This window comes from Microcaecilia unicolor, chromosome 8, assembly GCF_901765095.1.
Source record: "Microcaecilia unicolor chromosome 8, aMicUni1.1, whole genome shotgun sequence".
NCBI classification, from domain to species: Eukaryota; Metazoa; Chordata; class Amphibia; order Gymnophiona; family Siphonopidae; genus Microcaecilia; species Microcaecilia unicolor.
The window spans coordinates 44,833,051-44,905,139 of NC_044038.1; positions in this window are offsets into that span (position 1 = coordinate 44,833,051).

Below are 72,089 nucleotides of genomic sequence, written 5' to 3' on the forward strand. Positions count from 1 at the left end.
ATGTGGGAGGAACCCAGCATGGGAATAATCATGAGTCCATCTCACACTGGATGATGTCCTGATTCATGAAGTCTCAGTGTGGGGTTTTTCTGATGAATTACTATTTAAAGAAGGACAGTGCTGTGATACTTGTCCTTGGTACCCTGTAAGAAGTCCATGACCCCCACCAAGTGACCCGTTGGAGCTAAAGAGGGGTACATGCTAAGAAACCTTGAAAGAGGAGCAAGATTAAAGCTTTTACTGATAATCTCCTGAGCTCTGAGGAGAAGGTGACCTGCGGGCTGGAGATTGGGGAGTCTCGCCGCAGTGACAACTGTAAGCAATGGTAAGGATAGGACGCTGTCTGCCTGCGGCTAGTGATTCCTTTCAGGGAAAAACCCTGAAAGGCGTGGACAGTGAATGCTGGATCTAATTCTCCATTGGCAATGGTGATACAACACAGAAGCTGATTATGATGTGCCAACTGATTGCAGGTCCCCCGATATGGGAAGACTAATTGCTCTTGCGACTTTATAAAATCAAAGATGATTACCATCATAGCCATGTGTTAAGGATTCCTATGACCACTGTTGCAGAGTTTCTCTTGTTCAATAAAGTTCTGTTATGTTCTTTGACTCTCCTCGCTACTGTGTGGTTCCTGCATGTGACCTGGAGGGACCCTGATGTGAATAGTGCACATCCAGACTCCTGAACCCCAAGATTCGCTCACGGAGTTCACCTCCTGAACGTGAACCCACTTCTGGGTGAGAGGAGTGGGTTTGTACATAAGTATTGCCATACTGGGACAGACCAAAGGTCCCTCAAGCCCAGCATCCTGTTTCCAACAGTGGCCAATACAGGTCACAAATACCTGGCAAGATTCCAAACAAATTCGAAACATTTTATGCTGCTTATCCCAGAAATAAGCAGTGGAGTTTCCCCAAGTCCATTTTAATAATGGTCTATGGACTTTTCCTTTAGGAAGCCATCCAAACCTTTTTTAAACCGTGCTAAGCTAACCGCCTTTACCACATTCTCTGGCAACGAATTCGAGAGTTTAATTACATGTTGAGTGAAGAAATTTTTTCTCCAATTCATTTTAAATTTACTACTTTGTAGCTTCATCGAATGCCCCCTAGTCCTAGTATTTTTGGAAAAAAACAGACACTTCACGTCTACTCTTTCCACTCCACTCATTATTTTATGGACCTCTATCATATCTCCCCTCAGCCGTCTTTTCTCCAAGCTGAAGAGCCCTAGCCGCTTTAGCCTTTCCTCATAGGGAAGTCATCCCATCCCCTTTATCATTTTTGTAGCCCTTCTCTGACCTTTTCTAATTCTACTATATCTTTTTTGATGCTGTGCTGGTCTAGAGGATTTATTGGTCAACAACAACAACTTGACACAGTAAATGTTTTTGATGTGAGGAATCAGAAAGAAATAAAGAGGCTGTACTTGTGCTGGACATAAGCCTGTGAAGTAACAGGGGGCTTATGTGTCAAAGTATTTTCCTTTTTGCTTTCAACCCTGTGTGTATGACTAAGTTGTGCCTGATCCAAGCCACACCCACTATCGCGTTACCACAGCACCGGAAAAACTACTAAAATATTCTTAACTGCCAAACGCTAACAATTATGTTGATTTTAATATAGGAGTCGATGTTCAAAGTGATTTGATTGGCCAGAGAATGGCTACTGGCTGGTTAGATCACCGGTTTGGGGCTAACTGCTAATTTTCAGTAGTACTTAACCAGCTAATGCCACTTAAAATAAATGCTAGTGCTGAAGTGAAAACTGGCTATTTGGGGGGCATTCTGGGGAGCAGAATCAGAACTTGTTCGGCACTTAACCAGCCAGGTTAACCTCATAAAAAGGACACCATAAAAGTCAGTACTATTGTTATGCAATAACCCATAACTGGTTAAGTGCTAAATATTGCACTTAACTGGCAATGCATTGGCTGGCTGCAGAAATCCGGAAATTCTATCCAGTGCCCGGACAAGGCCAAGCATTGAATTTCCGGGTTTAATGCCAGAGGCAGTCAGCAAAACATTAATCACTGCCGGCTGAGTATCTGCCCATACTAAAAAGGGCAATAGCAGTGAACTTTTTTTTTTGTATATTCTTTAAGGAAAGCAAAGCCACTCACACAAAAACACAGCCTAAATGTGTGAGATTGACCCATGTGCTTAATGCTATGGATTGTTATGTGGAGGTCCTTTGATTCTGTTTTGAGACTTCGGGTTGACTGAAGATGCTGCAAAGACAGCATTCACAGCCCATGAGGAGCAAAGTTATCATGGCCATTTTTAAGGGTGACGCCTGGTGGCTGAGTTTAGGATCTCATGATTCAGCGTTCCAGAATGAGCCCTAATATATGGGTCCTAGCCCAAGCCATGGTTGTAATGATTAGACTAGGAACAATGTGACAGTAATGGGCTCATTTTCGCAAGAGAAGGATATCCATCTTTTGACATAAAACGGAAGATGGGCATCCTTCTCACAGAGATGTCCAAATCAATATAATTGCAACCCGATTTTGGATGTCTACAACTGCAGTCCATCGCAAAGACGTCCAAATTTCAAGGGGGCATGTCGTAGGTGTAGCGAAAATACAGGTTTCCTTGCCCCTGGATTTTGACGCTTTGCAAAGACGTTCAAATCGCAACTTGGATGTTTCTTTCGAAAATGCCCCTCTAAGTCTATTAAAATAAGGGAAGAAATCACCAAAACTACAGTACTAGTTGCAACTGAACTGGAGAAAAAAGGAGAAAGAAGAAACTACCAGGCCTGAAAAGAAAAAATAAACAAATCAGTCCAATAAAAAATATTTTTCTTTTCTCAGAAATATCAGATATGCTTTCTTCCTTTGAGAAAACTCCTTCATATGCTTAGATTGCTTTTACAACACTTTACATGTTCTTTCTCTTAATGATCTCTAGAGATTTTCAATAACTCATTATTAGATAGTAAATGCCTGTTATCGATATCTCCTTTAATGAGAAATATTGTTGAAAAGATTGATATTACTAAATCTCTGTAACCTATACTCCTTTGAATTGCTTTTTCTGGTAACTGAGAAATATCCTATATAATAATTTGTACCTCCAATGTTACATGTCTGGCTGCCTGGGTTCGTAACATCTCCTGACGTCAGCCAGCCTCCAGCGTTCCATTCTCCCTCACTGTCCCGCCCTTGCGTCAAGACATAATGACATAAGAGGACGCAACGGTGAGAGGGAATGGAATGCTGGAGGCTGGCTGACGTCAGGAGATGTTACGAATGGAATGGAAGCCAGCGCCAGCCAGCCAGAGAACGTTCAGGTACAAATCGAGGGGAGGAGAGAATCGCGGGACATTGAGGGGAGGGAGGGAGAAAGGGAAGGGAAGGGGAGGGGCGGTGAGGGCAGGGAAAAGGAGAATCGATGGACAAGGAGGGAAAGGGAAGGAAGAATCACTGGACATGAAGGGGAGGGCAGGGGAGAGAGAAAAAAAAAGCTTTTATGACAGCCTTCCTAGGGCCCGTTTCACTGTTGAGGAAACGGACATGGTTCCGCTAGTTTTCAATAAATGTATAATTAAATAAAAGTCTTCTAAATAAGACTTCCTCAGTGAGGTGTGCTATTAACTTCCCATGAAAACATTAGCAATATCATTAACGTTATTTGCACCGTGTATATGAACGTCAATAGATTGGAAAATCTGATTTCTCTTTTTAACTGAAACCTTGCACTGTGTTTGCCTTTCAGCAAATGAAATTTAAGCATAATTTAACTTCAGACCTAGTGCTATTTATCCAATAAAAAGCATGTAATTTTGGAATTTGATGGGAGGATTGAGCTAGACAATCTCAATAAGATTTGGCCAGGAAAATTCTTCTCTTGAATGTATAGGATGTAATTTTCAGTGGCCACAACCACAAGATAGATGCAATGTTTTATTTTATTTGTATAATCAGCAGTGATGATGATGATTTAAATGACCCCACTGAATATATGTGTAAGAGACAGCCATTTTGCCACTTCTATGCATGTTAGGCATGATGTTTTGCTGGCCTAACCCATGCATAGAACTTAAGTGGTATATTCAAGAAAATGCACCAAGAATTAGGCACAAAAAATATGGGCACTAACCCTCTAATTCTATAAAATGTGCTATAGACACTAATTGGATTTAATTAACATTTGCACATGTAAATTTAGGTGCAGGATCCACGCTGTGCTCCAGACCCAACAAAAGGAACCTTTGTTTTGCTACGAGCTGCATCAGGGGTAACGGTAAACAAAGATGGTTTCCACATGAAATCCTTTTATAATTCCAGCCTTACTGCCCTGTTTACAGGCTGCCACATGGCAATGCCAACACAGCTCATTCAAAGTAAACGGGCTGTGTCAGCATTAGCGCACGGCAGCTGCTAGCACACCTTAGTAAATGGGAGTTAGAGTCCAAGGGTCCGTTTGTTGGGTTTCGAGCATAGCATGAGATCAAGTTTGACTGATCAGCAAGCATCTATAGATAAAATTTGCAATATAAGAAGATGTATTTGTATGGGTTTTGATTGCTTTTTGATTGTTTGGTGCTGGCCATATTTTTGTCTGTTGGACTTGTTTTTCATTAGAGTCACCACACACCATATATTGATTGGAGGTTTTGTTTTTTTCTGCCTTGTGCTCCACTGTTTTTTTTTTTTGTTTGTTTGTTTGCTTTGGTGCTTAGGTTGCCAGTGATTCTAATTGCTGTAGCCGCTGTGTTTGGACATTAGTCATTGTTTGCAGTGTTTAGAATTGCCAGGGAAAATAGAGGAAAATATTATAAAGAATAAAATTACAGAACACGTACGCAAACATGGTTTAATGGGAAAGAGACCTCATGGATTCAGCCAAAGGAGCTCTTTCCTTGGCAATTTGCTTAATTTCTTTGAAGGCTTGAATAACCATGTCGATAAAGGTGAGCCGGTCAATGTAGTGTATCTACATTTTCAGAAAACGTTTGACAAAGTACTATATGAGAGACTCCTGAGAAAATTAAGGAGTCATGGGATAGAAGGAAAAGTCCTTCTGTGGATTAGGATTGGTTATTGGACAGAAAACAGAGGGTAGGGTTAAATTACCATTTTTCTCAATGGTGGTGGGTGAATAGTGGGATCTGTACTGGGTCCAGTGTTATTTATCATATTTATAAATGATCTGGAAATCGGAAAGATGAGTGAGATGATTAAATTTGTAGATGAGACAAAACTATTCCAAGTTGTCAAAACGCATGCAGATTGTGATAAATTGCAAGAAGACCTTAGAAAACTGGAAGACTGGGCATCCAAATGGCAGATGAAATTTAATGTAAAGAATTGCAAAGTGATGCTCATTGGGACAAATAATCTGAATCATAGTTATCTGATGCTAGGGTCCACTTTAGGAGTCAGCACTCAAGAAAAAGACCTAGGTGCCATTGTAGACAATACACTGAAATCCTCTGCCCAGTGTGCAGCGGCAGTGGCCAAAAAAGCAAACAGGATGCTAGGAATTGTTAGGAGAGGGGTGCAAAATAAGACCAAAAATATTATAATGCCTCCGTATCACTCCATGGTGCGACCTCACCTTAGATATTGTGTTCAATTCTGGTCACCTTATCTCAAAAAAGATATAGCAAAATTAGAAAAAGTTCAAAGAAGAGCAACCAAAATGATAAAGGTTAGAGCACATCAGCTTGGAAAAGAGACAAGGGGAATATGATTGAGGTCTACAAAATGCTGGGCTATCCTTGGGTGCATATGAACGGGGTAAGTGCGTATCTAAACAATCAGGTACCATGGACTTTGCCTTTGTTCTGGTGGACTCTGGTGCTGGATTTCAGTCAGCGAGTTGTACCTTGGTGTCAGAACCTTCTCCTGCATTTTCACTTACCCACCCGAGATTGTGGGATCTTAGGAGTTAACTTTCAGGTTCATTGGGTGATTGAGGGTATGTTTTAATGACAGCTACTGGGATTTGGGCCTCTTGCCCCCCCCCCCCCTTGCAGTGAATGGCTAATATAAGTAAACCCCTTGACAGTTGTGTTAGATAAATGGAGGTCCTGGTGGGGAAGGCGAAGTGAAAGGCTGTAGTGTGCAGTTATCTCATTGTGTCTGGATCAGTTCTGACTGGTCATGTGGCAAAATTTGGCAGCAGACCCTAACCTTGGTGACAGTAGCCCTAAGCATAGTGTTTCTACGGGCCCTTTTACTAAAGGCATGCTGCTCGGCAACTCAGAACTACCGCTGTCCCAACACGGCCGCTGGCAGTAGTTCCGCCTTAAGTGCGAACCATTTCTGGCGCTACAGAAATTTTTCCATAATTATTAGCACGGCAGTAATCGGGCAATGCCACATGTTGCTGAGTTACCAGTAGGTTACTGTGGGAGCCCTTACAGCTACTTCAATGGGTGGCGGTAAGAGCTCCCCCACCACATGGCCACATGGTAAATGCAACTTTACCACATGGCCATGTCAATTTTCAGTTTTTTTTACCTACTGCGGCAAAAAGGACCTTGACTTGTGGCAAAAATGGTCGCCGCCACTACCACAGGGCCCTTTTTACCGCAGCTTTGTTAAAGAACCTCCTAGTTAGTAGCTATTCTTTTCTGAAGGGAAATTTTTGGACTGAGGAAGGAAGGAGAAGAATCGGAACAATTGGTGATTAACTATTTATGGGCAAATATGACACATGTCTTGTTGTCTGATTATTTTGTATTTCTGAAGTATAATACATTTGTAGCCTTATCTCTGCCACTGTAACATCTACATTTTTTGTTATTTGTAAGAGGGCAATATAAGGGGTACAAGTGCTTATGATATTTCATCTCAGATGAACTATTGTCAGTTAGTGGTCTAGATTAAAGGGCCTGAAGCAAAGTGCCAGGATACAAGTTATTATGAAATGTCCTGTGCTGGGGAATTTTAGCAGAAATAGCTGCCTTAGTCTGCTTTGTGCACCATGAATGAAAGACAATTTTGTTGTGCTTGTGTCACTCCTAGTTAATCTATTAATTTCTAAGGGGCCCTTTTACAAAGCTGCTTACTGCAGCTTAAGATGGCATACCACAGGCACACTGAGATGCCCTGTGGTAATTTATGAATGCACGCATGCAAACCACGTGCTAAAATATTTTAAACAAATTTTTCTCAAAGGGGGCATGCCTGGGGGCAGAGAGTTGGCACATCTATGCAAATCAGCATATTGGCATTGTCGCTCACTAACTGATTAGTGCAAGTTTAACACGTGAGTCCCTATCACCTACAAAATAGATGGCATTAGGGGCTAATGTGCATTATGGCCATGTGCTAAAAGGAAAATTAGTGCATGACCATTAAAGGGAGAATAGGAAATTTGGTCATTTTAGCCCTGCAGAAAAAATGGTCTTAGTGCGTAGGAAAGACCCGCATAAAGGCACGCTAAGGCCACTTTTTACCATAGTTTAGGTAAAGGGACCTTAAATATGCCAGCTTTTGATTTGCAAAAGTTTTCTTTGTAAAGATATATCAGAGCTATATATTCCAAGTATCTGCTGTCCACGAGTTACAATATTTCACACTGCCAACTAAACAAGACCGATGCACCTGCAAAAATGGACACTTATTGAACTTTCCATTCCTGACAGCAGCTAGCAATTTCAAACTAGCTATAAATTGACCCATTTAGTTTTAAGGCACAGGATGTTAACACCCAAAAAAGGGCATATTCTGCAGTATTTAGCAATAATTGTCTGAAAAGTTGATTTTAGCTTTTGACAGACCAGGAGAAATCTTTCTTACCCTAAATAGCACAGAATGATGAGGGCAACAGTTAAAAACTGCAGAATTTTTTTTTCTACATACAGATGCTCAGTGCCAAATATTGTATACATATGTACATTCTTTTTTCAAAGTTAAATTTTTCCAGAACAGCTAAAGAAATAAGTGAAAAAGAATTTGACTGCTGACTATGAGAAAAATGCAGCATCAAAAATGCAGTAGGTAAATAACAGCAAAGAAGAGGTAGAGTTACATTTAAACACTTTCTCTGCCCATGCATGTCTTCAGCTGGTAACAAATCTAATAAAGATGAGAGCTGAGCTTTTAACATCTCCTAATATTAATACAAGGAAATAAAAGAAGATGTATCAAAACCCAGGAGCTCACAGTAATTTGCAGATGAATAAATATGAAAAATAATGAGAAAATAGTGTGTAACTATATTGCTATGCAATTTGAAAGTGTCAGTGGCATTCACCAAGAAGCAAATGCATTAAGCCTATCATGCAATGGAAGTGGGGAGGGTATTTCTATAAATGTATTTATTTTATTTTGTAGGATTTATTTACTGCCTTTTTGAAGGAATTCATTCAAGGCAATGTACAGTAAGAATAGAGCAAACATGAGCAAGAGACTAATATCAAACATGTAAGAATAGATCAAACATGAGAAATTGCACTAAGCCTATCATTGCATTAGTAAAAATTTTCAAAAACAATACAAAGTATGACATGGAGGGGCATAATCAAACGTGAATGCCCATCTCCATTGGTGTCTATCTCCGAGAACGGGTACGTGAAGGGGCGGGGCAAACCGTATTTTGGAAAAAAATGGGAGTCCATCTTTTTTCCGATAATACGGTTTGTTCCGGGCAAATGCATCGGATTTGTGCGGATTTGAGCTGGGCGGTATCGTTTTTCAGCGATAATGGAAACCGAAGGCGCCCAGCTCAAAAACAAACAAATCCAAGGCATTGGGTCGTGGGAGGGGCCAGGATTCATAGTGCACTGGTCCCCCTGACATGCCAGGACACCAACCGTGCACCCTAGGGGGCACTTGTAACAATTCAGAAAAACAATTAACCACCTCCCAAGTCCATAGCTCCCTTCCCTTGGGTGCTGAGCCCCCCCAAATCCCCCCCAAAACCCACTCCCAACAACTCTACACCATTACCATAGCACTTATGGCTGAAGAGGGGCACCTAGATGTGAGTACAGTGGGTTTCTGGTGGGTTTTGAGGGCTCCCATTTACCACCACAAGTGTAACAGGTGGGGGAGGATGGGCCTGGGTCCACCTGCCTGAAGTCCACTGCACCCACTAACAACTGCTCCAGGGACCTGCATACTGCTGTGATGGAGCTGGGTATGACACTTGAGGCTGGCATACAGGCTGGAAAAAAATGTTTTTAAAGTTGTTTTTTTGGGGTGAGACCACTGGAGGAGTCAGGAGTGGTCATCCCCGATTCCCTCCGGTGGTCATCTGGTCATTTAGGGCACTTTTTTGGGACTTGTTCGTGAAAAAACAGGGTCCAAAAAAAGTGACCCAAATTCGCGCTAAAAATGCCTTTCTTTTTTCGATTATCGGCCGAGGATGCCCATCTCTCCTTGGCCGATAAACACACCCCAGTCCCGCCTTCACCAAGCCTCCGACACGCCCCCATCAACTTTGGCCGTTTCCGCGACGGAGTGCAGTTGAAGACGCCCAAAATCGGCTTTTGAATATACCGATTTGGGCGCCCACGAGAGAAAGACGCCCATCTCCCGATTTGGGTTGAAATATGGGCGTCTTTCTCTTTCAAAAATAAGGCGGATGGTATACTACTTACAATGTCAACACAATACATAATAGAACATAATAATTGATAGTGAAGGGTAAAGCAAAGATGCAACATATAAATAGGTAAGGAAGTAGGAAAAGTTAGAAAGTAAGGTGACTGATTTAAAGAAAGTTGCACATGAGGTCAGAGAAATGGTTAAATATTATCTCAGCTAGGATAGGAGTAGATAAACATGTCCTGCTGCAGTATATGTAGCCCGAGTCACTCCTTGTGTGTGAGTGAGCCTAACAAGTTAGATACTTCTTCCATTAAAAGCCTGGTTGAAGAGCCAAGCTTTCACCTGCTTCCTGAAGTAGAGATAGCCTTGTGTTAAGCGCAGCCTTTCAGGCAGTGCATTCCAGAGTGTGGGGGCTACTCTGGAGAAGGCTCGCTTGCAGGTATCACATCATGTAATGTCTTTTGGAGAGGGTGTGGTTAGTGAAAGTCTTTGGGAGGACCTTAGTGTCCTTGGCGGTGTGTGGAGGATCACCCTATTTTTCAGGTACTCAGGGCCATTTCCTTTCAGGACCTTGAAGATCAGACATAAGAGTTTTAAATTTAGCCCTGTATTATAAAGGGGCCACCTGCTGGCCAGTGCATAACTCCCTTTCAAAATCAGCCAAATTATTTCTCTAGTACTACTAAGCTACATTAGCTGTTAATGCATGGTTCGGCATGTTGTAACAGCTAACGTAAAGTTGCATTAACTTGCCTTTGCAGTAAAACTCTATCAACGTCTGATAAGTCATGCGTTAATGGAGTTTTTGGTTATGAAGTGTTAATGGTTGGAGAATGGGTGTGGAGTGCTCCCTGCATTAGGGGCCCTTTACCAAGCTGCGTTAAAAAGTGGCCAGTGCTGCTATCAGCATGTGGGTTTTCCACGCGCTACAACCACTTTTAGTGCAGTGGTAAAATGGTTGCCTTTTGCCATATTTTTTTTTGTAATGGCCACAAACTAATTTCTGTAAATACTGTATAGTATCTTAATTAAGGAAAAGACCTCATTCGGACCTTAAACCATACTCTTGGAACGTATTGTTTCCTATGTATGTGATTGGTCAAACAAGTCATCATTGGTCTAAAAAACCTCCTATTCACTGTTGTTGAATAGACAATTTTTTAAATGTATATACACTTTAATTCACAATAACTTTCATTCAACAACTGCATGTAATAAAATGTTACTTAGCTTTCGGAAACCCTGCTCATAAATAGCTTCAAATGATCATCAAATACTTTTTTGTAAAACACTGTCAACTCCTGGGTACAGGCCCCAACAGACACCTGTTTTGCTATGGCTTCTTCTGGAGACCTCACCTCTTTTATGACGATCTCTTATGCCTCTGTTCTTTATATATAAAATCACATAAATGATGACTTGTTTGACCAATCACATACACAGGAAGCTATAAGTTCCAAGAGTGTGGTTTAAGATCCAAATGAGGTCTTTTCCTCCTAAGTTTTAATTTTTAATCATCAAAACATTGAGAAGAGTAAGAGACTTGATTCTAAATCTTTTAATTAACATACCATACAGTATTTACAGAGGTACTCTACTGCTTGGATGTATGGTAATAAGATCCATAAAAGATTTGGTTGCACAAACTAATTTCGTTGGGCATAACTGTGATCATTACTACCACCTATTCAGTAATGTGCCCACGCTACCCGATTAGCACAGACATGCCTATTCTCCGCCCATGTGCATGCCTCCCATGCTGGAAAATAAAAAATATTTTCCAGTGCGGGATTAGGGCATGCTAAGCAGAAAACTACCATGGGGCACCTCAGTACATCTTGTGGTAGTGCTCTTTTAGCATGCAGTAGGCCTGCATTAGGCTCCATAATGCACTAGAGTTATTGTACGCTAATGTGGAGCCACTGATCTCCTAAATAGGACACGTGAAGGGGCATAATCGAATGGGGCGCCCAAGCTTTCCTAAGGGCGTCCTCCCAGGACATCCCCACGAAGGGGCGGGGAAACCTGTATTATCGAAACAAGATGGGCGTCCATCTTTCGTTTCGATTATACGGTCGGGGATGCCCAAATCTCAACATTTAGGTCGACCTTAGAGATGGTCAACATAAATGTTGAGATGGTCGACCTTAGAGATGCTAGTCCCTGGTTTTCGGCAATAATGGAAACCGAGGACGCCCATCTCAAAAACGACCAGATCCAACTCATTTTGTTGTAGGAGGAGCCAGCATTCGTAGTGCACTGGTCCCCCTGACATGCCAGGACACCAACTGGGCACCCTAGGGGCACTGCAGTGGACTAACTGATGCACTAACTGAACGGAAAAAGTTCTTCCCTTACCGATCCCTTAGCGATTCAGAAAGGAACGGGCATGCATGAAGGAAATTGCATGCAAATGAGCTACTCACTCTTAGCTCATTTGCACACGATTTCCTTCCTAAGGAGGGGAAGCCAGTGCAGAGCAGCCAAGCATTATGCATGGCTGCTCTGCGCATGCCAAAGCTGCATGTATAATAGCCGATTACACCTTAAATAAATTGCCATCTACAACCTTAAAGTCCAGGTGAAAACGTCCAAGTGCTCGTCAGGGACGTCTTTTTTATTTTATTTTTTTAGAGGATGGGTGAAGGTTGTCCTTTGTTATGCCTTGTGTGATGGCAGTTGAGGATGTCCAAAATGTGGATGGTTCTGTGAGAAGGATGTCCATGTCTGTATGTTTTTCTGTGAGAAGGATGTCCATACCTACTATGCCTCTGCCACCCCCTTTATTTATTTGGATTTTGGATCACAAGTAGCAGCAGTGGGATTTGAACTGGCCACCTCTGAATTGCAAGATCAGTGCTCTAACCACTAGGCCACTCCTCCACTCCACTTCACTCCCTTGAAATTTGGCCATCCCTGTGGGGGGGGGGGGGGGCAGTTCAGGACGTCCAAAATGTTTGAAAGAAGGTCGTCCACACCTTCGCTATGGCTCCGCTGACACACACATACCTCCCCTCCCAGGGACCTGCATACTGCTGCGATGGACATGAGTATGACATTTCAGGCTGGCAAAAAAAGTGTGGCAAGGGGTTAGTCACCACTGGGGGAGTCAGGGGAGGTCATCCCGGATTCCCTCCGGTGGTCATCTGATCAGTTCGCGCACCTTTTTGAGGCTAGGTTGTAAGAAAAAATGGACCAAGTAAAGTCGCCCAAGTGCTCATCAGGGACGCCCTTTTTTTTCCATTATCGCTCGAGGACGCCCATCTGTTAGGCACGCCCCAGTCCCGCCTTCGCTACGCCTCTGACATGCCCCTGGGAACTTTGGTCATCCCCACAATGGGAAGCAGTTGGGGATGCCCAAAATCGGCTTTTGATTATGCCGATTTGGGTGACCCTGGGAGAAGGGCGCCCATCTCCCGATTTGTGTCGAAAGATGGGCGCCCTTCTCTTTCGAAAATAAGCCTGACTAAGGGTCAGATTCAGTAAATGGCACCCAAAAATAGGTGACATTAAAATCCACACTAAGGGCCAGATTCTATATATGGTGCCTGAAAACTCCACGCAGAATACATTTCTGCCTAAACATATTCTGTAAGCGTCACCTATATTTAGGCACGGTATATAGAATATGCTTAGTTGATATCACAACACTTAAAACTATGCACATCCATCTACACCTTGGGAAATGTGGCGTATATGCTGACACATAGATTGATTGATTGATTTATACATTCTTGTATTCCACTGTTATCCAAAAACAGGTTTCAGTTCAAAGTGGCTTACAAGTTGCAGTTTGGTGAAATTACATTAATGTTAAAACATAGCTTTAATGAAAAGTGCTAATCTACTGCCAAATATCAATCACATCGACTGTGGCCAGAGTTTTGCTAAAAATGTGGTCTGTGTGCAAGACATTTTGGGGTACTCTGTTGGGCGACCTGCTGCACAGGATGCTGTGCCGGCATATGCCGTGTGCTGAAGACTCAACTTTAGAGGACCGGCAGTGGAAACACCGGATCTTCAGGGGTAGGCTCTATTTCCTGTTGGGGGCCTATTTAATGAAGTCCCTGGCATTCCTGCAGTGCCTTCACAACACAGATCACCTTGGGTTACTTGTGAGTGTTGCAGTTCCTGTTTCCTTGTCTCCAGTCTTGTTGGGCCCTATTTCTGACCTGTCTCCCTGTCTGTCTCCAACCTAACTTGCCTGCCTCTCTCCAGTCCAGCTTGCCTTGCCAGCCATGCATCATCTCCAGCTCCAAGCCCTGCCTTGTCTCCAGCTCCTGCTTGCCTGCCTCCAGGTCCAGCCTTGCCTGCCTGTCTCAGTCAGAGCTTGCCTTGCCTGTCCCCTTTGTCTGAGCTTGCCTTAACTATTCCTGTGCCTAGGCTGGGTGGCTCGCCTGCTGCTAGATGATGTCTGGTGGTGGCCCAAGGGTTCACCTTCTCTGAGTGTGTGGCACACATTAAACTTCACTTTATATTTTGTCTGCTTTTCATCAATTACACATATAACATTTTTGCTTTCAGGCTACAAAATTCATGAATATACACACTAGGGAAGGGCTGTCATTTGCATTGTTATTTTTATATTAGGACTCCTGACGAAGGCACATGTTGGGTCATCAATAAATTATTAACCTGAATGTGGCTCCAGTGATGTCCTTATCCCTTCAGATTGTACACTCCTTTCTGGATAATGCATTCATAGTATGTGCAAAATCCACATGCACATACTATCAGGAAAAGAGTGTGAACTCTTTGCAAAGAGTGTGCCATCTTTACAAAGAGTTTGGACTCTGGGTGCCCATCCTTAATATTAGTAGGTTTCAACCTGTTCTTCAGGGCCATTCATTTTGGATAATGTATGTATAATGGATATGCAGGACACATGTTTGCATACAATGAAGGTAAGTGCATGCAAACATATCCTATGCATATCCATTGTGGAAGCCAGAATGGCCATGGGGGTGAGGGTTTCCAAGGACCTGGCTGAATACCACTGCCATAAATAGAACTCAAGACCTTTATGTATCCTAACTGCAGCATAAGAAATGGGCCAATCATTTTTGTCTTAGAAGTTTTAAGAACATTGGAAGGTAATCTCGTAAAACCTAGATTTTCTTCAACAGTGATTTGCAAGCTGTTTACTCTTGCTATTTTTCTGTCTGAAAGTAATGGACTACAAGTCTTTGAGAAGCTGATTTCCATTGCTACCTGCTTGTCATATATTCAATTCTCAAACAGATGAATTTTCAATTTGCATTAAATTTGCACTGTTTTCTAAGATGAATTGCCTTAGTTCCTTGGCAAGGAAATAAAAAAAAAGATTTTGAAACTTTATTTTAATTTTAAACCTTTTGGAATGTTTCAGTAAATAAATTACCCTTAAGAACATATAAAGTTTATCTGAACATAAATAGTCCAAGCTATACATCAGGGACCTTATTTTATATGTATCTGTACTGTGCAGTGTATGTCTAGAAACACAATCAAAATTAGTAGATTATTAAACCATACCTATATTTTATCCTGATTTATTATCAACACAATGTAATAGGAAATTCTACTTTGGGAACACATTTGATTCTCTTCAGCCATAAAACGTGAAAGCAAAGATAACTGAAATACAACTGAGAACAAACATTTCAGAGAAACATTTTTGCACAATGTATTCCTTCCTCTGCAATTGAAGTGATTAAGAATACTGACCAGTAAATAGCTTGGCCAGAATGAATTGATGAAAAATAGTAAAAGAATATATCAGCCATAAAAATCTCAGTCCTGGAAAAATTCCAATCAATCACGTTGAAATAGATGGCAGTTCTTATGATGGCTGAGTTACTCATGCTCAACTTATCATATGTATGACAAAAGCTAGTTTTCCTCCAACAACAAAAGACAGGAAGGCAGTGGGTAGAAGAAGCATAAGGGGCAAATGAATATGTATTATGTGAAAAACTACCTTTAGATTATCAATATACTTCTAAGTTATTGTTAATATGATAGAAATTCATTAGGAAATGGGCTTAGCGTGTTATAATGCAGGACTTTTCCATATGTTAAACCCATTTCTAACATGGCAGTATTTAAGGTATTTTGCAATTTTTTGCAGGCTTTGTGCTAATGTTCACATTAGCCACACGATACCTGAAAAATGTTAATTTGGGAGTGCTTATTTATAAAGTGTTAGGTGCTCCTGCATTAACTGTGTTCTCCAGTTAGTGTGCACTAACGTGACTGCGCTAGCTGGATAATGCATCCATGCTTATTCCCTACCCACAACACACCCCTCCCTAAAAAAACTGGAAAAAAACAAATAATAATAATGCATGACTAGCATGCACTAACAGGCAAATTACCACAAAAATGTGTTAATGCTTTTTGTGGTAAGCTTTTTTTTGCTACATTAAGCATTAATTTATACACACTGTCTGAGAAAAATGGGATCCCCAACATTTTTCCAAATAACCCAATGATGTCTTATTGCAGCAGAAACTTCTGCCTGAAATTTGAGATTTTTTTTTGAGTACCTATGTTTCAACAGGATGGAGCTCCAGTGCATCAAGCTCGCAAAACAGTTGAGCTGTTAATGAAACCCCAGAATTCATTGAGCCAACAGCTCAGTGGCATTAAAGACTTTGTACATATGTCAAAGTTGAAGGAAGACACTTTGAACACAAATTATGAATTAACAAAAAAAAAAAAAAACATTATACTAATGCATTTTCAAAGGTCATACTAAGGGGCCCTTTTACAAAGGCACAGTAGGCTCTATGCGCATGCAGCACATGCCAAAATGAGACTACGCCAGGCTAGAATGCCCCCTGGTAGTGATTTTGGATTTGGCATGCACCCATACTGCTAGGACAAATTATTTCTTACCTTGCATGGTGTTTCCAGCATTAATATGCAGTTGGTGCGTGCCAACCAGTCACCGCATGCCAACCAGTCACCGCATGTGTAGAACGTGGCATTAAGGGCTCAGGCCGTAAATAGGCATACACTGGTTTCAATTTTACCGCAGGCCCTTTTCCCAGCCCATTGAAAAAAAAGCCCTTTTTCCCAGATGTGGTAAAAACTGACCCAGCACGTGCCAAAAACACGTGCCCACACTACCGCAGGCCACTTTTTGTTGTGGCTTAGTAAAAGGACCCCTAAATGTTTAAACAATTGCAAAGCATTTTGAAACTATGTAAGGGGTCCTGTATTTTCCAGACACAGTGTATAATTGTATATCTGGACAGGTACAAGCATGCATTCCTGAGCACGCACTCAGTTCATCTGTATGCCTAAACAGTTTAGTAACATAGTAAGTGATGGCAGGTAAAGACCTGAATGGTTCATCCCAGTAGCGTAGCCAGTATGGGGCCACGGGGGCCTGGGACCCTGTAGATTTGCCCCTGTATCCCCCCTGCCAATGACCCTCTCGACCCACCTCCCGCCGCCAACCCGCCGTTGCTCCCCCGCTCGTCCATCTTCCGTCTGCCCTCTGCAGATCTGCCAATAGTAGCCCTGGTTTCCTTCTTGCCCTGCCTTTAAAATTTTTATTTTCCCTCGAGGCGCGCCAGTGTTGAAGCAAAGGCAGCAGGCTCAGCTAGGTTCCAGCCTTCGTTCCGTTCCTTCGCATCATGGCTCCGCCCTCGCGCAAACAGGAAATACGTCAGGCGAGGGCGGAGCCATGATGCGAAGGAACGGAACAAAGGCTGGAACCGAGCTGAGCCTGCTGCCTTCGCTTCAACGCTGGCGTGCCTCGAGCCCTGGTTACTATCGGGGAGCAGAGCTGCAGAGGGCAGACGGAAGATGGACGACCAGGGGAGTGGGGGGGGGGGGCTGGAAGAAGGCAGATGGAGGAGAGGAGGGCAGGGGGGAGAGGAGGGTTGCTAGACATGGGTGGGTGGATGGAGGGCAGGGGAGAGGAGGGTTGCTAGACATGGGTGGGTGGATGGAGGGCAGGGGAGAGGAGGGTTGCTGGACATGGGTGGGTGGATGGAGGGCAGGGGGGAGACGAGGGTTGCTGGACATGGGTGGGTGGATGGAGGGCAGGGGGGAGACGAGGGTTGCTGGACATGGGTGGGTGGATGGAGGGCAGGGGAGAGAAGGGTTGCTGGACATGGGTGGGTGGATGGAGGGTTGCTGGACATGGGTGGGTAGGTGGATGGAGGACAGGGGAGAGGAGGGTTGCTGGACATGGGTGGATTGAGGACAGGGGAGAGGAGGGTTGCTGGACATGGGTGGGTGGATGGAGGGCAGGGGAGAGGAGGGTTGCTGGACATGGGTGGGTGGATGGAGGGCAGGGGGGAGACGAGGGTTGCTGGACATTGGTGGGTGGATGGAGGGCAGGGGGGAGACGAGGGTTGCTGGATATGGGTGGGTGGATGGAGGGCAGGGGAGAGAAGGGTTGCTGGACATGGGTGGGTGGATGGAGGACAGGGGAGAGGAGGGTTGCTGGACATGGGTGGGTGGATGGAGGGCAGGGGAGAGGAGGGTTGCTGGACATGGGTGGGTGGGTGGATGGAGGACAGGGGAGAGGAGGGTTGCTGGACATGGGTGGATGGAGGACAGGGGAGAGGAGGGTTGCTGGACATGGGTGGGTGGATGGAGGGCAGGGGGGATGAGGGTTGCTGGACATGGGTGGTGGATAGAGGACAGGGGAGAGGAGGGTTGCTGGACATGGGTGGGTGGATGGAGGACAGGGGAGAGGAGGGTTGCTGGACATGGGTGGGTGGATGGAGGACAGGGTAGAGGAGGGTTGCTGGACATGGGTGGGTGGATGGAGGGCAGGGGGGGATGAGGGTTGCTGGACATGGGTGGTGGATAGAGGACAGGGGAGAGGAGGGTTGCTGGACATGGGTGGGTGGATGGAGGGCAGGGGGGAGACGAGGGTTGCTGGACATCGGTGGGTGGATGGAGGGCAGGGGAAGGGAGGGTTGCTGGACATGGGTGGATGGAGGGCAGGGGGGACAGGAGGGTCACTGGACATGGGTGGATGGAGGTCAGTGGGGAGAGGAGGGTGGCTAGACATGGGTGCATGGAGGGCAGGGGGGAGGGGGGTTGCTGCTGGACATGAGTGCATGGAGGGCAGGGGAGAGGAGGGTTGCTGCTGGACATGGGTGCATGGAGGGCAGGGGTGAGAGGAGGGTTGCTGGACATGGATGGAGGAGAGGGAAGGGAGAGAGAAGAAATGCTGGACATGGATGGAGGGAGGGAAGAGTGAGGAAGGAGATGAGAAGAGGGAAAAGGAAGAGAGGAGAAAAACTGCACATGGATGAAGAAAATAGGCAGAAGCTGAGGACCAGAAATGAAGAAGAAAGGAGGAAAGTAAAGAAATAAATGGAAAGGAAGCCCTGGAAACGGAGTTAAGAGGACAGATAGCAGCAGAATCGGATACTGGGCCAGCATGAGCAGAAAAACAAAGTCACCAGACAACAAAGGTAGAAAAAAATCAAGGACAGCTTCATGGAACAGCTAGTTCAGGAGCCGACAAGAGAAGGAAAAATACTAGACTTAGTCCTTAGTGGTGCTCATGATCTAGTGCAGGGGGTAACGATACGAGGGCCGCTTGATAACAGTGATCATAATATGATCGGTTTTGATATTGGCATTGAAGGAAGTGAAACTAGGAAATCAAGTACGCTAGCGTTTAACTATAGAAAAGGTGATTACGACAAAATGAGAAAAATGGTGAAAAAAAGACTGAAAGGAGCAGCTCGCAGAGTAAAAAACTTGCATCAGGCGTGGATGCTGTTTAAAAACACCATCCTGGAGGTTCAGGACAAATATATTCCACGTATTAGAAAAAAGGGAAAAAAGACTAAACGTCAGCCGGCGTGGCTAAACAGTAAGATAAAGGAAATCATTAGAGCCAAAAAACAATCCTTCAGAAAGTGGAGAAGAGAACCAACTGAAAGTAACAGGATAGATCATAAGGAATGCCAAGCCAAATGCAAAGCGGAGATAAGGAGGGCAAAAAAGGACTTTGAGAAGAAATTAGCGTTGGAAGCAAAAATACATAGTAAAAACTTTTTTAGATACATTAAAAGCAGGAAACCGGCCAAAGAGTCGGTTGGGCCGCTGGACGAAAATGGTGTTAAAGGGGTGATCAAGGAGGACAAAGCCGTAGCGGAGAAATTAAATGAATTCTTTGCTTCGGTCTTCACCGAGGAGGATTTGGGGGGGACACCGGTGCCGGAAAGAATATTTGAAGCGGGGGAGTCGGAGAAACTAAACAAATTCTCTGTAACCTTGGAGGATGTAATGGGTCAGTTCAGCAAGCTGAAGAGTAGTAAATCACCGGGACCTGATGGTATTCATCCCAGAGTATTAATAGAACTAAAAAATGAACTTGCGGAGCTACTGTTAGAAATATGCAATCTGTCCCTAAAATCGAGTGTAATACCGGAAGACTGGAGGGTAGCCAATGTTACTCCGATTTTTAAGAAAGGTTCCAGAGGAGATCCGGGAAATTATAGACCGGTGAGTCTGACGTCGGTGCCGGGCAAGATGGTGGAGGCTATTATTAAGAATAAAATTGCAGAGCATATACAAAAACATGGACTGATGAGACAAAGTCAGCACGGATTTAGTGAAGGGAAGTCTTGCCTCACCAATCTAATGCATTTTTTTGAGGGGGTAAGCAAACATGTGGACAATGGGGAGCCGGTTGATATTGTATATCTGGATTTTCAGAAGGCGTTTGACAAAGTGCCGCACGAAAGACTCCTGAAGAAATTGCAGAGTCATGGAATCGGAGGTAGGGTATTATTATGGATTAAGAACTGGTTGAAAGATAGGAAGCAGAGAGTAGGATTGCGTGGCCAGTATTCTCAGTGGAGGAGGGTAGTTAGTGGGGTCCCGCAGGGGTCTGTGCTGGGTCCGTTGCTTTTTAATGTATTTATAAATGACCTAGAGATGGGAATAACTAGTGAGGTAATTAAATTCGCCGATGACACAAAATTATTCAGGGTCGTCAAGTCGCAGGAGGAATGTGAACGATTACAGGAGGACCTTGCGAGACTGGGAGAATGGGCGTGCAAGTGGCAGATGAAGTTCAATGTTGACAAGTGCAAAGTGATGCATGTGGGTAAGAGGAACCCGAATTATAGCTACGTCTTGCAAGGTTCCGCGTTAGGAGTTACGGATCAAGAAAGGGATCTGGGTGTCGTCGTCGATGATACGCTGAAACCTTCTGCTCAGTGTGCTGCTGCGGCTAGGAAAGCGAATAGAATGTTGGGTGTTATTAGGAAGGGTATGGAGTCCAGGTGTGCGGATGTTATAATGCCGTTGTATCGCTCCATGGTGCGACCGCACCTGGAGTATTGTGTTCAGTACTGGTCTCCGTATCTCAAAAAAGATATAGTAGAATTGGAAAAGGTACAGCGAAGGGCGACGAAAATGATAGTGGGGATGGGACGACTTTCCTATGAAGAGAGGCTGAGAAGGCTAGGGCTTTTCAGCTTGGAGAAGAGACGGCTGAGGGGAGATATGATAGAAGTGTATAAAATAATGAGTGGAATGGATCGGGTGGATGTGAAGCGACTGTTCACGCTATCCAAAAATACTAGGACTAGAGGGCATGAGTTGAAGCTACAGTGTGGTAAATTTAAAACGAATCGGAGAAAATTTTTCTTCACCCAACGTGTAATTAGACTCTGGAATTCATTGCCGGAGAACGTGGTACGGGCGGTTAGCTTGACGGAGTTTAAAAAGGGGTTAGATAGATTCCTAAAGGACAAGTCCATAGACCGCTATTAAATGGACTTGGAAAAATTCCGCATTTTTAGGTATAACTTGTCTGGAATGTTTTTACGTTTGGGGAGCGTGCCAGGTGCCCTTGACCTGGATTGGCCACTGTCGGTGACAGGATGCTGGGCTAGATGGACCTTTGGTCTTTCCCAGTATGGCACTACTTATGTACTTATGTACTTATGTAAATCATTTTATTTTCATTATAGTGTTTGGAATATGTCCACTTTGAGAATCAGGTGCTCAACATTAAAAGTTTATTACTTATTTATGGCATTTTTTCCCACATTAAACATGAATTAGATTGCCCCCCCCCCCCCCCAGGCTCTCTCCCCGGCTATAGCCAGCTCTGCAATTTGGGGGGGGGGGGCGCAGAGGTGGACGAGGGGCGCAGAGTTGGACCGGGGAGAGAGCCTGTTGTTAAACATTTACCAGCACACCACTGATTAAAGCTGTCTACAGCCCATCCTAAACCGGATCGCCATATGTGGAATTCGGATCACACAAGCCAGTCCAGCACCGACCTGATCTGATACAGCCAGAGTTGCCATCTAAGCACCACATGACATGCAAACACATATGCAACCCTTTAAGTTTTGTTTTTTATATCATACATTTTCTAATTACAGATCATCTGTGGTCATCCCACGCCATTATGAAATCCGCCACAGTTTTTTTTGTCCACTAGCTCCCTCGGGAGGCATTCCAGGCATCAACCACCCCTTCATGAAAAATATTTTTCTGACATTACTCCTAAGTCTTCGACCCTGCTGTTGAAGTGTACAGTTTAAGTGGAAAGGGGGGGGGGGGGTAGCCTAATGGTTAGTGATCCTGGAGAACTGGGTTCGAGGCTCACTGCATCTCCTTATGACCTTGGGCAAGTCACATTGCCCCAGATACCAAAAACACCTTAGACTGTGAGTCTACTAGGGACAGAGAAAGTACCTACAAATAGGGTGTCTTTTACAAAGGTGCAGTAGGAATATATGGAATCTCTAACATTTAGCACCACTAAAAACGCTAGCGTGCCTTTCTAAAAGACCTACATAATGCATATAGCACTGTGCATGTCTATTAGCACTATAGAATTGATAAGCAGTAATAGTAAATAGCTTGTAGACGTACCAAAAAATGCCTGAAAATTTCACCTTAAATTAAGACAAACTGAGGGGTCCTTTTACTAAGGTGCGCTGAAAATGGCCTGCGGTAGTGTAGATGTGTGTTTTGGGCGAGTGCAGAATTATTTTTCAGCACACCTGTAAAAAAATGCCTTTTTAAAATTTTTGCCGAAAATGGACGTTTGGCAAAATGAAAATTGTTGCGTGTCCATTTTGGGTGTGAGAAGTTACCACCAGTCATTGACCTAGCAGTAAGGTCTCACACAGTAACTGGGTGGTAATGGTCTATGCACGTAAAATGTTGATTACCACCCAATTACTGCCCATGCACCAGAAAAATAAAAATATTTTCCGGCATGTATATCGGACGTGCATCAAAAAATGAAATTACCGCAAGGGCCACATGGTAGCCAAGCGGTAACTCAAAATTGATGCATGTTGGGCAAATGTAGATGCCTACGCGGCTTAGTAAAAGGGCCCCTGAAATTTTTTGGCCATGCACATTCTTCCTGGATAGTACTACAAACTATCCCAAAATTCAGTGTACAAGTACCATGCATTCCACTGCATGAATCCTATATTTGATTGTGTTGGCTACCATGATACTTTAAAGATGAATACAAAAAGCTATAGGTTAGGCCTTCTTGGTGGAATAATTTAATATACTTCTGGCTAGTTTTTCAGAGTTACACTTCATGTCTCTGGTCAAGATTTGATAAAGGAGATTTAACTAGTTTCTAGTTTATTTACATTTCTTAGAAAGCTAATCCGAAGCATGTTAATCATATGATATGGGCTAGATTCTATAATTGATGCCAACCCCCCTCCCCCCCACACACAGTTTATAGAACTGAACTTAAATCCCAGGAGTCATGCTTAAACTTAGGCATGCCCATTTGCACCTAAATTTAGGTGCAGAGACCCCTTATTCTATAATTGTGTGCATACCCAAAACACAGCCATGATCCACTCTGAACCACCCATAACCCTCCCCTTTCTGTGCCCCCTTTTATGGTACACATATAACATTTAGGCATGGATCATGCACCTAAATTTATGTGTGTACATCTTAATAGATTTCAATTAGTACCAATAATAGCTTGTTAAAAAGCCAATTACTGGCTCTAATTGGCTAATTATTCAATTAAGATGTACACACAATTCAGGCATGCACCCAAATTTGCATGTGCATCTCAAAGCTCCCTTTATAGGCACTTTGAACAACTAAATATAGGACCATATTTCATCAATACATGCTACAGTTTTGTTGATCCCTGAAGCAGGCTCACACGCCAAAACAAGGCCGTGTCGGGCCCTAGATGTGTTAATTTTGTGACTATATTAAAGTTCCTACACACCGAGTTTTGGATATCCTCGTTTTCTTTGCCTCACTTTTTTTGCTGTTGTCCACATGTTAATTTCAACATTAGCACTAACCACACGCTAATCGGTTAGCGCATGGCAATGTAGCCAGTTATCACAGAACACTCCTACTCTCTACCCCCAGACCTGCCCCAGTGCTAAAAATTTAAACATATTATTTTTTAGCATGTGGGTAGTGTGCACACATGGAAAAACTACTGTGGGACACCTGAGCACACCTTGTGGTAGTGCATTTTAACCTACAGTAAGCACGTATTAGTAAGTATTTTTGTATTTGTTTTAATATTTCAATCATATTCAGTTTATACCCGCTGTACACTGCTTTGGGTGAATCTTTTCATAAAGGCGATTAATAAATCCCAATAAGTAAATCTATATGGAAAACTTATAAATAAGCAATATTTGCCTCTAAAACCTTTTCTGGACTGATGACATTCTGGATTAAAGAATATCAGTCATAGGTTTTCTCTGATGGTCAGAGGTTTTACGCTTGTGGAATATTGGAGGTGCTCAGAGTATTGATATTAATTTTTTCTAATTATTGACATTATAAATTTGCTGAATGTATTACTAAATACATACTAGATAAAGCCATGGTGGCAGCAGGTCATCCCTCTCACAATGCCCTCCTGCCACTACTACTCAACTGATTCCTCATGTACTTCAATCACCATTCCTAATATCAGAGCCACTCCAACAACCAATCCCCATCTCTGTAGAAACCCTAGACATTTTAACCCCTGAGCAGATACCACCCTCTCCGGTCCCCGTTCTCCCCACCCCCCCACCCCCAGCAGTCTAGTGGCATGTGACAGGAGATGCTGCTCCTGGCCTATTGGGCTGTGAGTTTCAAAATAGCGCCAAAATCCCTAACAGTAGTTTTGTTATACTACCATAGGAGTTATCCTTCCATATAAGGGCAATTGTTCTAATCAGAATTCTGACCACCATATTCTGTGTAATTTGTAACTCTTCACCTTATTCTTTAGGAGTCCACAGTATTATGAATTAAAATGGTCCAGTTTGTATATGACAAAAGAGCAAGTTACTGAATGCAATTCTTGGGGCAACAAGCATGCCCACAGTCGATGAAGGAGTCCAGGAGGTGTATTTTAAAAGCACTTAGACTTACAAAGTTACAGGCTTATGTTCAAAGCACTTAGACTAACAAAGTTGCGTGGTAACCTATGGAACTTTGTAAGTCTAAGTGGTTTGAAAATGAGCCTCGATTCAAGTTTACAAAAATTACATTTTGCAATGTTTGAAATTTGCAACCTAAAAGTCCAAGCCATGTCTAAAATAAATACTAAATTTCATACCATCGTCTTTCTCTGTTCACCTTCCCCTGCCACAACTAGCAAATACATCTGCAGCCTTGCCTTTCAGGACACCCACAAGTCCTCACAATGTTTTAGATGTAACTTTCTTATTAGTATAAAGCCAAGAACATATTTTTGCTAAGCAAAAATCCATTTGATTTTTCCTCCCCAACAGACATCATAAGATGGATGTCATCTTCAAAATGTGAAATTTGAGGTACAAGTCATATGGACCTTATCATATAGGCTAATAGGACCTATAAAATAAATCCAATAATATTGTACCTTGAAGGACACTAGAGGAAACATATTTTACCTTAGATAATTCTTCTACTACCCCAATTATTAAAAATTGACCCTCCAGGAATGAACCAAACCATCTCAGTTCCTGACTGCCTATCCCTTCTCTCTGTAGCTTGCCATGATAAATTACCAGTTTCATTTAATATGTGTGGCATATATTTATAGGTCACTGATCACAGTGGGAACAAAGAATATGCCATGCATGATCCAAGTCAGTAGTTCCCAACCTATCCTGAGGGACACCCACCCAGTCAGGTTTTCAGGATATCCAGAATGAATATGCACTGCCTCTATTACATGCAAGCCAATCTTATGTGGATGTCCTGAAAACCTGACTACGTGTACCTCAGAGAAGATTTGGAACCACCGACTTAGATCATGTATGGCATTTTCCACAACCTCACTTTGACTAGTAACCGTAACCTATAATCATGTAATAGATATTAAATGTAATCAATGAGAAACTTGGAATGGCAAAGTCCGGACAATTCTATGAAATGTCACAGATTGTTGGCAACTAATGCTGAGTCATAATAATTTCTGAAGTAAAACTGTATCAATGAAGACTAGGGTAGCTCTAGATCCTTATGCAGCTCATAATTCTTCAGGCAAATTTTAATTTCTCCACGTTAGAAGATATTTCTTTCCAAGGAGGAAAGAAAAGGTGGCTGACTACTGAGCTTTCATATGTAGCAAAAGCATACTTTACATGTAAAAAGGAAACTGAAAAATGTGATTTTGTCATTTTGAAAAAAATCAAATGAGCAAATATTTTATATCCTTATAAATCTGAACACCAATCACAGTTTGCAATCCATTGGTTTTCTCTTGTATGCTGTTCCCTTGGAAGTAGCATATTAATAGGAATGAGATCATCTTGTTTCATCCAATAATGTCAAAGTTATTGGACAGTTGGAAAGTATTCAAATTTCATTTCAATACATCACTTCGGCATTATAAATGATAAATCAATAAATTTTATACTTTTCCATACTAATGTACTCCAGTGGAAATAAGCCTGCATAGCCTGCAAAAAATATGCAGATTTAAAAGGTTGTGCTTTGAAGATAATGGAATGTAAAACACTTTTTTATGAGACATGAAGGCAGTAGGTCAGTAAACTTGATTGACATTCAGAAGAAGTTTGAAAAATTAGCACCATTCATAGGCAAACCAAAAGTAACTGGGTCAGTAAGTCATCAGCTCCAACTGGAAAACCAATGCTTAATTTGACAAGTATGTTGAAATACATCAATAGAACCTTAAATTCAAACCAGCAGGTCAGCATGGGCTAAATTCTGAGTTTAACACATTGTAAAGCAGGATTTTACCAAACACTAAGCCCAGATTTAACACGGTACCTTTTGGTAGAATTCCCCTCTATTTTTTATTGCAGGCGAAATCGCCCGGATTCTATACAGTGTGCTTAAATTTAGGCGCTAAAATTGATGCAGATTCTATAACACCACATATAACTTAATTGGCTTAACAAGCTAATGAGTGCTGATAACAGCGGGGAAATGGGTGTTTCATGGGTGTTCCAAAATTTAGGCGCCTTAAACATTGACGCTGAAAGCAGTGCCGACTAAGCATATTCTATAATCGGCACCTAGATTTAGGTGCCGATTATAGAATATGCTTATTTGATATTTCAGCGCTGATATCTGCAAGCATCCATTTACACCAATGAAAACCTAGTGTAAATCTCAGCGAGTAGATTTAGGCACACTGGGCCATATTCTATAACTAGGCGCCTACATTTTGGAATGTCCACGAAATGCCCATTTCCCCCCTATAACCATGCCCCCCTTTGCCTCCACGCATTAGAAGTTCAGCACACATCGTTACAGAATATGCTTAGCGAGTTGTGTGCCTAAATTCTAATCAGTGCCAATTAGTGTTCATTATTGCTTGTTAAGTGCTGTTATCAGCACTCATTAGCTTGTTAAGCCAATTAAGTTACGCAGGGTGTTACAGAATCCAGGCGATTTTGGCGCCTAAATCTAAACGCATTATATAGAATCCAGGGGCATGTGGGACAACTTACCACCTCTCATGTTATCCAAGTCTGTCAATGGGGCTGGCTCTTCCTATAATACTATTCTCTCCTCTGCTCTGGATACTCTCGCTTCTCCCATTCCCTGTTCTGTAAAACGTACCAAACCTCAGCCTTAGCTGACCTCTAGAATCTGCTACCTACGTTCCTGTGCCCGCTCTGTCGAACACCTTTGGCTGAAATCCCGTGCCCATGCTGACTTCATACATTTCAAATTCTTGCTGACCTCCTTCCAGTCTGCTCTTTTACTTGCTAAACAGGACTATTACATCCAGTTGACAAATTCTCTTGACTCAAACCCTCGACGTCTCTTTGCCACACTGAACTCTCTCCTCAAAGTGCCTTCACCTCAACCCCCCCCCCCCCCCTTCACTTTCCCCCCGACTCTGGTTGAGTACTTTCATGATAAGGTTCACAAGATTAAACTTGAATTCTCAACCAGGTCACCTCTCCTTCCCTTAGTCCATTCTCTCAACCCTCCAACCCCTGCCTCCTTTTCTTCCTTTTCTGAAATCATTGAAGAGGAAACTACACATCTTATTTCCTCCTCGAAACTAACTACCTGTTCCTCTGATCCTATTCCCACCCATCTACTTAACACTATCTCTCCTACTGTCATCCCTTTTATCTGTCATATCCTCAATCTTTCACTGTGCACTGCGACTGTTCCTGATGCCTTCAAACATGCCGTAGTTACACCACTCCTTAAAAAACTTTCATTGGACCCTACCTGTCCTTCCAACTATCGCCCCATCTCCCTCCTCCCTGTCCTATCCAAGATACTTGAACGTGCTATTCACCGCCGTTGCCTTGACTTTCTTTCATCTCAAGCTATTCTTGATCCACTTCAATCTGGCTTTTGCCCCCTTCATTCAACTGAAACAGCACTTGCTAAAGTCTCCAATGATCCGTTCCTGGCCAGATCCAAAGGTCTCTATTCTAACCTCATCCTTCTCGATCTATCTGCTGCTTTTGACACTGTTGATCACAGCCTACTTTTGATACGCTGTCCTCACTTGGATTTCAGGGCTCTGTTCTTTCCTGGTTTTCTTCTTATCTCTCCCAGCGTACCTTTAGTGTATACTCTATTGGATCCTCCTCTACTTCTATCCCACTGTCAGTTGGTGTACCTCAGGGATCTGTCCTGGGATCTCTTCTTTTCTCCAACTATACTTCTTCCCTTGGTACTCTGATCTCATTCCGTGGTTTTCAGTATCATCTTCACGCTGATGACTCCCAGATCTACCTCTCCACACCAGAAATCTCAGCCGAAATCCAGGCCAAAGTATCAGCCTGCCTGTCTGGCATTGCTGCCTGGATGTCTCAGTGCCATCTGAAACTAAACATGACCAAGAAAGAGCTTCTTATCTTTCCCCCTAAACCTCTCCTCCTCCCCCATTCTCTATTTCTGTGGATAACACTCTCATCCTCCTGTCTCATCAGCTCGTAACCTTGGGGTCATCTTTGACTCCTCCCTCTCCTCTGCACATATTCAGCAGACTGATAAAACCTGTCGTTTCTTTCTCTATAATATCAGCAAAATTCGCCCTTTCCTTTCTGAGCACACTACCAGAACCCTCATCCACACTCTTATCACGCTTAGACTATTGCAACTTGCTTCTCACAGGTCTCCCACTTAGCCATCTCTCTCCTCTTCAATCTGTTCAAAATTCTGCTGCACGACTAATATTCTGCCAGTGTCATTATGCTCATATTAGCCCTCTCTTCAAGTCACTTCATGGGCTTCCTATCCATTTCCGCATACAGTTCAAACTCCTCTTATTGACCTATAAGTGCATTCACTCTGCAGCTCCTCAGTACCTCTCATCTCTCCCTACATTCCTCCCCAGGAACTCCGTTCACTGGGTAAATCTCTCTTATCTGCACCCTTCTCCTCCACTGCTAACTCCAGACTCCGTTCCTTTTATCTTGCTGCACTATATGCCTGGAATAGACTTCCTGAGCTGGTATGTCAAGCTCCATCTCTGGCCGTCTTCAAATGTAAACTAAAAGCCCACCTTTTTGATGCTGCTTTTAACTCCTAACCCTTATTCACTTGTTCAGAACCCTTATTTTATCATCCTTACTTTAATATTCCTTTATCTCTTGTTTGTCCTGTTTGTCTGTCCTAATTAGATTGTAAGCTCTGTCAAGCAGGGACTGTCTCTTTATGTTCAAGTGTACAGCGCTGCATACGTCTAGTAGCGCTTTAGAAATGATAAGTAGTAGTAGTAATTTAGGAGGCAGTAATTCCCTGATTCTATAAACGTCACCAGAAATTATGTGCACAAATTTGGGCATGTGCAATTTAATTGAATTAGGAGCCAACTAGTGTCAATAATTGGCTTTTTAACAAGCAATTCTTGGTGCTAATTGAAATCAATTAACATATACAGATGTAAATTCAGGTGCACGATCCACGCCTATATTTTAGACGTGCCTCAGAAAAGGGGGTGTGGAAATGGGAGGGACATGGGCATGGATTCCAATTACACGTACAATAATCCAACTGTAGCAGAATCACTGCCTGCACCAGCATTCTGTATTGAGTTGGGAAAAATGAAGATTATATTGTTCTTAATTGTCTAAATTTTTAAAATATTCTTTTACTTAAATTATCTACTTATTTTTGTTTTATGTTAATTATATATCCAAGATAAAACCCAATACTCTAGAACCAACTTTTGTGGAATTTTAGCCAAAGAGTTATCAAAATATAGTAACTTAGTTTTAGATGTGCTTAAGTTCAATAGATTTAACAGTCTTTGTGTTCAAAATTTTGCTAGATAATGGTATCAATATAAAATATCATCCACATAAGAAACTAAGGGGCCTTTTTACAGAGCGGCGGTAAGTTCTTTTCTTATCGTCTTTAGTTCTAAAATAGCTGGCTAGTTCTTTCGCTGATGGTTGCAGATCTTCTGAAATTTGTGTTAAACATGAAGAATTAGTAAGTGATCTAAAAATATTGAATAGTTTTCTGTTGTTAATTTGTTCAGTTCCTATTAATTTTTGAAAATAGATATTCTTATCCTCAGCTACTACAGCTTTACATGAACCTATCATCTTTCTCTAGGTTTGTTTCAAATCTTCCTTTTTGTTTTTTCTCCATGCACTTTCTAATCTTCTATAAAATGTACGATGTTCCCTTAATGAGTCAGTGAACCAGGTGATTTCTGATCTCTTGGTTTAACCTTCTGTTCTTCTATGGGAAATTGATCTAGTGTGTTAATTATAGTAGGCATCCATTTATTTAATAATGTAGATGAATTGCCCTCTGCCATGCCTAAATGTAAAACTAGGAAAGACCAAAAGCTTTCAGTGTCTATCTTCCTTCTAGGACTAAAATTAAGTTTTTTTCTCCTTAACATTTCAAAGATTTTTATGATTATAAGGAAGGTATATAGTAAGATTGGCTAAGCAATGATCAGACCACAACACCTCCTTCCAATCAACACCTGAAATTGTAAAATAACTATCAGGCTTATTTTCGAAAGAGAAGGGCGCCCATCTTTTGACACAAATCGGGAGATGGGCATCCTTCTCTTAGGGTCGTCGAAATCGGCATAATCGAAAGCCGATTTTGGGCATCCCCAACTGCTTCCCGTCGCAGGGACGACCAAAGTTCCCAGGGGCGTGTCAGAGGCATAGCGAAGGCAAGACTGGGGCATGCCTAACAGATGGACATCCTCAAGCGATAATGGAAAAAAGAAGGGTGTTGCTGACGAACACTTGGCTGACTTTACTTGGTCCTTTTTTTTTTATGACCAAGCCACAAAAATATGCCCTAAATGACCATATGATCACCGGAGGGCATCGGGGATGACCTCTCCGCACGTCTATTTCCTGGCCCCCCAAAGAACTTTTTTCCAGATGTACCTACACTACCGCATGCCACATTTTGGCATGCCTTTGTACAAGGGTCCCTAAGTTTGTTAAATTGTGCACATTGTTATAGAACCCACCCATTTTGGCACCGATCTTTAGGCACGCTAAATAAAATCCGGGGGTAATTGGTTAGCACATGGCGATGTAGCTGCACTAACCAATTAGCACACCTACTCTCTGTCCCCAGCACTAAAAATATTTTCTAATTTTAGGGCCTGGGTAGCACGCACTGAACACAAAACTACTGCAGGATGCCTGAGCAGGCCCTGTGGTAGTGCCTTTTACCCTGCGGTAAGTACACATTGCTGTTTACTGCGGCTTAGTAAAAAGGCCCCCAAATCATTCAGATATACGGTTACCAACAGGGTCAATCCAGTTATGGTTTTATTCCATTGCATGCAGGGACTTGAACGCAATGGGGAAATCAGAACCACAAGACCCTACTTGCGGTGGGGTAAACCCAGCTCTGGATATAGATCCAGTTGATAACCTTATTGAGATACTAATAGCAATCACTTCAAAATATGTTGTTTCTAAACATAGATCAATCCTGACAACATCCCTTTAGATATTAGTATCTACATTGCAGCTAAAATTCCATCAGCTGTTTTTTCAGTTCTGCTGAGCATCTCCATCTTTCCAACCCACTGTTTAGAATGGCGAATGAATTAAATTAACTGTCTTGATTATTCAAAGAAATTTAGCTTAATGACCAGCAATTACTTTAATGGCTTTGATATTCAGAAGGTAAGAAGGCACTATGTTTCTTTAAATGAACATTAAATATAAAATTCCTCTGATTGACTGTCATGGAAACCCAATTTTATTGCCATTTAAATTATTCAGAATCAATATGAGACATTAGATAGACTTGAGGATCTAAAAAGGCTCAGAAGCATCTAAAAGCTGCATTTTTCTATATTAAATAATTGCATATTGTCTTGATGATAATGGGTTGTTTGCTGTGCATCACCATTTCAGTTGCTTGAGCAGACAATTTTTTTTTCTCTCTTAGTATTAAGTGGTAAATGGTATTTTATACATCAAAGTGCATTCTTTGAACAAGATTAAGATTATCCTACTTTCTGGATGTTGAGTTTTCCACGCTGTGGCTATTTCTCTTTGAATAATGCATTTCCAACAACTAATGGTAGAAACACAATAAACTGTAATGTGTTTATTTTAAAATGTCCACCAGGTAATAAAAGTCACTTCGCATAAATGAGGTCTCTGACTTGCATAGGTAGGTGCTTGTTCTTTAACTTAGAGTTCCTTTAAAACATTGTAAATAAAATTTTAACTGGTAAATGAGGAAATATTTCTGGGAAGTGCTAGTGTAACCAAGCAGACATGTGCAAAGTTTCTTGTTTGATGTACCTACCTAGGTTTTTCAGAAAACTGACATTTTAATGTGGGTTTATGTGAATAGTTTGTCTTCCAATTTTAACAGAGTGGAATTGTATTAAAGTGAATTTAATGATGTACAACAGAGAACTTTTGCAAAAGTTTTTTTTTTCTTATTCAATTACTTTTTCTACCATTATGCTTTACATTTCACTGTTTATACACCATCAGGTTGACATAATGGACATAGATTAACAAGTTCCATTTTTCTCAACTTGACAGTATCTTTGGAAATAAAACTCTAGTAATAGCTAAACAGGAACAATTATTGATTTGATCCCCCAAAAGATAGACGATTGAGAGAGGAAGGCTATGGGGTGTCAATGACTGTTGGAGCTGTACGGAGTCCTACAATTTGACTCCACAAGCCAAAGGATGGCCATTGCACCTTCGCGTGTGCTCAGTGCATGAGCCCTTACTATCTTCATAATGGGTGGCAGTAGAGGCTTACACACTAATAGCAAAAATTGGACATTTTAACCCACTGGTCAATGGCCTTAGGGGTCCTTTTACTAAGGCGTTCTGAAAATGGCTTGTGCTAGTGTAGGCATGGGTTTTGGGCACATGCCAATCCATTTTTAGCGCGTCTGTAAAAAAGGCCTTTTTTGCCAAAAATGGACATGCGGCAAAATGAAAATTGCTGCGTGTCCATTTTGGGTCTGAGACCTTACCGCCAGCCATTGACCTGGCAGTAAAGACTCACGCAATAACCGGGCGGTAATGACCTACGCATACCAAATGCCACTTGGTGCGCGTCCGTTGTGCATGCCTGAAAATAAAAAATATTTTCAGACGCGCTTATCAGACATGTGCCAAAAATAAAATTACCGCAAGAGCGACACGGTAGTCTGGCGGTAACTCCATTTTATGCACATGTTGGGCACAAGCAGATGAGTGCATGGCTTAGTGAATGACCTGCGTAAGGATGTGCTAAGGCCACTGTTACCGCAGTCTGGTAAAAGGGCCCCTAAATATAGGTTATAGAATTGCTTATGTTTTGGATGGGTTTGAATGCCAAGGTTGAGACTATTTAAAATTTTGCATAAATGTTTTCCAACATTTTTCCGATTGTTAAGATGGAAACTGAGATGAACAAAAGCCATTAATAAATTGTAGAAAAATTATTCTATACAATATACATGATGGACAGTAAATTATTTTAGTAGAATTTTCTAATCTTGTCTTAAATTATTACAAAAATATTCTACAGCTTCACATACTGTGGCCAAAGGCAAGTGACAGGGATTTGAAGATAATTTTGTGTAGAAATATTTCTGACGTTGCTATGAACAGTTCATTTCGAATTACATTCTTGCTTCTGCTACATCAAACTGATAACAATCTATGCTCTGTAAAACTTGGTTATCAGCACAGCAGAAGACTATACTAGGGTACAAACTGCAATTACCACAATGAATGGTTATGGAACATCAATATTATTAAATTTATATACACCAAAATTAGATTCAAGGTTTCTTTACAGAGCGAGAACAAAAAAATATGGTATATATGAAATGTAAACTAGGTCCTTCCTTCATGAATAATATATTGGATAAAAATGCATATGTGAGTAAAAGAAGTGATGAAGTTGTACTAATCGAATCAGGAAGCATGCTGCTGCAAGGATGTCAGATTACTTACTTATTTATTTATTTTTGGTACAGTCAGACCATGGATTTTTCAATGCTTTAGTTTTTATCTTAGTTTTTTAAACTGTTGTTTTACAAATGACACATTCAACACAAACTATCATAGACTGACAGAAACTCCACCAATGAGTGATCATTTTAAAGAGATTTTGCTGTTTAAGGGGTCCTTTTATTAAGGTGCCTTGAAAAGTGGCCTGCGCTAATGTAGGTGCATGTTTTGGAAGTGCGCAGATCCATTTTTCAGCACACCTATAAAAAGTGCCTTTTTAAAATTTTGGCCGAAAATGAATGTGCAGCAAAATGAAAATGGGAACGCATCCATTTTGGGTCTGAGACCTTACCGTGGTAATGGTCTACGCATGTACAATGCCTTTTAGTGCCCGGTTAGCACCACATGCCAGAAAATAAAAAAGATTTTCTGCCACGCGTAGTAGACGTGTGTAAAAAATGAAATTACCGCCTGGGCCACGCGGCAATTCCAAATTGGCATGCGCTGGGCGCGTGTAGTCACCTACACGGCTTAGTAAAAGGGCCCCTAAGAAATAAATCACAGCAAATTTTACTCATAGACCACAAGGGAATGTACCTATTTCACTCCTGAACCAAACTAATTTGCATACCCACGCTGCCAGTTCCATAACTACAGTACTAACTGTAAACTATTTCTGTATTAAAATTAGCATTGGTTAGATCTAGCTCTCAAATTAGAACTTCATGGAGCACAGTTGACTATGCTGTCTGAGCCAGTCAACATTGCATCCTCTCAAACTACATGCAACACCACCTCTTTGACTTTGACTGTACAACAGTGGAGCAGCCATGGGTGGGCCTGTGTGAGCAGGGCCTCAGATCCACTCAGCAGCGGTTCACCCTTGCTGTGACTGTTGGGATCTCCAAACCCTTCCAGCTAAAGACCCCAGTGGTCTCCCCCTAGAACAATCCAGCATCTCTCACAGTCTCTTGGGCCGGTAACATAGTAATGTGGTAACATAGTAGATGATTGCAGAGAAAGACCTGCACGGTCCATCAGTATGCCCAACAAGATAAATTCATATGTGCTACTTTTTGTGTATACCTGACCTTGATTAGTATCTGCCATTTTCACAGCACACACAGTAGAAGTCTGCCCAGCACTAGCCCCGCCTCCAGGGCCGGTCTTAAGGGTAGGCAACCGAGGCAGCCGCATAGGGCCTCGCGCTCAGGGGGGCCCCGCGCGGCGCGCCTCAGGTCACCCCGCCCCGACCGAGCTCCACTCTCCCTCCCTCCCAAGTTCAACAACATGCGACGACGGCGACGTGGTGAAGGCGGTCTGCCCCAGATGTCAGCGGGTGGTGGTGGGGGGGGGGGGGGTGCTCCGAGTCCGCTCCCGCTGCTCGCCCTGTCCTGCCTTTAGAAAAACAATTTGAAGCGCTGGAGTAACAGGCAGCAGCGCCTCGCATCTGCCCTGCTACTAAAAATCTCTTCGACGATGTCGTTGGGCCTTCCCACTTTGAGACCCGTCCTCCTCTGAGGTAACTTCCAATTACCGCGAGGGCGGGCGGGACTCAATGTGGGAAGGCCCAACGACGTCGTCAAAGAGATTTTTAGTAGCAGGGCAGACGCGAGGGGGGACTGACGTGGGGAGGGGGTTCAAGGATTGGAGAAGGGGGTGGGGAGGGGGTTCTTGGATGGTTGAAGGGGACGGGTGGGGAGGGGACTGGGGTTCTTGGATGGGAGAGACTGGGGAAGGGGTTCTCGGATGGGAGAAGGGGACAGGTGGGGAGGGGACTGGGGTTCTTGGATGGGAGAAGGGGACTGAGGTGGGGAGGGGGTTCTTGGATGGTTCTTGGATGGTTGAAGGGGATGGGTGGGGAGGGGACTGGAGTTCTTGGATGGAAGAAGGGGACTGGGGAGGGGGTTCTCGGATGGGAGAAGGGGACTGGGTCTGAGAAAGGGCAATATGGGAAAATGGGGGCCATGCCTGGGGTTGGTGGGAAAATGGGGCATGCGTGGGTCAGGTGGGAGAATGGTTCTGAAAAGGGGGGCCCTAATACAAGGCATGTGGATGAAGGGGGCTGGAACTGGGGGCTGAAAAGGAGGGTAGGTGGGATAAGGGGGCTAGTACTGGGACTGGAGGCTGAAAGGGGGCAGGGGCTGAAACTGGGGACTGGGGGCTGAAAAGCGGACAGGGAGAAGTGGCTGGGGGGCTGAAGCTCAGGACTGGTGGGAGAAAAGGGCTGGGGCTGAAATGGGGGACTAGTGGGATAGTGGGGCTGGAACTGGGGGTTGAAAAAAGGGGTGGAGAGAGGGGCAGATCCTGGATGGGGGAGCAAGAGGGAGGGCAAACCCTGGATGGATGGGAGAGGGAGGGCAAATGGTGGATTGAAGGGGCAGAGAGAAAGGGCAGACAGTGGATAGAAGGGATAGAAAGGGCAGACAGTAAATGGATGGGGGAGAGAGAGAGAGGGCAGATAGGGGCAGATGGTGGATGGAAGGGGCAGAGATAGAGGGCAGATGTGGATGGAAGGAGCAGGGAGAGAGGGCAGACATTGGATGGAGGGGACAGTAGAGAGGGCAGACACTGGATGGCAGAGAGAGACTGAAGACAGATGCTGGATGGAAGGAAGACAGTGAAAAGAAGATGAGGAAAGCAGAAACCAGAGACAACAAACTGTAAATAAAATATATATTTTAATTTTTTTGCTTTAGGATAAAGTAGTATTGTAGATGTGTTAATAAATGTTTATAATAGAACATTTAAACAAGGTAATCTTTTTATTGGACTAATTTTAATACATTTTGGCTAACTTTCGGAGGACAAAACCCCCTTCCTCAGGTCAGGATAGGATACTGTAATAGTACTATACTGTATTGACCTGAGGAAGGATGTTTTGGCCTCTGAAAGCTAAATGTATTAGTTCAATAAAATGGTATTTTATTTTCTATATTTGTTTTATTTCTATTTGTTAATTTGTAAAGTGGTGATTGGTATTTGTTAGTTTTTTTTTTCAAATTTACATCTGCTGTCTTTATATTTTGCACAGTACTAGGGGACATTTTCTGATTCTGTGGTGTTGTGTTGTATGCAGAGTCTGGCATCTTGGTGGTTCAGTTTATTTTTTGTCTAAATAGAAAGTTTAGGATTACTTATTCTATAGTGGATTAGGGTGTATCTGTGTTTGTGAAAAAGACATGGCTTTCAGTTGGCATTGACTGTGCAAGATCGACAAGCCCAGGAGCTGGGGGCCTTGGAGCTCGGAGGGAGGGGTGGCGGGCCCTGGAGCTAGGGTGGGGGTGGAGTTAGGGTGGGGGCAGGGCTAGGGTGGGGCCCCATCAAATTGGTCTGCATAGGGCCCCGCACTTGCTAAGACAGGCCCTGCCCGCCTCCCTACCACCAGCCCCCACCCCCCACCGGCTCTGCCACCCAATCTCCGCTAAGCTTCTGAGGATCCATTCCTTCTGAATATGGATTCCTTTATGTTTATCCCACGCATTTTACCGTTACCTTTTTCATCTCCACCACCTCCCATGGGAGGGCATTCCAAGCATCCACCAATCTCTCCGTAAAAAAATACTTCCTGACATTTTTCTTGAGTCTGCTCCCCTTCAATCTCATTTCATGTCCTCTCGTTCTACCGCCTTCCCATCTACGGAAAAGGTTGGTTTGCGGATTAATACCTTTCAAATATTTGAACGTCTGTATCATATCACCCCTGTTTCTCCTTTCCTCCAGGGTATACATGTTCAGGTCAGCAAGTCTCTCCTCATACGTCTTGTAACGCAAATCCCATACCATTCTCGTAGCGTTTCTTTGCACCGCTTCAATTCTTTTTACATCCTTAGCAAGATACGGTCTCCAAAACTGAACACAATACTCCAGGTGGGGCCTCACCAATGACTTATACAGGGGCATCAACACTTCCTTTCTTCTGCTGGTCACACCTCTCTCTATACAGCCTAGCAACCTTCTCGCTATGGCCACCACCTAACACATACATCTCCCGTGGATTTCTACTCCCTAAGTGCATCACTTTGCATTTCTTCGCATTGAATTTTAATTGCCAAACCTTAGACCATTCTTCTAGCTTCCACAGATCCTTTTTCATGTTTTCCACTCCCTCCCGGGTGTCCACTCTGTTATAAATCTTAGTACCATCTGCAAAAAGGCAAACTTTACCTTCTAACCCTTTGGCAATGTCACTCACAAATATATTGAACAGAATCGGCCCCAGCACCGATCCCTGAGGCACTCCACTACTTATAAGTGCTTTTCAAAAAGTGCCTCCAGCACAGTACAAGATTCTTGTGTATTTGTGTGGATAAGAAAATCTCCTGTCCATGCCGTTCAAATCACGGCTCTCACCTATTGCCACTTTTTGGGGTTTTTTCCATGCTAGCTGCTGTAATAGCGTAGTAGAAGTTAATGTCAGTGGCGTTCCTAGGGCGGCTGACACCCAGGGCGGATCGCCGATGCACCCCCCCCCCCCCCCGGCGAAACGACACCTTATCCCCCCCCCCGGCAAAACGACACCCCCCGGGTGCATTTTTACCTGCTGGAGGGGTGCAGCATGCCTGTCGGCGTCACTCGCTCCATGCTCCCTCTGCCCCGGAACAGGAAGTAACCTGTTCCGGGGCAGAGGAAGCACGGAACGAGTGGCGCCGACAGGTGCGTGGCACCCCCCCCCAGCGGCGTGCACCCGGGGCGGACCGCACCCACCCCCCCCCCCTAGGAACGCCACTAGTTAGTGTGGGTAAAAAATGTGCTAGGTAGTAAAAGGGTCCCCGTCAAAGATAGCTTGGATTATTCACCGTTATGTCAGTTTGTCTAAGCTGCACTGGGACAAAGATAGCTCTGACTTGCAGTATATGTTTGACGTTTAAATTCAAGCCAATCTGGGAAGTTCATCCTGGCCTGAAATAATTCTGTGAGAAATGCAAATGATAAGATTAATAAACTGCACTGAATTATACTGAATCTTCCACCTGTTTTTCCTCTATGTCCTATATGTCAAATGACACTGGTGAATTTAAGACATACCCAAGCTGAAAAGTAAAGAACGAGAAGCAACTGAAAAAAAATTCATATTAAAAAATGTTAGCCTTTTCCCCAAAGGCTTTATACTGCCAGAACTGCATACAAGCACAATACATTCCTTCATTCACTCTGCTCTTTTGGGTTAAAGCTTGCAGACCAAGAAGTTGATTTGCAACCTGAAAGTAACTGGAATCTTTCATTTCCTTTTGAGGATTTTTTTTCTATAACTTCATAAACTAACTTAGGTCTCTCTCAAACTTAAGTTTTTTTGCTCTGGTTTATACGGCGCTGTAATAGAAATATACCCTTACTGTAAATCACGTTTCTTCATTCCCTTTGTCATTTTTATCTCAGTCAATAATAATTTCCATTCCTCCCCCTGTTCATCCTACTGTGACAAGTGAAAGGTATGCCATGTAAAATAAAAATCTAAGACAGAAATTGAAGTGTATGGGGGCATATACTATGTGGATTTAAAAAAAACAAAACTAATTGTACCCAGACTTGTCATGCCTAGAAAAGAAAACTGCACAGGTTTTAAGGGGTAATTCACTAGTGTAAGCTCTCCCCCCCCCCCCAACCACTCCCATTCTTTGTTTATGCGAAAGGACCTTGAAAAATCTGATCCAAGCAAGGATTGAATGTGTTTGTATGTACAACTGAGAAAAGTATCCTTGAGTACTAAAATCTAAACGATATATATACAGTGCACTCCATTTAAGTGCACGTCAGTTAAGCGCATGCTGTGTTTAACTGCATGCCGTACTTTGGTCCCGTTTTTAGCGCCATCAATTTCTATGGGGACAAACTTTGGTTTAGCACACCACTGTTAAGTGCAAGATTCGCTTAGACCACTCCTCTGCAGGAAAGACTCCGCATAAGCACACACACGGAATATGGAAGCCGATTGGCACGTGAGAAAGGGGCGATAAATTTGAAATCTCATTGGTTAACTGTCACAGGCAGAATAAGCGAAAGAAAGTTGTTAGATTGTACACTGGAGTCGTCATCATCATCGCACAACTGTAAGACTTTAACACTGGCTGAACGAATAGAAGTTCTTAAAAAATTAGAAAACAAAGTGAAGCATCTATTGCTAAAGAATATGGTGTCAATCCCAGTCAAATTTCACGTATCTTGAAGCAGAAAGATCAGCTTCTGGAAGACTGGCAAAACAATACAAATCCACACAGGAAAAGTAAACGGGCGAGAAAAGCTGAGGATGCAGAAGATGCTCTTCTTTGGTGGTTTTCTCATGTCAGGAGAAGACAGTTTCCTGTCAGTGGTCCACTGCTTATGGAGAAAGTTAATCAGCTAGCTGAAAGTCTTGGACTAACTGAATTCAAAGCCACTGTTGGATGGTTGGAAAGATGGAAGGAAAGGAATAACATAAAATTCAAGAAACAGCATGGTGAAAAACAAGACGCTGATGACTTTGGTGCTGAAAATTGGGATGTTTCAGTTCTTCCTACCATCTTGAACGAGTTTGCACCTTGTGACATTTTCAATGCTGACGAAAACAGTCTCTATAGGCGAGCAATTCCTGATGGAACACTTGCATTCAAACAAGCCGAAACTACAGGAAGTAAAACATCAAAGGACCGACTGACAATCCTCTTTTGCTGCAATATGGATGGGAGTGAGAAGTTGGAACCACTCATCATTGGAAAGAGCAAACAGCCCCGTTGCTTCAAGAATGTTAAGCGACTTCCTGTGTCTTACGAGGCTAACGCAAATTCATGGATCACTGGGGACATTTGGAAGCAGTGGCTAAAGAAGTTAGACACTAGAATGCGGGCACAAAAGCGTCAGATTTTGTTGCTTTGTGATAATTGTGCTGCATACAGTGATGATTTCAGGCTGTCTAATGTCAAGGTGGTCTTCCTGCCACCAAACACTACCTCTCTGATCCAACCTATAGATCAGGGCATACTAGCCAATTTCAAACAACATTGTCAAGCTTTTGTGCTACGATGTCCGATGAGCGTTATGGATGACCAGACTGGCAAGGATAAACCTGCTGTTGAACTGGCTCGTAATCTATCACTGTTGGATTCCCTACATATGCAGAAAGAAGCCTGGAATCATGTTACACAGGCAACCATTGTGAACTGCTACAAGCGGGGAAGCTTTGCTAAGGATGTGGAGAGGGACGAAACAGATGCAGCTATTGCAAACGCGTCAGACGAACAGGCTATTTGCATCCCAGCCGGTGTTACTGAAGAGGAGTTTCATCACTACGTAGCTGTTGATTACGATCTATAAACAGCTGAAGACAGCACTGATGTCCAGATATGCGCCTACATGCAGGCAACGGCTGATGATGAAACAGATGATGAAATGAGCAGCGAGGCACATGCTGACGAAACTCAACAACCTCCTGTCACTTTTGCAAGAGCGCTGGAGAGTCTCAACACTATACGGGCCTATCAGTGCTATGACAGTTTTTACCATCTGGCAGACTTTGAGGGGCATAATTGAACAAAAACGTCTATCTCCATGGGCGTTTATCTCCGAGAACGGGTCCGTGAAAGGGCGGACCGAACCGTATTTTCGAAAAAAATAGACGTCCATGTTTTATTCGACAATTTGTGAGCTGGGCGTTTTTGTTTTTCAGTGATAATGGAAAATGAAAGCGCCCAGCTCAAAAACGAATAAATCCAATGCATTTGTTCGTGGGAGGGGCCAGGATTCGTAGTGCACTGGTCCCCCTCACATGCCAGGACACCAACCGGGCACCCTAGGGGGCACTTTTACAAAAACAAAAAAAAGGTAAAAGAGCTCCCAGTTGCATAGCACCCTTCCCTTGTGTGTTGAGCCCCCCAAATCCCCCTCAAAACCCACTGCCCACAAGTCTACACCATTACTATAGCCCTAAGGGGTGAAGGGGGGCACCTACATGTGGGTACAGTGGGTTTGGGGGGGTTGGACGACTAAGCATTAAGCAGCACAATTGTAACAGGTGGGGGGGGGATGGGCCTGGGTCCACCTGCCTGAAGTCCACTGCACCCCCTAACAACTGCTCCAGGGACCTGCATACTGCTGCCAGGGAGGTGGGTATGACATTTGAGGGTGAAAATAAAAAGTTGTGAAACATCATTTTTTTGTGGTGGGAGGGGGTTAGTGACCACTGGGGGAGTCAGGGGAGGTCATCCCCGATTCCCTCTGGGGGTAATCTGGTCATTTAGGGCACTTTTTGGGGCCTTATTCGTGAAAAAACAGGGTCCAGGAAAAGTGCCCTAAATTCTAGCTACAAACGCATACTTTTTTTCCATTATCGGCGAAAGGCGCCCATCTCTGATCGCCCGATAACCACGCCCCAGTTCCGCCTTCACCATGCCTTCGACACGCCCCCATCAACATTGTCCGCATCCGCGACGGAGTGCAGTTGAAAACGTCCAAATTCGGCTTTCGATTATACCGCTTTATTCGTTTTTGTGAGATAAACGTCTATCTCCCGATTTGGGTCACAATATAGGCATTTTTCTATTTCGATTATAAGCAGGATAGTCTATGGAACTCACAGACACAATAGTGTACAGAGGACTCTGACTGATTACTTCAAGTAAGCCTAACGTCAGTTAACAGAGACTGCATAACGTCAGTTAACGGAGACTGTATACTGAACAAATAATAAACAGTACTGTACATATGTTTATCAGATGTCAAGCTTCTTTGGGTCACAACGGTTAAGTGCACGCTCCAGTTAACTGCATATATTTCTTTGGTCCCAGACCCTTGCACTTAAGCAGATTGCACTGTATATATATATGGGGTGGGTTGAATGTAATGTAAAGATATACTGAATATGATAGAAATGTGGGTTTTGTCTTAATTTAGATTCAAAATCATGCTGTTTAATTTTGTTTGAATCCCAGCTCAATGTAGAATATTGAGTACTCTGATTACCCAACTCTTGGGAAGGCTATCTACATTTGAGGATTGCATAAACTAATTGTCCTGATATTCCGACTCATTTTGCCTCCAGTTTGTGTTTCTGTTTATTCCTACATTTCTGAGGTTTGATGTTGTCACTTGTTGAGACATATTTTCAGTTTCTTGATGTGCCAAGAGACAGAAATATGTGTTTAATATCATATTCATCTTTCCATTAGTCAACTAGTATAAAAGTAAATTGGAAAGATATTCTTTAGAAGAAAGTACTGTCAGTGCATCTTTACCTAAAGTATATAGGTGTAAGAAATATCTGCATGTAGAAAATGTTAAATGCATTTCAAAGGAATGTGCTGCCCCCTCCTGGCCTGGCAAATGGAGAACAGGAATCCTAAAATCTAGATTTTTGGTTGCTGCTGAAAATTGAATTAAAACATGAACCTTCTCTTCAAATTTAATAAAGACAAGTACATCTACTTGTCTATATGTACATCTGTGTGCAAAAAGCACTGCTGACTTATAAAATCAACATAGCAAGATGTATAAGAAAAAGAAACACTAAAATATTAGAAGCTTATTTCTTTTGGAATCGGTTAGTATACACAAATAAAATAATAGATACAAATAATTTTAGACACCACTAAATAATGGAAGAGCCAGAAAAGTAATCCTTTAAATTATAAAATATTTTTTGTCTGTTTAGTTTTAAAATGAATATTTGAGCTGTATACATATATCCAAACATATTCATTTATGTATTGATATCAGAAGATAGAGATATATATATTTCAATTCAGTATATTCAAGTAAAAATTGTCAAGATATAAGCATCCCCCCCCCCCCCCCCCCCAATATTGAAAACCATTTAACCAGCCAGGAACGGCACCTGGCTGATTAAATGGCACTTAACCGGCTAGCTGGCTATCTCCCACTGAATATTCCCGGTTAGCATAACTGGTTATTTTGCATGATACAGCCGGCTATACCCAAATATTCACTGCATAGTGGGCTACTATAAATGACCATATTGGGACGCTTAAATAGCTGGAATATTTTTGGCCGGTTTAAGCTTAACTGGCTATCTCCAAATATTGATGTAGCTAGTTAGGTTTAAATTGGCCAAAAATACCAGATATTCAATGTTGGTCACTGGAAATGGCCCGGCATTGAATATCCAGGCTGACCACCGACCACGGAAGTTAGCCAGGCTCCCTCCCGTGGTCTGAATATTGCCCCTTTCAGACCAAGTGAAAAGAAGCTTAATCATTCTCAATTGTACCAATTTGCATAGGGAAAACATTTTTTCCCCAGAAAAATTGGTTTTCCCCCTGATTTTAATTGGTTTTTTAGTTCCTTTCACACTTTCATGTTAACAAAAGCTTTTAACCCACATTAGAATGTTTAAAGAGTGGAATAATGGGACTGTTTAACATTACTGTGTAAGCCCCAGAAGGGTGGAGTGGATGATAACAGAGGGCTCTTAAAGTCATTTTCCAGGGTATGGATCTGGTGGCATGTTTACAGTTGTCTCCGTTGTGGCAGTTTGTAATAATCTTGACTTCCCAATGGGACAGGGGTCCACTGGACTCCAACTCAGGGAGAAGAGGGGACGTAAGACCCTGGGGGATATTGTGATGCTGTCTGAAGATTCATTTCCCTCTTTTGTGTTGATCAAACAGAGGTGGAACATCCCTAACTCCCACTTAATTCATTATTTGCAATGTCATCATTATTGGGAAGAATTGGAGAGAAAGGGAGAGAGATTGATGAAGACTTTAGAGATTTGCCAATTAAATTTAACAAGTTGTCCATTAGGTACAAGGATATTATTATAGCATGCTCCACCACCCATATGACCTCACTTGCCACAGTTTGGACAGAAGAATTTGAATGCATACTGGGATGATGGCTACAAACTGATATCCTCTGTACCTCTTCAGGAAATTATGTTGAGGACCTCGCATAGGGTATATATTACCAGACACTGTAGCTGCCAGATGACTCTGTGGAATACTGATGAGTGTTTGAAATGTAAATGGCAATGAGGCATACTCCTCCATTCTTTTTTGGAATGTGTGGCTTTAGCTAACCTTTGGGGATTCTACGGATAACACTAGACAAGGTTCTTTGTAAAGCTATTCTGTACACATATACCTTACTTATGGAGATTGGGAACCAGAGGAGGTGGATAAAATTGTTTCTATAACTTAGAAGAAATTTATTCTGTCATTTTGCTGGCAAAAAAAAGCTGACCTTAAAGGAATCTGTTACAGTGACCGACCTCATGTTTTTGTTCAGTGGATGTGTAGGATGGGCACCTTTTAATTGTGAGGGAACAAACGTAACTCTACAACATGGGTTCACACCTACATGGGTCTGTGAAAGAAGTTTATGCAGGAGTGTTTTCACTTCTTGGAGAAGGTGGATACGTAGGTGGGAGTTTCTCCCCCTCTTGAGCTGATTCCCACGGGAAGGGTGGGGGTGTGGATGTGGGTTTGTTGTGTTTGAGGGAATGGATGTTGAGTGGAATTTACTGGGAGGGTGGAGTTTGGTAAGATGTAAGATTGTTCATGTAGTCCACTGGACAAGTGTCAACTGGTGGACTGGTTTATCTTGGACTGTACTTGTGGTTATCTGTTGCTGGTTCTCTGTACAGAGTACACTTTATTTGATGTACATTTGTGATTGCCTTAACTTCGATTTGTTCTGAGGTACAAATATTTTAATGTATCTTGCCAATGGATAAATAATAAAAAGAATGTTTAAACAGTGGAAATTAGTAATTATCTACAGATCACCTTAAGTTAGGCACTGGGATAATGTGAGCTAAGTGCAAATTCTATTACATATGTAATTGTTGTTATAGAATACTAGCTTATGTTCACAGTTATGCATTTAACTTTAGGTGTGAGCACATACACTAATGGCTGGTGTAAATGTTCATGCTTAACTGCTATCAGTTAGGCGCTTAACTAATTACATTCCATATGCCCCTAATCAACTCATGGCCCTCCTAGTCCCGTGTCCCCTTGCAGTTGCAAGCAATGGATTTTGCACACTCAATTTGTAGAATACCTACTAAGGGCAGTTATGCAATAACTGCAAATTAGTGACAATTAGCACCAATTATGATGAATTATAGCCAAGTATTGATTATTAACACCGGTTCACAGCTAATGTAACAATTAAGTTACTTTACCATACCTGTCATTCAGATCATATTACTCATTTGTTAAAAAAAAATCATCATTGGCTACCAGAAGAACAGAGGATCAACTACAAAGTTGCAGTTCTTACCTTAAAGACTTTCAGACTTGGTTCCCCAGATTATTTATCAAGTCTTACAATTCCTTACTGTCGTAGTTGGGTCCTTCACTCCTTCAATGACCATCGTTTAAGTCTTACCAAATCCCAAATTTGTGCAGCTAGAATCAACTAGGCATAATACTTCTTAGTTTTTGTTGTCTGTCATCTGGAATAATCTCCCCCTATCAGTCTGTAGCAACTTGCTATTCAAGGGTTTCAGATCAGATTTGAAGAAATGGTTATTTGAACAAGCCTACAACAATTCTAGTTGAATTCTGGTTGGTTTGATGCGAGTCCAACATGCCCTTATATTTTTTCATACCTTCCCTCTCTATTCTCTCTCTCCACCTACCTACCCTCTCTCCCCACTACTATCTCTCTTTCTTTAGATAGTTTCTTCCAATGTGTGGTTGAATTGCTATCCTGTTTTAATTGGAGTTTCTTTCCTATTTAGACTTTACACCACTCTGATCTGCCTTGTCAATTTTAGCGGTATTACAAATTTTAATAATCTATATTCTATAACCTGCATGTGCAGCTTTGCTCACTAAGGGGTCCTCTTACTAAGCTGCAGTAATAATGGCCCTGTGTTAGCAGTGGGGGCCATTTTTTCCGTATGCTGAGGCTCTTTTTACTGCAGTGGGTAAAAAAGCCAAAAAAATGAAATGGCCATACGGTAAGTTTTCACTTACTGCATGGCTATGCAGGGAGGAGCACTTTACGCCACCCACTGAGGTGAAGGTAAGGGCTCCTACACTAACCTGGCAGTAACCAGGTAGAGTGTGGTACTGCCCTATTAGTGCCGGGTAACTGCCGCTTTAAAAAATGCAGCCCTATTTTCCCTAGCACGGGAAATGGCACGCACTGGGGCTGGAACTACTGCCAGAACCCGTATTGGGCAGGCGGTAGCTCCAGATTGGCGCGTGGTAAGCCCATGTTGGTCTTACTGCTTCTTTGTAAAAGGACCCCTAAGCATGAAAGTATAGAATTAGGGGTTCAAGTGTTAATTCATAGGTTAGTGTGCATTAGATTTATTTTGCATGCCCACTAATTAATGCTCATTCCTACTGAATTTTAATGGATCAGGAATACCCAATTCCTGCCTGTAAACAGCATTAAATTGCTCCTGATCCATCTCATCCTATATAATAATTCTCATCTCCAACGTTCTGAGGCTGCCTGGAACTGTGGGTCCCTCGGAGGTGGTCTGCTAAGTGCGGTAGACAACACTGACGTCATCGAATCCAATGAAATGGCCTGTAACGAACCCTCTCTCTCTCTCTCTCTCGCACTAAGCCTAACAAAAGAAACTTCCGCCCTCCCGAACCTGCCGCCCAGCTGATGAGAATACCGCCGCCCCGAACCGCTCTCTCGCACCTGCCACACTAACAAGAAAAACAAAACAGGTGAAGAGACTGCCGCCCTCCTGGCGCCTCAGCAGGGGATGTCGACCACAATGCAAGCTTTCAGCAGGCTGCGCCCGAAGCTACAGCAAACTGCAGCCTTCTCTGCACGAAGCTGACGGACAAACTTTGCTAACAGCAGGTACACTTAAGGGAGGGAGGGAGCAGGAACTTGAGGGGGGGAGGGAGCAGGAACTTGAGGAGGAGGGAGGGGGAAGGGAGGGAAAGGAGGGGGGAAGGGAGGGAAGGGAGGGAAAGGAGGACCTGGAACTTGAAGGGGAGACCAAAAAAAAAAAACATTGCTAGCGCCCGTTTCCTTTCAAACAGAAACGGGCCTTTTTACCAGTATTTAATATTCTGCAGGAAACATCTTTAAATTCTTGCAAGTTAAAAGTTTTCTACCATATTTATGTTGCACTTCTTCGCCCTTCTTTATCTGGTAAGGCTATCTCAGATTTAAATACTCTCTATTTTACTATTCATGATATGTGTAAAATATGCCAAATATATACAACACATTATTTGAAGATGTAATAAGCATTCCCTACCTTCCAAAACTTATAATCTAATAATGCCATACAGAGAAAACAAGACACTTGGATTTCATCTAAGCCTTTGATATGATTCTCCATAGAAGAGTAATGAACAAACCAACCATCCTGGGGATGGATCTAAAAGAGGTCGACTTGATTAATAAATTGCTTGACATATGATAAAAGATGGCGTAAATGGCATTCATTTGGAAGAAAGGACAGTGAGTAGGGTTGATCCTGAGGCCAATTCTGTTCAACATCTTCATGAGCTATCTCTCAAAAGGTTTAAAAGACAAAAGTTTACCCCTTTGCAGATGACACAAAGATCTATTACAGAGTGGACACTCAAGAGGGAGTGGGTTTATTTTATAGATTTAATACGTCTGTTTTGATTTACTATGTTTGTTAATTGTTATCTGCTTAGAATGTTTAGATAACTTGGAATATAGATACATCTTCTTCTTATCATTATAAGATCCATAAAAACTAGGAGTCTGCTCAAACACTTGGCAGTTAACCTTTAATGCAAAGAAGTACAAAAGAAAGAGAGATACATTTCGGTGCAAGCACCCAAAGAAACTGAACATAGTAGGAGGGAAGGGATAGAAACATGAACCAGAAGAGAGATAATGGCACAATAGTGTCTAAGGATGTAAATGTGGCAAAAACATGTGACAAGATGGTGACTAAAGTCAAAAGGATTCTAGGATGTATAGCGAGGGACAAAATGAGTAGAAATGAGGTGGTCACAATGCCCTTATATAAGATGTTGGCGAGGCCTCACTTGGAGTGCTGTGTTCAGTGCTGGAGGTTACACCTCGTTAAGGACATAAAGATGCTGGATTAACCAAAATGTTAAGAAGTCTCTATCAGAGGAGAGACTGGAGGTTCTAAATATGTATATGCTAGAGGAGAAGATGGAAAAATGGGATTATTTATTTATCCATCCATCTAAATATCTATTCTGTACAATCCTACAATCTTGGTGGATTACAAAATTCACATCCACAACATTAAAGCACATCTTCAAGACAACAAAACAAAATCTCTAAACAAAGATTCATTGATCACTGTGATTGATCCAAGGTAGTCTTACATCACTCCTTCAACCCAATTTTGCCTTAGAGTCTCCTGCTTGCCAAATGCTTTTAAAAATAAAAATGTTACCTGTTTTCTGAAAGAAAGAAAGAAAGAAAGAAAGAAAGAAAGAAAGAAAGAAAGAAAGAAAGAAAGAAATGTTTTAATTTTACACATTATTCCATAATTTAGGCCCCCATTTTACAAAAAGTAGTAGCACGGAGACCTAACAAATTCAGCAAACTAAAACTTGGAACATCCACTAAGTGCTTGTTCTCGGACCTTAAAGCACATGTAGGTTTATAAATTTTAAGAGTAGAAGCAAGCAGAGATGGACCTGCATCATTCAGTGCTTTGAAAATCATCGTACAAACCTTGAATTCAATCTTATGAAGAATCATCAGCCAGTAAATGATGCTAATGTAGATGTAACATGTTCCTTACATGCTTTTCCTGTTAACAATTGTGCCACTGAATTTTAGGCAACCATAGCATATAGACAAGCAACCCAAACAATGAAACACTGCAAACACTGAAAATCTCAAAAGAGAGTAAATCCCATAACCTATGCAGTAATCTTAATTTAAAAAACAAACAAAAAAAAAACAGTCTTGATAACATATCCATTGTGACTCTTCACAGACAATGTGGTATCCAACTTTGTATTTTTTAGCACCAGGGGCGGATTGGGGGGCGGAGAGTAGGCATGCCCAGCACGAATCGGTTAATGCAGCTGCATTGCCACATGCTGACTGATTAGTGCATTGGTTAGTGCGTAAGCCCTTTCCATCTATTTAATAGGTGTTGGTAAGGGCTCATGTGCTAATGGCCATGTGCCAATTTGGAAATTAGCACCTGGCCATTAATAGAAAATATACAAAAGCAGCCACTTTACAGCCAAACTAAAAGTGGCCTCGGTAAACAGGGAAACCCATGCGCTAATTATAGCTCACGACCCCTTTCAGCTCTGCTTAGTAAAAGACCCCCTTTTTCTTTCACTTGTGGATATTGTCAATAGTGAAGTGAATGCAGGCAAATAGGTTTCAGAAGTGTAAATTAATAAATAATCATTAGGTTACAATTAAATTAACCGCTGCTCCAAAATGCTCTCATTTAATTATCATTAGAGATTATGTAAAACTGCAGCAAATTCAAATTGTGCAATAATGTACTTTTAAACTGCCATTGTCCAAAAGTAACAATACAGTCTTGAAAATGTTAACAGAATTGAACAGTTTTGTCATTTGTCAGCTCCACTAGACATTTTTCAACTGATAAATGCATCAACACAGCACTATCCATACAAATCATTACACTCTGTGAGGTAAAACATTATGATACATTTCAATCTAATGGGCTTTTTTAATTAATCAGGATACCGCACCAAGTTCCTGATGTTTAAAATGCACTCTGTGAAATTATAGAAATCTCTTTGACAAAAAAAAACCCCTCCATTGATTTATAGCAGTCAATTTGTTTTCTGTTTCAACACAATAAATCAGAAAACAAAATGGATGTTTCGAATAACTCTATTCAACCATCTAATTAAAGGGATTAAAACAAAAATCCTGACTCTACAATTTTGCTGGGTGATTGAAAGTTCATGTTGATGCCAAACTCAGTGGTTTCCTGAAATAGTGACTGAGAAAAAAAGAGAGCAGAGCAACAACAACAACAAAAAAAAGTATCAGGAAATAATAATTTAATGTAATGACCAGAAAGTCAGATTAGAGTGCTCTTCCCCTAGATTTTGGTCAAAAGAGACAAAGGGGGACATTTTTTTTTCAGCAGGTGTTTGGGCAAGAGGAATAATTCTGCAGTTTTAATCTCTAGTTTTACCTGTTGTTTAAAATAATTAGTCAAGAGAATGTGTCAGCTGTTGTATTTCATTTTAATTTTTGTGCACAGTTAATTTTGCGTTGCATCATACATTTCTATCTTATGTTTGATAATTGCTATCCCCTAAGGGCAAGGCCTTAGGATCAGAAGGCATTTCCTTAAATAAATAAGAGGTCCTTTTACAAAGGTGCAATAAAAATGGCCATAACCCACCCTATGTGGGTCTTTCCTGAATGCTAAGGTCATTTTTACTATGGCTTTAAAATGGCTTAATTTTTAATCTTTGTATTAATGTCCATGTGCTAATGTTGCTATTCACACACAGCCATTTTTTAAAATTACCATGTGACCACTTACCGCCACCCATTTTGTAGGCGGTAAGGGCTTACATTTTATCCCTGCATTAACTAGTTAGCACACGGTAATATATGTGCAGGCAGGAATGTCCACTCTCCATCTCCATCTCATTATTATTATTATTAGCATTTGTATAGCGCTACCAGACGCACGCAGCGCTGAACACCTGACACAGAGAGACAGTCCCTGCTCAATAGAGCTTACAATCTAAAAATACAGACAGACAAGACAATTAAGGGTGAGGGAAGTATTGGGTGAGAAGGAACAAGGGGAGGGCAATTGAGTAGTGGCTAGGAGCCAAAAGCAGTGGTGAAAAGGTGGGTTTTCAGCAAAGATTTGAAACAGGTAGAGATGGAGCTAGACGTACAGGCTCAGGAAGGCTATTCCAGGCATAAGGTGCCGCGAGGGAAAAGGAACGAAGTCTGGAGTTAGCAGTGGAGGAGAAGGGGGATCTCATCCAGCATGTCCCACGGTACTCCATTGTTAGCAGTGTTAGGTACGCATTAGCACCTAATATAGCTTATTAAAAGGATCCCTAAATGTCACCTTATTTTCAAATACCCTCTGGAGGAAAGAGATGATACAGTAACTTGCCACACATTATACAGAATCTTTTACCCATGTCCTACAGCTTCTTCTGAATCACAGCCCTGAGTTCTACTAACAAACCACTACTCAAGATAATAAGACATTATTTTTTTATTTATTCGGTACACTTGATATAACCCTCACTTGATCTTTAACAGGCAACTAAGTGGTTTATACAATTAAAAAAAAAATACAGGCCACAGCTGATGCCAGGAAGGGCTAGGGGAGGAAGAGGGAGAGTTATAAGGAACAAGGGGAAGTGGGAGTGGAAGGGGGTGGAAGAGCACAAGGCAAGGGCAGAGAGGAAAGGCCAAAGAGAAAGTCATCATGAGGGAACTACATAAAAAAAATCAGAAATAAATACAAGATTTCAAAAGTGCTTTAAAAGACTGGAGTGGAATGGGTGATCTGACGGCAGAAGGGAGTGAGCTTCCCCTAGATAACTGATAGCAGTGTTTCAAGAGAGTGATAGGTGCAGTGCTCAGGGCAAGGGAATGCAAAAGGAAGTTGTCAGCAGAGGAAGGGAGACTTCAAAGTGGACAGCAGGGAACCAGCAATTTGTTTAGGTAGATGGGAGTGTTAGGAAAATGACACTTGTATGTGAGCATCAGTAGTTTGAAGCGATACAGGCAGAGACCAGGAGCCAATGCTCAAGATGGAGGAGGGGTGTGATATGGTTGAAACAGTGTGTGCAGTGAATACATTTGACAGCAGTTGAAGGTGTTTAATCGAGGAGAGAGGAAGTCCAGCATATAAGGAATTACAATAATCAATATGGGAGATAGCCAGAGCCAGCAAAAGTGAACGAATAGAGGAGAGGACGAATAAAGCAAATACAATGAAGAGCAAAGAACGAAGAGTGGACAGCAGAATAATTTCAGCTTTGAAAATGAGCCTACAGTGGAAGATAACACCTAAGATCTGAAAAGGTGAACTACTCTGTGTCAAGAAAAAGGGCCTGTGGTGGGGGGGAGTGAGGACTGGCGAACACAATAGCTTCACACTTGGCAGAAGTAGTATAGGCAGACAGCTTATTTAGGATAGGCCCGAGATCAAAGTACTAGCCGTTGGCCTCAGTGTATGCTCAGCATGTGTGTGTGTGTGTGGGGGGGGGGGGGGGGAGCCTATGGCTGGCAGCAGCAATTCAACAACAGTGCTGGAGACTGCCCGAGATGTAAGTTCTTTCAGCAGGGAGGAGATCTTCAGCTGGCTTGGGGCTTGGGGATCCCCGCCAGCCACACTAAAGTAGATGACATTTTGGGTGGGCCTAAACTCAAATTGGGTGGGCCAAGGGCCACCCAGGTCCACCCATGGCTACCCCACTGCTTGGACGTATTAAGAAAGAGGCCTTTATTCGTAAGCCAGGAAGAGACAGCAGCAAGACAGGAATTCAGCATAGTGAGAAGGGCAAGAGGGTTGGAAACATTAAAAAAGAATCTGAATATCGTCTGCATAGCAATGTAAGCCCTTCCCCCACATTGGCTGACGTTCCAATGTGTTCCGGTTCAGTTGATGGAAGCAGTCGAGACCGGATGCCATGAACATATTACCCAGAATTAGAGAGGAGATACAAAAAAAAAAGTAGAGCAAACTAATTTTAAGTTATTTTTTTTATTTAAGGTAATAAAAATCCCCAACAATTGAATAGTCAATAAAAATAAACATTTAATGGTAGTACTACCTTTTTCATTTCCTGCCTTTTTCTTTGCACAAAACTGTAACACATAGGCACAGATAACTTAATTAGTCTTAAGTAACTATGTTTCTTTCTCCCAATTCAGTTTCTTTCTATTTTCAACTTATAACTATATGAAGATGAGGAATATAATCATTATCATTTGTTTTCTTTGTTTCCTCACAGGGTTACTCTGACAGCAGAACTACACAACATACATCAGATACGTATCTTTCCTATATATATATATATATATTGTAATAACTGTATCCCGGTAGCAGTCCCTCTGGGGTGGTGGTAGCTCCCTTCAGCAGTCCAAAACAAAGTCCTTCCAGACAACACAGCTTTTAGTTCAAACCCAGTTTATTTCCCCTCCTCCATAAAACTTAGTTCAAAGGGGGTAATGTTCCATTCAGTTCCAAACATAGCAAAAAGGAAAACTCGCAATTTACATCCAAATTCTCCCAGTTCCAACCTCCTGGGTTTTAGTTTTAAAAAGTCTCTCCTCTTGGGTGGTTGCAGAATGGCAGTACACCTCCCACAACACAGCTACTTGACTCCTGTGACCACCCACTGCCTTCAAGCCCTGCAACTCTGCCCCAGAGTACAATTACAGTCCATGTCAATCGGTTCCTACAAACCTGGTGAGCTGGGCCCTCCTGACTCTCCTTCCTCCAAGCACTCCATTAACTCTGCTTCTCTGCTAGTTTGTTGGTTAGTGCCTTTCCCTTCCTCCCAGGTGGGAGGAATCTTGTATTGATTTCTGACCCAAGGGAATTGAGCTTTGTCATCCCGGCTCCCACTTCTGGCCCTTGTCTGCCATAGCAGCTGCTCTTTCCAGTCCTTACCTCCCTCCCTTCCACTGGGTGTCCCTACCGGGTTTTGGAACCTAGCACCCCGATTCCTTCTTTCAGAGTCTTGTGGGGAATATAGTCTGGCCCCATACCTCCCCCTAGCCTGCTTAGACCCTCCAACCTCCTTACACTATATATGTATATATATATATATATAGATATATATAGATATATATAGATATAGATATATATAGATATAGATATACATACAGTTAAATACTCTCTAAAATTGTAACGTTTTGCTTCTCTTAGATTATTTTATTGTCTTCCTGTTGTAACCAGGAACCTCTAGGTGCACTAGGTGCAGCCAAGGAGAGAACAATCTCCTCAGGCCACGGGCTCCCGGTACAGTCAAGAAAAAATGTCCACCAGCAACTTCAATCTTAAGGACTTTATTCCATGCAGGTTTCTAGTAGACCTGATACACAGATCCAACAGCAGCAATCACCTTCAATCTTAAGCACATATAAGCCACCTGAAAGTGTGTGGCAATTAGTCCCCTTTAAGCAATAGGCTATCAGCACATATCAGAATTCAATACAGGCTCACAGTCAGCTCCAGTCTGGGCTCTTTATCCAGGGCACAGTAACAGTAGTTCAACTCCAAATAAAAGCAGTTCCTTCAGTTCATCATCACAGTTAAACCACAAAGCAAAAGTTTCTACCTTCTACTCTCTTTACCTTCCTAATGGGTTCTATACTTTAGGGACTTCTCATACCCAAAGGATTCCACTCTGCATCTGCTTCACTGGTAGATTCAATACTTTAGGGACCCTCTCTTACCCAAGGGTTTTCAGCCTGCAACTGCTTCTGTCCTCCTTGGAACTCCTTCCCACCTGCTTAATCAATCCCTGGCTTCTGCTCTCACAACCAATCATTCTCCTTCCATTAGCTTCCTCCACACCCATACCAGCTGAATTAAGCATTAGACTAATGATAAGCTCCTGCACACTGGGTTTCCTATCTCTCGTTCCCCCTAGTGGCAGCCAATCTACACATCCTGCCAGCTTACACCCATGTCTTCCCCTATTGCAGCTAGAAGTCCAGTCCGGGTTCTTCATCTCACCCCCTGGCTCCTTGCCTGTAATGCCTTCTGGGACTTGTATTTCAGACTGAAACTGCTTTAACCCAACTATCCTGGATGTGACTCTATCACACTGTATGTCAAAAGAATTTGATCCTTTGTGAATCTATTTTGTCTCTGCAGATTTTCACCTTCACTTCCCAGGAAGTTAAGGTCTCGGTCTGAACACCAGGTAAGTATTTCTTTCTCTTTTTTTTTTATTTCAGTGAGCAAATATCTGATGTGATAAAGAAATTGTATATGTATTCTGAAATGACATAAGTCATGACAGAAAAATTGTAAGCCACATTGAGCCTGCAAATAGGTGGGAAAATGTGGGATACAAATGCAACAAATAAATAAATAAATCCTTTTATCAACTACGTAAATTACGCTCAATAAGAAATTCTCTAAATAAACCTTCACTATGTACGTTAACTTATGCATATATTATATCACGTTTAGACTATTGTAATATAGTTTATGCAGGTCTTTCAAAACTTAATTTAAAATGATTACAGATGAATCAAAATACAGCAGCACGAATTATTTCTAGAGCTTCAAAATATGACAGGATTACTCCACTGTTATATCAACTGCACTGGCTCCCAATAGAAGCTAGGATAAAATTCAAAATTCTTACACTGACACATAAAGCATTTTATTTATCTAGTCCATCATATTTGTCTAATCTCATTATTCCTTATACACTGACTCGGACACTTCGGTCATTGACAGATAACAGACTGTTAATTCCATCTCCATCTAAAGTTAGATGGGAATCAACGCGAACATCTGTATTTTTCTTCTTAGCCCCTACACTCTGGAATTGTCTTCCTAGAGAGCTTAGGCTTGAAGATTCCTCTACTCACTTTCAAAAAATTTTAAAAACACATTTTTTTCGAGATCCATTTGAAAATAATGTTTAATATAAAGACAAGAGAAGGAAGGGATTATGATCATAGTTTATGAAATTTGTATGAAGGATGTCTGTTTTTGTTGTGCTTTCCTATCACAAATGGATTTCAGAGTATGTTTATTTATTGTTTTTAATGTTATATTTTAATGTTTTTGCTGTGCTTTCCTATTACAAATGGATTTCAGAGTATGTTGATTTACTGTTTTTTAATGTTATATTTTATATATTGTAAACCATTCTGATTTACTTCTGTAACAAGTGACGGTCTAGTAAATGAATAAAGAATAAATACCTCTTAGCTGTAACGGTTTGTTTATTCAGTCTTGCTTGCGTGGGGGATCAGGTGACTTGTCAGACACTGGTTTCTCAGGATTCTTTCTCTTCTTCCTAAACCTGACTTTAAAAAACTAAAAGTGGAGGCAATACCCTATTTCCCTATCCTTAGAATACTCGCTCTCCTAGGTGACATTAAATTTAAGGAATTAAAAACTGTGGCAATAAGCTAACTTAAACAGAATGTAAATAAATGTCCTTTCCTTCCAAGCCTATGCTCAACTTTGATTCCCTGCACTAAGAGGTGCAGATAAGGAACTCATTCACACTACCCCCTTACAGTGCCTCTCTCAACATTCTCTCTCTCAGTACATTCTATTTTTTCATCTTATCCCCTTCTCACCCTATTAGACACTCCTCCTTGATTACCCCAGTTACAGAACCTTAGCTTTACTATACTAAAGGGCCCCTATGTTTCACACATCCATTCCTAGATCCTATTCTGCCTTTAGCCCCTCAACCATCAAATTGTATTTATTTTTCAAACCCAGTGAGAAACTAACCCTTTACCTACAGTTACCCATACTCAAGAGTCCACTCTCCTTCACTTCAATCACTCCCCAACTCCTATTAGTGTAACTAATCCAGTAAACAGTACTGACACACCTCAGCACACAACCTCTCACTCTCTTGTCTTCAGCTCCTTCTGCCCAACTCTCAACTGACCAGCATGCCGTTGCCAAGGCAACCAGGTCTCAGCTTGCTCAGCTGTTGTCCCATAGTGATGTCACTATAGAACCCTTATTCTTTCCTCTGGAGGAGCCCAGTTAAGATTATTTTAACCCCTTAGGGTTACAGCAAAAAAGAAGGCAGCCCTATTCTTGAATAATAGTGAGGAGAGGAGACAGGAAGATGTTAAACAGAGTAGGTGAGAAGATAGAGCCTTGTAGAAACCCAGCAGTAATGGTAAAGGATGAGGAACAAGCAGAGTGATGTGAGAGATGGAAAGAGCGATTGGAGAGGTAGCTGGAAAACCCTGAAAGGACTGAACCAGAAATACTGATAGATTAAAAGTGCCAACCAAAGGAGAAGACAGTGGTCAACTAAATCAAAAGATGAAGAAAGATCAAGAGAAAACCATAATAACAGAGAAACGGTGATCTAGTGCAACTCGAACAGTGTCAAAAAGGGACAGAAGGAAGGGTTCTGTACTGTGATTGGCACAGAAACCTGACTGAAGTGGATGAAGGACATTGGTGCGTTCAATGAATGACTCAAGTTGGGAAAGAACAATCTTATCTAGGATCTTGCTGAAGAAAGGTAGGTTAGAGATGGGGGCAAAAATTAACAGGAAATGACTGGTCCAGGTTGGGTTTTTTGAGAAGGGGCGTAACTAGAACATGTTTCCAAGAGTTGAGGACAGCCCCAGAGATGAGTGGAAGAGAGGTTAGGGAAGAGGAAAGCCTTTTTTTTTTTTTAACCAAGAAAGCAGGCTTAGGGTCCACAATTGAAGAGAGCATTACATTTTCTAGGGCTCCTCTTTTCTAATTAGACAAAAAAAAAAACACTACAATTTTAGTTATAAGCAAAACACAACATAAATGAATTTTCTTCCTGGGATGACTGTATCCCTGTTATTGTCTACTTCCTCTTCCAGCTGCTAATGCAGGCAGTGCATCTTGCCCATCCTGGTTGAAAATAGATCTGTTTATAGCAGCAATAAAAATTGCTAGGAAATAAGCATGTGTGTCTTTGCTTCCAAGTTCAGTTTCCAGCATAGAAACTTGTGATTTGGGGTCACAGTAGGGCAAAGCAGACCCCTGATGACCCCTACTGATTACAGGGTGCCACCCAAGGATTTCCCCCCTCAAAAAAAGCAGCAACCATAGTAACCCTCCCACAAGTTCTAACTATATGGTGCCTACCCCTCCAAAGCCTGTGCTTTATGCTATTACTCCCGCCACCATCTCAGCAATCGAATCTTGAACTAGTCCAAGATTCAGTCTACAATGAGTATGTATAGACTGCAATTTCAGTTGAACTGTGTCTTGGGGAAGTAATGAGCACCAGTGTGAATAGGGATAGTGAAAGAGGGTGAAGGGAAGAAAGGGCGTACGAAGGGCAGTTGTTGGGCAAAACAACACATAGGGCAGGGGATTTTTTGTTTTTTTTGCATCTGCTTCGTTTTTGGGCTTGCATGTTTGGGCTGCAGGACGTCAGACTCACAGAAACAGAAGCCTGCCCTTGCAGATCAGCAATGCGGCCGCGCCGGAGAAAAGGACTTTGGCTGGTGGGGGTTGGGGAGCCCCGCCAGCAAAGGTACCCGACGGCGATGGTGGCAGGAGGGTGGGGGGTCGAAGGGGTTGGCAGCAGGGGGGCCAGGGCCAAATCTATGGGGGCCCATGGCCCCACGTAGCTACACCCCTGGAATACACTGAGAACCCATCCATGTGACTACATTTAGTCACTGGCAGTTACGCCACGTAAAACTTATTGTAAATCCCAATGCCTAAATTAGATGCGGACCAGGTGTGTTCTATAAAAATGTGTATAGATTTGAGAAACGCCTATAACATGCCCATTCTACGCCCATCGCCACACCCTCTTTTCAAATATGCAACTTGGAATTTGTGTACATCATGTTGCAGAATATGTTTAGACAGTTGTGTGTGGAAATTCTAATTAATTTCAATTAGTGTCAATAATTGCTTGTTAAGTGGCAATTATCAGCGTTGATTTGCTTGTTAACTGAGGGGCCCTTTTACAAAGGTGCATAAGGGCCTATGCGCATGCAGCATGCGTCAAATCGGCATTACTGCCCGGCTAGCGCGTGCACCTGGAGATAATTCTGAGTTTGACGCATGCCAAAAACCCATGGTAGAAAATAATTTCCTATTTTCTACTGCAGGGGCATTCCCGGTGGTAATCAGCAGTTGGTGTGTGCTGGATGGTTTCTGCGTGGGTAACGTGTGAGCCCTTACCACTAAGTCAATGGGTGGCATTAAGGGCTCAGGCCATAATTAGATATGCGCTGGTTTTAATTTTGCTACACATTCATTTCCTGGCCCAAGAAACCCCCTCTTTTTTTTCCAGACGTAGTGAATAAATGGTCCAGCGTGCATCCAAAACACGTGCCCACACTATGTAAAAGGGCCCCTGAGTTGTGAACGCAAATTCAGAGTTGTGAACGCAAGTTGCACTATATAGAATCCAAGGGTTAATGTGGGATGCCTAAGTTTGTCCTGTGGTACACCATTTTAAGCTGTATTAGGGCACGTACTAGCTCCTAATGCAGCTTAGTAAAAGGGCCCCTTAGTAAATTGGATTAATCAATTCATCTGTATTTTCTGTAATTTACTATGTTATACCTTTATCATCTGTAGACTCCTAAGGTTTGAACTTGCATTCTATGACACCCTTTAATATATATTTCTATATACGTATTACTGTTTTTATACCAGTACCTATATGCACATTTCATTCAGCTTTACAATTTGAAGAAAATGCTAAAGTACTCTGTAATCTTTGGGCTTTCTTAGGTCAGTCCAATAAAAGTACATCAATACCCAATAATTATTCAAAGAAAAGTAACGAACACATTTTCATAAAACCATGCACAATGAGAATTGTTAAACTTGTTTTGAGAAACTCATTTGATTTTAATTTTTAAAAAGGCAAAGCAAGACAGCAAATTGTTTTCTGAAACTTTCTTAGGAAGATACTCTTGGCCTTTATACTGGGGTCCTTTTACTAAAGTGTGTTAGACTGTTAACATATGATTTAGTGCTCAGTGACAACCAGTTTGTGTTAACTGTTTTTGTGATATTTTTGTCATTACTGTGTGCTAAACTGCATTTTAATAGAATTTTTTAAATTTGATTTTCAAAATTTTACATTCAACAAAGAATTGAACAAAGGCAATTCAATACACATAAATAAAAAAAAAGAGCAATTACCCAATATCTAGCTCACGTCTAGAGAGAAGAGAATATCCAAACATCAAGAAACAGATAAGGTATAAACCCATATTTATGGAACTATAATTTTAATAACTCCAAATAGCAAATAAGTCATTTATCATTTCCTTTAAGAAAAATGTCTAATTGAAAAGATTCTGAAAAAAATAAAAATCCCTTTCCTGAAAAGTAATGACATTTACAAGGATATTTAAGGAAAAAAGTTGCCCCAATGGCCAAACCACCAGTGCCCCTGTTTAGTAAGCTGTGCTAGTGGTTGCCATGCAATAATGCGGACACAGCCCATTCACTTTGAATGGGCCATGTCGGTATTGCCGCGCAGCAGCCGCTAGCGCATCTTGGTAGATTTCAAAGCTAAAAAAGGTTTTTCTTCTGAATTGAGTGGCCCTGGATACATCAGAAAAAAAAATTAATTCTGAAACTGTTATTATTTTCCAAGTAATAAGAAATTCCAGTTGAGTCAACAGGGGGTTGATCAACTGATTTCACGTGAGGTGGATTTGGCTACATTTTTGGAGGATTCTAAAGAGAATATTAAAACTAGATCTATTTATTTATTTATTAGGATTTATTTACTGCCGTTTTGAAACAATTCACTCAAGGTGGTGTACGGTAAGAATAAATCAAACATAAGCAATAGACAATTACAACAGTAAAAATATTCAAATAACAATACAAAGTAAGCCATGGAGGGGCATAATTGAACGAAAACGTCTATCTTGATGGGCATTTATCTCCGAGAACGGGTCCGTGAAGGGGCGGACCGAACCGTATTTTTGAAAAAAATAGACGTCCATGTTTTATTCGACAATTTGTGAGCTGGGCGTTTTTGTTTTTCAGTGATAATGGAAAATGAAAGCGCCCAGCTCAAAAACGAATAAATCCAAGGCATTTGTTCGTGGCAGGGGCCAGGATTCATAATGCACTGGTCCCCCTCACATGCCAGGACACCAACCGGGCACCCTAGGGGGCACTTTTACAAAAACGAAAAAAAAGGTACAAGAGCTCCCAGGTGCATAGCACCCTTCCCTTGTGTGTTGAGCCCCCCAAATCCCCCTCAAACCCACTGCCCACAAGTCTACACCATTACTATAGCCCTAAGGGGTGAAGAGGGGCACCTACATGTGGGTACAGTGGGTTTGGGGGGGGTTGGACGACTAAGCATTAAGCAGCACAATTTATTTATTTATTTATTTATTTATTGCATTTGTACCCCACATTTTCCCACCTTTTTGCGGGTTCAGTGTGGCTTACATTACGTTATGAAGACTGGAAGTACATTTTGTTACAGCTCAGTTATGGATTACATTATGAGGTGTTATGAGACAAGTTTTTTAACAAGGAATATAATAATGGAAAAGATCATTGAGACATTGGAAGGAAAGAACGGGAAACTAAGAGGGGCGATACACTGGAGGGAACCCGAGGGAAACAGGTATGAGTGAGGTAAGTTTGCGGGAGATGAGAAGGTGAGGTAGGGGAAGGGAATTCAGAGTGGCTGTAGTGATGCATTGTTGGACAGTGAGTGCGGTTTTATGTGTTATGGTTCTTTCCGTAAATTTCCTCAAAGAGGTGGGTCTTCAGTAGTTTGCGGAAGGTTTTTTGCTCTTGAATCGTTTTCAGGTTGCGTGGCAATGAATTCCAGTACTGCGTGCTCATGTAGGAAAAGGTTGACGCGTGCAGTGTTTTGTATTTCAAGCCTTTGCAATTAGGGAAGTGGAGGTTGAGGAAAGTTCTGGATGATCTTTTGGCGTTTCTTGGTGGTAAGTCTATTAAATCCGACATATAGGCTGGGGCTTCACCGTGAATGATTTTATGGACTAATGTGCATACTTTAAAGGTAATGCGTTCTTTAAGTGGGAGCCAGTGTAGCTTCTCTCGTAAGGGTTTTGCACTTTCATATTTTGGCTTTCCTAAGATGAGTCTGGCTGCTGTATTCTGGGCTGTTTGGAGTTTTCTCAGTATTTGCTTTTTGCAACCTGCGTATAGTGAGTTGCAGTAGTCCAGATGGCTGAGAACGAGGGATTGCACCAGGCTACGAAAGACGGATCTTGGGAAGAATTGTCTTATTCTTTTCAGTTTCCACATGCAGTAGAACATCTTTTTGGTTGTGTTGTTTGCCTGAGTTTCGAGTGTTAGGTGGCGGTCGATCGTGACTCCAAGGATTTTTAGCGTCTCTGAGATTGGAAGGTTTAGTGTTGGTGTGTTTAAAGCGGTGAATTCTTTCGTGTTGTATTGGGACGTGAGTATCAGGCATTGAGTTTTTTCTGCATTTAGTTTCAAGCGAAAAGCATCTGACCAGGTGTTCATGATGTGTAGACTTAAGTTGATTTCACTGGAGATTTCTTTAATGTCTTTTTTGAAAGGGATGTATATAGTTACATCATCGGCGTAAATATATGGGTTGAGGTTGTGGTTCGATAGGAGTTTCGCCAGGGGGATCATCATTAGGTTGAAAATGGTTGGTGAAAGGGGAGATCCTTGTGGTACTCCACATTCGGGTGTCCAGGCAGCAGACGTGGTTGAATTTGATGTGACTTGGTATGATCGTTGAGTTAGGAACCCCTTGAACCAGTTTAGGACATTTCCTCCAATACCAAAGTATTCAAGTATGTGTAGTAAGATTCCGTGGTCGACCATGTCGAAGGCACTTGACATGTCGAATTGTAGGAGGAGTATATTGTTGCCGGTTGCAATCATTTGTTTAAATTTAGTCATGAGGGTAATCAGTACTGTTTCTGTGCTGTGATTCGACCGGAATCCTGATTGGGCATCATGCAGTATTGAGTGTTTGTTTAGATAATCTGTGAGTTGTTTAGTTACCATTCCTTCGGTTATTTTGGTTGTTAGTGGTATGGATGCTACTGGTCTGTAGTTGGTTAATTCGCTTGCGTTTTTCTTTGTGTCTTTAGGTATTGGGGTGAGTAAAATTCTTCCTTTTTCTTTAGGGAAAAGTCCGTTTTGTAGCAGGTAGAGGGGGATGGGCCTGGGTCCACCTGCCTGAAGTCCACTGCACCCCCTAACAACTGCTCCAGGGACCTGCATACTGCTGCCAAGGAGGTGGGTATGACATTTGAGGATGAAAATAAAAAGTTGTGAAACATCATGTTTTGTGGTGGGAGGGGGTTAGTGACCACTGGGGGTGTCAGGGGAGGTCATCCCCTATTCCCTCTGGTGGTAATCTGGTCATTTAGGGCACTTTTGGGGGCCTTATTCGTGAAAAAACAGGGTCCAGGAAAAGTGCCCTAAATTCTAGCTACAAACGCATACTTTTTGTCCATTATCGGCGAAAGGCACCCATCTCTCCTCAGCAGATAACCACGCCCCAGTTCCACCTTCGCCACGCCTCCGACACGCCCCCGTCAACTTTGTACGCTTCCACGATGGAGTGCAGTTGAAAACGTCCAAAATCGGCTTTCCATTATACCGATTTATTCGTTTTTGTGAGATAAACGTCTATCTCCCGATTTGGGTCGAAATCTAGGCGTTTTTCCCTTTCAATTATAAGGTGGATGGTATACTACTTACAATGTCAACACAATACATAATAGATCATTTTAATAGACAGCGTAGGGTATAAGCAAAGATGGAACATGCAGATAGGTAACAGAGTAAGAAGAGTGAAGGGCTGCAAGCATAAATGCATAGTCTTACGAACAAGTGGGATAAACCCGTTTTTTTAAATATCTGAGATGGTTGGCCCAGTTGTTATGTGGCCAATGGGGATAGCCCATTCAATCATGTGCACAAATCTGAGAAATTCATTGCTTTAGTCCACTTGTCTATAAAATGTAGATATCTTGATGCATTGGATCCAAAAAGCTGCAAATTGGCAAAATTGAAGATTATCCCACTTGTCCTTAAGACCATTCAAATAATCAAAACCAGGGTCTTTCTCCTACAACAGGATGTTAATTTTTCCATTTCAATTGGGTTTCCACTTTTGGTCTGTTGGGGGGGGGGGGGGGCTCTAATGTTTTATTTTAGTCCTATACACCACTAGGAGGTATGAAACAAGTAAGCCATCCCCCACTTCTTTGTACACTCCTGATACCTTAATTCTCTAAAATAATAACCAACAGAGAGAGGGGGGGGGGGGGGGGGAATTATGGTAGTGATGTCTCCATACCTCATCTCCATGCTTATACAGCTCTCCAAAAAAACCCAAGCTTCTCCAACAACTCCACAAAATATTTGAGATCTTGTTTCTTGACCAGATGCACTAATGCAATTATTTTTAGAAGTTCTAAGCTAGTGCAGGAATCATTTTAAACTTTCAGTATTTCTTCGACTCTTCTGTGTTTCCTTTATCACTTTCATTAGTAGTTTATGTGGCTTAGAAATCAATCCCTTGAAACCCTTCTGTCCAAGACACAATTTTCTCATCCTTTGTTAATTCTTTTTCCCTAGGTCCTTGGATCTTCCAAAAGTGCTTGCGGTGCTGAACTAAATACAACTTACCCCCTCCTGTACAGCTCAGTATTGGGGGGTTGTAGGAGTATTTTCCTGCTCTCACCTTTGCTGGTCATAGGCCTGGTAAGCCTGTATCATCTTTTGCTGATCTAATATGGATTCCTGAATACATCAGAAACCAGCTTTCTACAAAGGAAAACTACTGCTTGGAATAGCTGTGATGACTTCATCCAAAGATACATTGTTTACTGCAAACTGACCTTTCATTATCACCTGGGAAAGCAGGGAAGCATGTTTCTCAGAGACAGAGTCTCCAGGAGCACCTGTGATCCATGAGGGAGTTTGATACCATCAGACATTACTGATAAGAGTTTGTTTGCTGCAGTCACAAGGCCTCTCATTGTAATCACCTAGACAGAAGTACACAGTTTGTGATTGGTCCATAGGTGTCACCTGGATGGAGAGGGATGCCAATGTTGGACCAAAGAGGGAGAGAAGAGAAGAAGGTTGGTTGGTGAATACATCTCTCTCAGAGGATCTAGAGAGACTGATCTGCCAAACACCTGTGAACTAAATTCTGTACTGAGCATTGTACAAAACAGTTCTAAAGCAGCTCTTTAGCTTTCCATGACCTGAATAACCGTCCTGAGATCAGGGACTTTGAACTATTCCTGATCTAGCAGAGCTACCCTGTTTCCCCGAAAGTAAGACCTACCCCCAAAATAAGACCTAGTAGAGGTGTTCCTGAATTGGTAGATATAAGGCCTCCCCCGAAAGTAAGACCTAGCAAATTTTTGTCTGAAAGCAGGGCCGCCGAGAGCCGGACAAGGCCGCCCCCCCCCCCCCACCCAAGGTCGCTGGGCCCCCCCTCCACCCACCCTCCGTCGCTCCCGGAACTAACCTTAAATGCCTCCTTTCACCTTCGCAGCAAGCAGCAGCAGGGCAGACCTCTCCTTCCTTCCGTGCCCTGCCCTTGCGGACGTTACGTCAGGCGAGGGCAGGACATGGAAGGAAGGAGTGGCCTGCCCTGCTGCTGCTTGCTGCGAAGGTGAAAGGAGGCGTTTAAGGTTAGTTCCGGGAGCGACGGAGGGCGGGCATGCCAACCCCGATGTTTCCCCAAAAAATAAGACAGCATCTAAAAATAAGACCTAGTGCATTTTGGGGGGCAAAAATTAATATAAGACAGTGTCTTATTTTCGGGGAAACACGGTAGCAGGTAATCTGCTAGAGCCTAGAAGAGAAGTTGATTCATCACCCCTTGGGCTCTGAATCTATGGGACCTCAAATAGTGAGCTTGGGCTGCAAAACAGTGGCCTGATACTCCTGAGTCACTAGCTCATGGTCCCCCCAATCAAGCACCCCTTTACCCAAGTACCACCACACCAGAGTAGAAGCCCCCCCCCCCCACTCCCTTTCTCTCACCTGAAAGGTTGCATCGGTGGTCCTGGGTAGGGTCTTCTGGGGGAGTCTCCTGGGGTTAAGGTGTCCTCTGGGGGGGGGGGGGGTTCATAGGTTCTGGTGGCTCTTTGGGCAGGAGCAATGCCTAGTCACTCCTTCCCCATCTTCAAAATGGCACCCCTAGTGGTCATATTCCATATAAGGAGGCTCACAGGCAACATTATTCCTCTAAGGCAGGATTCAGCTGAATCACATGGGAAATCAAGGTGCGGTAAAAGATGAACTTTTACAGAACCTTGATGAATCCTCCCCTAAGTCTGTGTTAGGGCTTAGTACACCTTAGTAAAAAAAAAGTCCCTACATTTGCACTACCACACTGTAAAATCTAGCATTATGCTGCAGTAACAGCACATTTCACCATGCTTTAAAAAAGGGCCCATTGTTATGACATCTATTTGCATGAAACTACTGTAGTAGTTTAGTGGAGTTCAAGTTATGCAAAACTTTAAACAGCAGTGTCCTAAAACATAACTTTGTTGAACCAATTTATTGGCTTTCAATAAAACTTCTTTAAGATACATTCTGTTACATTTATATACTACAATTCATATTATTTTAATAATTCTTGCTAGAGATATATAGTGATGTGGGAATTATTGTACACCTGGGGAGATATTGTAATTAGAAAAGTGGCATAGTAAGGGAATAAAAATGATTTAAAAAAAAAAAAGCCTTCGGAAATTAACCAGTCATGTTTCTTTGATGTTTGCTGTCCCTGCTGGAGCATTCTAGTGAGATGAGGAAAGACAGCAACAAACTAACTTCTGGAGCCATGAATAATTAAGATTTCTTGCCCATCATTTCTCACGTATCTTAAGGAGCAAGGGTGTGCAACCAACTGGGTCACACAGATGAATACATCCACACAGCCGGCAAAGGGGTCTGCCTGAGCTCAGCTGAACTAATGTGCTGGCAAGAATATCTGACCAGGTATAATTACAGTAATGATTTATTGAATGTTTGATTAATTTGAAATTAAGGGAATGCACAATGGCAGAATTGTCATAGCAAATCGCTTAGCTGGTTGGCTAAAATGTGTCCACTCTCTCGTTAATGAAGCAATCAACACTATCTTAAATTAGGAGAAAGAAACAACTCAACTGATTCTCTGTTTCAAACCCAGTAATGTTTTGATGTCCGAACTCCTTATAGACTTTGATATGCATTGTAAACCCCATTAAAACAGTTTTTTTTCAGGGTGGAAAATTTAGTATCAGTTTTGATAAATGAGGTCTCAGTTGTCTGATGCACATTAGTATTGGGTAATTGAGCAATGGCTCCAAAAATAGCATCTATCAAGATATTTATCAACCACCACTGATATTTTTTGAGTGCTTTAGTCACACTGCACTGCACTTTTGCATGATAGTATTATATTAAAGCTTTGGAATGGTGCATTTCTGCAATACCTTTTGAACCTTACTTCCCTGAGGGAAAGAACCCCATGTGAACCAGGAGCAACCCACTAATCTATGCATTTTATTCTAATTCAGCATAAATGGAGAAATATACTAGGATGAATTATTACACAATCCCTATCTATCCAATCAATATTCAGCCAGCTAGCTGCTGTCAGATGGATTAGACTCAAGAGAGTCAGTGCTGGTCCTTATCTAGGGACCAGTAATTGCATATCCAGGTCTGGGGCAGTAGCTGAGAATTATCTAGGTATTACCACTGAATATTGGCAGTGCCTGGATAACTACTGGCTCTGCCCCAGTGGCGTTCCTAGGGTGGCTGACACCTGGGGCGGATCGCCGATGCGCCCCCCCCCCCCCCCGGGTGCAGTGCGACCCCTCCCACCCCCGGCGAAAGGACACCCCCCCCCCGGTGAAAGGACCCCCTGGGTGCATTTTTACCTGCTGGGGGGGGGGTGCTGCACACCTGTCAGCTTCGTTCGTTCCCTGCTCCCTCTGCCCTGGAACAGGAAGTAACCTGTTCCGGGGCAGAGGGTGCAGAGAACGAGTGGAGCCGACAGGCGCGCAGCACCCCCCCCAGCGGCGTGCAGCCGGGGTAGACCGCCCCCACCGCCCCCCCCACCTTGGTACGCCACTGCTCTGCCCAGCTCCACTTCTGGACCGCCATGTCACTATTGGTAAACGTCTGTGAATATTAAGGTTGGATTCAGCAAAGGAAGGTTATCTGGTAGAAGATTACAAGTGCATTCATTCTGCAACTCCACTCTTACATCTCCCTGCACCTCTTCCTTCTCCTCCACTGCCAACCTCAGACTGTTCCTTCTATCTTGCTGCACCATATGCCTGGAATAGACTTCCTGAGTCGGTAGGTCAACCTCCATCTCTGGCCATATTGAAATCTAGGCTAAAAACCCACCTTTTTGAGACTGGTTTTAACTCCTAACTCCTATTCACCTGTTCAGTACCCACGTATGTTTTACTCTTTCCCACAATAAGTAATTTCCTAAGCCCTTATTTGTCCGGTTTGCCTGTCCCAAACACATTGTAAGCTCTATCAAGCAGGGATTGTCTTATACATGTCTAGTAGTGTTACAGAAATGATAAGCAGTAGTAGTAGTAGTAAACTGTTCCTTTCCAGATAACTCCCTTTGAAAATTGACACCTATTTAATATGAAAACAAGAGTTTTTTTCAGTTTAGACTTGGATGTATATAGTTGATGCAATGCACTGTTTTGCACAGTGAAGGTAGGAAGCTCCAGAATACGTTTTGTGTGGGTTTGTTGGATTATGGTACTTGTGAAGCCTGATTTGCTTAGGCAGAAAAGGAATATCTAAGTCAGAAAGTTCAAAATATGCAAGCTATTCCATACAAGGATCACGGAATGGAGAGCCTACTGTAAAACATCAGTAAGGCTGTGGGGTAAACGTGTATTCAATGGCAGTATATTAACGTTGTTGTTTTTTCAGGTCCCACATTAATTTTTCCATTAGCATGTGGGATGTGCAAAAAAATTATGCAGGAACATTTACCGCTTCCTATCTAGCTTCATGGGCGGGGTTAATGCTTCCATGCCTACCCCTGCCCATGCCACGCCCCTTCCTGAAAAATGTTTAAAAATTAAATAGAGCTTGATTAGCGTGTGCTGACAGGCAAATTTAATGTGCTTTGGAAGGATCCAAGTGAGTCACTGCTTCAGACGTGCACAAACCTTCTCCAAACAATTGCTGTGAAAGGTCTCTGAATCCCTTGTGCAATGGGGAAAAGGAGAGGTAAAGTGTGGGGTTCTCCCTCTACCCCCACTGTGACCCACCCATTGCAGCAACCGACGTTGGAACAGTTTGGGCTGACGACTGGACCCAGACAAACCTCCTCCCCTCCTATAGGCGCCGACGTCTCTGAGTTGGCCAGCAGTGTAGATGGGGTCTCCCTGAGTCCCGTCCAGCGTGCGGCTCCCCCACAGCCAGGAGGGGAAGACATGGAGGCAAGTCCTGCAGCTCGGATTCCAAGTGGAAAGGAACTGAACGTGCAGGGAGGGAACCTGCCCATGCCAAGAGAAGTGGTTAGGACAGGCTTTGTGGTAGAATGAATTCCTGCTCAGATTTTGCCTACACAGACTGTGAGTATGCTGAACCAGATCCTTAATGCTCCCCCCGTTCTTTCTTCGGGGGCTTTAGTTAAACCTGCCATAGTGACAATGGAGTCACTCTGGGATTTGACTTTTACTTTACACTCTTCTTTGCAATCAATAACTGCTAAAAATTCTGCTGAAATTAAGGTATTGTCTGAAGCAGTCCTTATTCAGGCACAGACAACTGCCCAACAATCCTCTGAGGTGAAACAATTAGGTGAAAAATTACAAACACTGGAAACCTTGGGTCAAGTCTCAATTAGGGAAAGAAATTTTACCTTTTATTGTTTAGAATATTTGGAGAATCAATCCAGAAAACTCAACGTGAGACTAACCAACTTTCCTAGATCCCCTTTAATATCACCAATTGACATGGTAAAGAAATATCTGGTTGACATTTTAGGGATGCCAAGTGAGTCACTGCCTCTTATAGAGCAGGCACAATATTTACAAATAAATAGGAAATTAGATGGTGGAATTTGTCAACAACTAACAGGAGACGGTACGAACTTGACATCTTTTTTGGAATCTTCACTTGAAGTTATCACTCAGAGAACTACTGTGGTGGTTTCTTTTGCCTTGGGGATGGATCGAGATGCTGTTTTGAAACTTTCCTTTAGACATTTGGATTCTCTGTTTTTAGGATCCAAAATAAGAATTTATCCTGATTTGTCTAGAGAAAAGCAGAAAAGGCGGAAGACTTTTTTGGCCATGCGCCCAAGAACTTTAGCTCTAGGGGCTAAGTTTGTGCTTAAATTTCAATTCTTTGATCCTAAACAATTAGAAGAATTTTTGTTATCTAAAGAAGAGGTAAATGTAACTCTTAACTAACAGATAGCACACTGTATGATAGGCTGGAGGAGGCAAGATGGATAGCAGTAACTAATATATTATTTCCTTAGTCATTATGTGATAAAAATGTATTTTTATTTTCATTTTCTTGGAACAGATTTGCCTAGTTATAATGGTCGAAAGTGAAATATTTATTTCCGTTTAATGCAAATATGGATAATTGATTTAAGTTGTTATTTCCAGTTTCTGTATCATCTCTTTTAGAGCTGTATAATGAATACATGAATAAAAATTTAAAAAAAAATTATGTGCTTTGCATAAGCGTTTTTCCCCATGTTAAGCATGCGTTAGCGCTTAACATGGTTTAGCAAAAAGATACCATTGTGCTGTAATTTGGGCCTTACTGCACTTTAGTAAAAAGGCACCTCTGCCTCATAATTGTGTGATGGGCTTTATTTTCTGTGTTCACTGTTATGGCTTTATATAAAATGGGGGAAGTTATCAATGTGGGTTACCATTAAGGTGTGTTATTTTACTGTTAAGTCGGGTTATCAATAACTAGTCTCCCAATATTCAGTGACATTTGACTGGCCAGGATCGGCACTTGGCCAGTTAAGTGCCAAAAAACTGGCTATCCGCCGATGTTCAGTGGTACGTGGCCAGCCATGTACCACCAAATATTGCTGGTTAGTGGCTAGTGGGTAGCTGTTATATTGGGCGATAAAACTG